At 43.7% G+C, this 71507-nt stretch overlaps 1 protein-coding gene across 4 annotated transcripts; it reads left to right on the plus strand.

Moving 5' to 3' along the window:
* Positions 1-4602: 4602 nt before the first annotated feature.
* Positions 4603-47093, plus strand: LOC309589039 (tumor protein D52-like; the record flags this gene model as incomplete). 4 transcript variants are annotated; one of them, XM_082308890.1, is made up of 8 exons in its annotated part: positions 29423-29573; positions 34623-34738; positions 36460-36608; positions 37494-37595; positions 38645-38671; positions 43080-43121; positions 44517-44565; positions 45684-47093. In XM_082308890.1, the coding sequence occupies 8 exons, from the start codon at positions 29450-29452 to the stop codon at positions 45798-45800; spliced, it is 726 nt and encodes a 241-aa protein (XP_082165016.1). In that variant the 3' UTR covers positions 45801-47093. The 4 variants fall into 4 exon arrangements, with proteins under 4 accessions (XP_082165014.1, XP_082165015.1, XP_082165016.1 ...); XM_082308887.1 differs by lacking the exon at positions 38645-38671 and having other exon boundaries at positions 29450-29573; XM_082308888.1 differs by lacking the exons at positions 29423-29573; positions 38645-38671; positions 43080-43121 and adding an exon at positions 4603-4682.
* Between the last annotated feature and the right edge of the window lie 24414 nt (positions 47094-71507).

Genomic DNA, 71507 nt, shown 5'->3' on the forward strand with positions numbered 1-71507 from the left:
GATGGAAAGTTTAGTTCCTGTAAGGATTTCGGGATCTGGCCCAGGACAAATAACTGTCTTTTACAGCTCAATGACCCCTGTGCAGTGCTCAGGGAAGCTTCACTATGGTGGACTACTCAGCTGAAGACCTCCGGGTTCTTTTGGAGGCACCTCCAACAGCCCTGCCCTAAATGTATCAACACCCAAATGACTAGAACTGCAGGGTAATCCTCTTCTAAAGCATTTAACTAATTCAGAGTTTAACTCCCACTTGCAAAAGTGACCTTGGACTTGGAGACACTCAGGCATTTAAAGAGGTAGAAAGGCATCCGCAGATATTTTCAGCAACGTACCGCACTTCACTTGTGGTGAGACGGGAGCCATTGGGATTTTAGAATCCCACTAGGCATCTGCTTATCTATCCCAGCGCCTACATAGGTATGATCTTGACCTGTAGACACTAACAGGTGTGAATGATTTATTTTCCACAAAAGGCTTTTAGCAGGAAATACATGAGTGAAAACTAAAGACTCTTTGCCTTGCTAGTCAGCTGATACCCAGCCTTAAAGAGGCACTTACATGTCCAGTGTCTGTTTTTGACGGTACAGTTAAATGGGCACAGGCAATTCCGCTTTTAGTGATCTCTCATGCTGCCTCAGGTGGGACATATTGCATAGGATTTCTGACCCAATGTGTGCCCATCTTCGGCTGCCAGGACATTGATCCAGTTAGCGCTTTCAGGGTATGCCCGGTGCATCAGGCAATAACATAGAGGGAGGGAGTGTGCTTGCTTGTCTGTTTTCCTTCCTCCAATATCCCACTGATATTCACCTAGGATATGGCAAATATAGGTTCACTGAGTAGCCACAGTTGTTACTCACCCGTGATACCGACGGTTCAGTATATACTTGTCTCCCCTGCTGAAGGGGTTTTGAATTTGCACTTTGCAGGAGAGTGCCCAAGCCAGGAGGTTACGAGGAAGGGGCTACCAGGTGAGCCAGAGCACGGCGTGAATTCCACTCTGCCATCAGGGCTGTTGTGTGGGGAAGAAAAAAACCCCTCTGCGTTTAGCTGTGTTACACTGAATATTTAATAATGACCTCAGTGGAATGCAGCTGAGCGACTAGGAACAGTGCAGCGGAACTGTTTCCTTTGGAGGAACTGAACTTCTTCCTACCTCACAGCAGGGTGCTTCCCACTGAGGTTGGGACAGGTTTATGGGAGATAAGAGCTTAATTCCTCACCTAGAAGAGGGAGTTGAATTCAGGTTTAGGCTAACAAAATCCTTCTAGGCACTGATTTATAAAGGAGCCAAGCTGCCGGTGCTCTTTTACTGCATTTTGAAATAAAACGTTGGACATGTTCCTTACGAAGGATTTCTCCCAGAAGGTGACTCAAGGCTGTGAATGAATGGAGGACATTTTGTGCCAAGTAAAGTACTATAAGCCTGGCGAGGCAAAGGATTTGGGACAGATTTCTTCAGCACTTTCTAGTGCTGAGGTTATGTGACCTACATGATTCAGGTCTAAAATGCTTTGGGACTTGGCTCTCTGGGTAGATGCGGCCCACTCAGCACACCTGCCATTACATCAGCACAGCAGCTACCCTGAACCTATCATCATCTGATTCAGCTCTGTGTACATGGGAAGGTATCTGTTCAGAGGTAATTGTATTTGTAACTATGGCAGAAAAGCTAAAGGGCAGCAAGGTTCTTTGAAAAATAATTAGTTGTCTTAAATCTGGATTTTTTCAATGACCTTGGCAGTATTAATTCTTTGAAACCTTGGCCTTTATTCACTTCTGACTGCCTTGCCTGTTATTTGCAATAAACATCTGATCTAGGGGGAATATGTTTTAAAATTGGGCTCTGACTCCACAGCGGGAGATCTGGCCTATCTGTATGGCAGAGCACTGGGAAGGCTCAAGTGTTGCGAGTGTGAAACGAAACGTGACATACAGCTATAATGTGAGCTGCTTCTGCATTTGCTGCTCTACTCGTATTCCCATACAATTGCACAGGACAGGCCCAGCCCCACTCAGGACAAAGTATTTTGAAGTCCTGTGTTTAGGCAGGCAGTCTCAAGTTCAAATAGGCTAGCCTTCTATATACGTACATTTGTTTTTATAACTGACTGAAGGAAACAAGAAGTCATGGGCACAAAGCTCAGTGGCTCAGTACACCCCTAGTCCCATCGTCCTTCACTTTTGTCCTTTTTCGTAAAGACAACAAGACCTTCAGGACAGATTCAGTCTTTTCTTCTCAGTTCGTGTGTTTATATTCTATGATCATAATTGGAGCCCGTAGGCAATATTCATACTACTTTTAATAGGCATCAGTTTGAGTAACAGATGCTCATTACAACGATTCCATCTCCTCGCTAGCCAGGGCTATGTGTAAAAAGGGAATACATCATCACATTTTGAGATGGTGGGTTTTGAGCGTCTTCCCATGTAAAATCTTTCTGGACAAAATAGCTGGGGACCTGGTTGGGCTCTGATCCCACAGCTAGCCCCATCGCCACTTGGAGCGGGTGACAGCTGCTAGGGAAATCGAACTGCAGAGTGCCTCAGGGAACTGGGAAGGGGGGGATTTCTAACCTTAGACACCGAGTTCAGCAAAATTGGTGCAAGGCCGTGTACGGTAAGGGTACACCTGCATTGAACAGGGCATTCCTCAGCGGGGCGGACGGTGAGCGAGTCAGCAGTGCCCTGCTCAGGGCAGTGCCATGGACTCAGGTGGGCTGGTGGGAGTTTCACTGGCAGAGGGTACTGAATCAGCTCTCCGGAAAATACTCCTTTCCTGACAGCTAGCTCTTGTTTTTTGGGATGTGCTGGTGAAATATCCCCACCCCTAAAAGAAGCAGTGAGATGCTGACAGCTTCACCGCTCTATGGGTTTACTCCTGATAGGCATTTCAGCACTGCCAGGGCTGCTGCTAAGGTAGATGCAAAGTAAAGGAGGGCAAATTTTAATGCTGTTGATACTCTTCCACTGCGATTACAGATCATGTATCATATATCAGCTGCTCACTGGGAAAGCTTGGGACTTTAAGTGGAGCAGTGTGGGAAAAAACCTATTCTTTTTTTCTTAAAAAAAAAAAGCAGATGTACCTTCTCAAATATCTATTTGAGTTTATTTCTGAAACAGTCATAAAACATAACTGAGATACGTGGAATGAGCTTGTGGTGGTAATCGTATATTTGAGCAAATTAATTGCTGTGCTATGAGATGAAACAAGGTATAAACATGCAGGGATATATTCTGATCTATTTGCTGGTTTTATGGCACCACTGTAACAACCTCCTGCTGCAGCTATGCAGATCCTAGAACACAAGCAAGCGTTCCTTTACCCTAGCAAAAGCTCACGTTCCTCAGCTGCTTTGTAGATTGAAAAATACCTGGATTTGCTGCTGCTGTTTGTCATCCAAAGCAAGGACATCCTGAGTTGGCACCTCCTGGCTCGCTATTGTGCTCTGCTTTAGCATGTGACTGTGCATGCTGAAGGCTGGTGACAATTTGGCTATTCACACAGCCCCACGCTGTGGAGGCCTTGCCGCCCGTTCTGCACAAACATTGATCTTTTCGAACAAACGAATCCATAGATGTCAAGGCCAGGGATTTGAAAAGGGTGGAGTAAAAGATCCATTTGGTAGCTTAATGTTCTTGGTAGTTTTGTAAAGCAGCTTGCTGGGCAAACTCCGTAATGAAAACCTCTCTGCACTTAATGTTATTTTAATAGAAAGGGCTCAAATTGCAGCTAGGAAAGTTGTTGCTGATTTTCTTTTCAACTGTTAAAGCCCCTTTAACGCAGCCACAATGCATCGGTTTGCCTGGCGTAAGTGCTAGCGAGTCTCGCAGGGGAATCTCCCAAGTAAAAATAAAATCACGGTTTAATTTCCGTAACGCGGTGCAGCGTGCGAGGGCGCGCACGCTTCGCTAGCACACCCACAGCAAGCCGAAGCCAGAACCGCCGAGAACGGCGGCTCCCACAGCAGCACGGCGGGCTCTCTTCGGTCACCGTGCCTGTGCAGCCTCCTCCAGCTCCTAGCATTAATTGCAGGTTGTTCTTGTCTTTCCTCGTCCAGCCGGGGCGAAGCTGCGTGAAGAAACGCCAAGGGCGGCGTGGCCCTGGTTGCACACGCCCGGGGTGCAGAGCCACCGCACTGAGGGCCGGGCGCTGCCCTGGAGTGAAAAATACCACAGGTATGGGCTTGACCGAGGGGACAGCGCTGCGGCGGGGGGAACGGGGGCTGTGCCGGCCGGGACAACCCCCAGGTCCAGCTTTAGGACTCCCAGGACCGGATTAAAAACGCTGCGGCCGCCCGACGCGAAGCGCCGGTCCGCAGTGAATTCCTTCGGCCGGTTGTGGTCTCTCCAACGTTCCAGGGCGCAGACCGCGCCGGCTGGCAGCGGCGGCCGGGGCCGGGGCCGGGGCCGGGGCCGGGGACAGGGCCGGGGCCGGGGCCGGGGAGTCCCGCACCGCCGGCTGCCCGCCGCCAGCCCCGGGGGCCGGGCCCGGCCGCCCTCACCTGGGCGGGGCGGGGCGGGCCGCTGACTGACGTGCGGCGGCCCCGCCCCCGCGGGCGCGGGCGGCGCCTCGGCTGCCAACCAGCAGCCGGCGGGGGGAGGCGGCGGTTGCCGAGCCGAGCCCAGGAGCGCGGGGACCGGCGCCGGGGCCGCCATGGAGCCCCCGAGGGACCAAGGTAGGGCGGGGGCTGCGGCCGCGCCGCGCCTCGGGCGGCCCCGCGGGGCGGGTGGCGGTGCCTGGCGCTGCCGTGCGGCGGGGGCACGGCGTCCCCCTCGCAGCCCGGCCCGGCGCTGCCCTGCCCTGCCCAGCCCAGCTCCGCCGTGCCAGCCGGCGGCGGGCCGGGCTCGGCGCGCCCTGCGTCCGGCGGGGGGATCGCCTGGCGAGGTAACTGCCGCGGCGGGCGGGGGGGTCCGCTGCGGGGGCTGAGCGCGCCCGGCTGAGGTGGCTGCGCTGGCGGCCGGGGCGGTGCGGGACGGGACCCCGGCCTCTCGCGGGGCTGCGCCTCCCGCCGCGCCCTCAGCTCGGAAAATGCGGAACCGGGGGGCGGGCGCTGGCTTCGCGCCGCGGCGGGCGGCAGAGCCCGGGGCGGGCGGCAGAGCCCGGGGCGGCCCCCCCCCCCCGCCAGCGGGTGCCGCCGCTCCCCGGGCGGCGGGCACGGGCGGTGAATCCCGGCCTTCCCACCGCGGGTAGAGGCGAGAATAACCCTTCTGGCCTCACCCAGGAGTGAAAGTAGAGCGCTTCCATTTTGCGAGTGCGTAACTTCGGATTAGCCGGCGCTGCTGGCAGGGTTTGTTCCCGCCGAACTCCCCCCGTCCCGGCGCTGCTCAGCAGCTGGCGGCTCCCTTGTGGCAGCCGCTCCCGAGGGGCGGCAGGCGCTCCCCGGCCCGGGGCTTCCCCGGAGGGCGTCTTGCCCGGGGAAGGCTGCTGTCCGAGCTGCCGCCGTTGCAACGCTCCCTAAACCTGTTTATTCTTAAATAAAAAAAGCCTTGGGATTGCTGCCCAAGAGTAGTTGGTGCCTTGATGAAGGCTGACCTGAATGCGGACAAAGCAGGATCTCTTGCTATAAAAGCTTCTCCCACGAAGGTGTATTACATATATCCTACTGATCGTGTCTCGGTTGCAGTCTTTTACATGGTGTAGTACTGAACTGCACACCAGCTGCTTTCCCCTGGACGAAGTGAGGCAGGACAGGGTCAATAAGCTACTTTGTTTGAGTAAGCTGGTAGGGCTTCTTGGCCCAGCTCAGCATCTGTGCCCTTGGACCGGTTTCGTTCAGTGTTTTATTGCTGAGCGTGCTCGGGACGGTAGGAAGCGTTCGCTAGCGGTGTTGGAGGCGCGGGAGGTGCTGGGAGTGTAACCCCTGACTCTGCGCAGTCAAGCTCTCTGCTCTGCCAGGTGAGCTGCCTTAGGCACCAACCTTGATCTGTCCATGCTCTCGTTTAAGTGTTTTGAGGCTGCTGTAGTACGCTTGTATAATTAGCAACAACTTCTGAGTTGCTCTGTATATAGAGAAAAGGGCAAGTTGTCTTTGCCGGAGCAGAAGATCATCCGGTGAGGGGCTGAACCTACACAGGGAGGTTCCTTCAGCCATTCTGAAGTCCTGTGGCTATCTTCAATGTGTATATAAAAAAAAACCCCAAACACAAAAACAAACAAAAAAAATCCAAAAATCCAAACAAGCCCCCAAACCCTATTCTTGGGGACTGACAAACAGAACCGTTCAGTCAGAAAACAGCACAACTGTCAATTTGATCAGGATTTTAATTCCAACTGCAGGAGTGTTAACACAGTTTTCAGTATTTGTCCTGAAGTTTTTTCTTTGTGTTTGAGCCTGTTAAAAGGCAAACACCTTTATTGAGACTGCAGGGTCTTGAACAACTTCTGATGGAAAAGGAGAGTAAAATACTGTGGTCTTTTGAAAAGCTTTAGTGGCAATGCTGACACTTTCTAGAGGCTTGTTTTGCTACTGAACTCATTTTTGTGTAAATACTGCTTTGTATGGAGAGGGTACTGCACCTCAAGTTGTGCATCTAGTGTAATGTAAGCTGCTGTTATGGAGCAAACATGGTGCAACACCTTCTTCCTCTGCCTTCTTTTTGGAGGCGATTATGCTGTTTTCTCTTTTGGGTGAGGTGAAGACCTGCAGGTACAGCGGGAAAATCTAGAACAGACAACACACTTTTGCCTATTCAACTAATGACTTCTAATACCCTGCTAGTTAGCATTCAAAGACCCATTTCCCAGGCAAGCTGGAGTGCTTGCATTGGAAATTGTGCTTGATGATATGGTATTGCTCACCAAAGCCACATACTTGGCTGAAATCCAGGCTGCCAGGTCCTGTCTCGGGGGCTGGCTTAAACATCCTGGATTGCCTCACCTAACCAGAAATTAATTTGTTTAAAAGTGTGAGTCAGAGGTTGCACTTTTCATTGTTAGGATGACAGCTTTCTCAGCTAGTGAAAGTTAGGAGATGGGAAGAAAATCTAGATTGTAGTTAAGACTGCAACCAAACTAGGCAAGGCTAATACTCCAGGTACGTAATGTGCTTAAGTCTTTCCTCTCTCCTGAGCAGTCAGGTATGGCAGCAGTCCTTAAACAGTTGTTACTAGCCTACCATCACCAGCATCAGAACCATTGAACAGTTTTTTGCTTGAAGTGTCTTTGTTTTCAGGGAAGGGATGTTTGGCCTGGCTGTATGCTTCCACATGGGGCTCGGTGGACTCCAACCTCTCTGGAAAGCTTGGGCTGCAAGCGCTTGGGGTCTCTTGCTCTCTGATTACAAGTACCAAAGCAGCAGTGTCAGCTCAAGCCAAATGGATATAATATTCCCCTGAGATGAGGAGTCCCTTCTTCTATTGCTTTGCATTAAGTTGCCATGAACAAAATCTGGTCTTTCACTGTGTGGGCTCAGCTGAATGGACTAATAACTGCAGTTGTGTTTTCACAAAGATTCTGTTTTTTTTTTTTTTTTTTTCCTCCTGCAAAAAATCGTGTACCTCGTTTTGCTTGCAAAAAGAGTCTCTCTGTGGTTTGCCACTGTTAACTGTTAGTGCTGGTATGGTTCACCACTGGAAAAATAAGGGTGAAGCTGCCCCAACAGTATAAGCAATGTGTTGATGTGCTCTGAACGAGGAGACCGTGCCACTGAGCAGTCTTGTGAAGATGTGCAGCACGGCACAAACAGTTATCTACTGCATCTCCAATGTTGTGTTCAGGGGGTTCCTCTTATACTTCAGCAGCTCTTCACTTACGTAACCTGGTGTCTTTCAAAGTCTTCTGGCTTTGTGGGACTCAGGAGTCCCAAAACGCTACACACAGTTTCTAGAGAGAGTATGTAAGCCTTTCTTTTCCTAGAGCCTTGACTTGGATTTCTGGGGCTGACAAAATGGACTTTAATGTTCCTTTTGTGCAGAAAGAACTTGTTGCTGGCAGTAGGACAAGACTTCCCCCATTGCCCTAATGGACGAAGCTGTACCTTTTTCTGCTGCTTTGTTTGTTTTCTTTATCACTAGGTACTTGCAGTACTGTAGGTAAGAATTTTTTTTTTTTCCTTAACATGGAATTGTGAAATCAAACACTTACAAGTAAATAATAGTGGACAGCTGTTGTCAGAACTGCAAAGGAAGAATGATTTCACTGAACCGAGTGTCTGTAACAGTGACTTGAAGATGAAAGAGGAAAAAACATAGCAGAACAGTTGCATTAGTAGGTCCCTTGAACAGCAGCAAGTCTTCCCCTCTCTTGCATGAAAAACTCAGTGGAGGTGGGGGAAATCTCATTGTTCTGACTCAGGCTGAGTGTCCTGGCTTGACAGCGTGGCATTACATGATTTATTTAATGGCACTGCTGTTCTCCCCCCGCAGCCAGTGCATGAATGAGGTACTGAAATGCAGGGGATCGGTGCGCTGTGCTGGAGGGACTCTGGAGCAGCTGATGCACAAGCAGCTGCCTGTGCATCGGCGTGGGGTGGGCAGTGTCAGCTGTTCCTGCCCTCTCCGACGCACTTATCATTTGTGCTCACACCCGCTTCAGGAGGAGGTGGAGGAGGGAGCCCACCCGGCTCTCCAGCAGTGGAAAGAGTCTGTTGCTTGTGGTATGCGTGGATCTTCTGTCCCTGTTCTCTATAGCCAGTGCTGTCACATGCAGTCAAGGCAATCCTTTACCCAGCTGGAGTAAAGCCTGCTCTCAGACCTTTCGGGGTAGGGAAAGCTTAGCTGAGGATTTGCTTCCTTTGATCCTCCAATGAGGCCAAGCTGTAGCTGCTCTGGGCTTTTAAAATCCCAGTGACATGAAACCAGTGCAAGTCCTGTTTGTTCCAGTTTCCCACACTTTGAAGCCCTGTGAAACGGCCCATGGGTTCCCCTTTCTCCCACTGCAAACGCCGTCTAAGCAACGGGAGACCTTGGAGGCTCGGTCTGACCTTGCTGGCTCAAAACAAAGCGCTGCGCTTCAGCTCTGGTTTAAGAACTGTGCTAGCGTAGGCTGGGCAAGTGCCTTGCTCTGCTTGATCTGAGTGCTTTGTGGGTAAAGTGGGAACAGCTGATTTTTATGGCTGAAGTTGGCTGCCATATGTTAACACCTCTCCTAAAGCTGGCCTGGGCACGAGTGCTATTGAGCTGCTTTCAGCTGTGCCTGGAGACTTCTGAGCACGGCCCCTTCCATCTGCAGCGGCTGGCAATAACCACGCGTGCTGCAATAGTCTGCCTTGGGAATTTTATTTGTATTCCTTTTCTTGCTCCTGTCTATCTTGTACATGCATTTCTTTCCTTGTCTTCTACAGCTGCTAAAACCAGTAGTCCTTGACTAACAGCCTCTGCTTCACGAGCCAGATCTCAGCATAGTCCTGGGGGGAGCCGGGTGGCGAGGGGAATGGGTGTTGGGGCTTCTGATGCTTTCTGCCATGCAGTGGCCCTGCTGGATAAGGGCACCCTGAAAGCTGCTTTGGCTGCCCTAAGTGTTGTAAAGGCTGGGGTGCTGGGTGGGCTTTGTCCTCTTCCTTCACGACTGTTTGCTCCTTTAACAGCAAGGGGTCCAGACAATTTTCATGGGGAGGGAGCGCCTCAGCCAGTACACAGAAGTCTTTTGTGAAGTCAAGGGACTAGATTTGCCACGTAACATCAGTGAGTTGTTTGTGGATTGCCGGTTCCTGAGGGTGCTGGACATTACTGCAGGTAAGGGAGGATATCAGCTCTATCTCTTCAAAAAGTAATGTTTCCATGGCAGCAGGTACAGTGCAGGGAGTCTTCTTGAATGCCAATGTTTTCTTGACCAGCTTTCAAAAGACAAAAACCCAAACAACTCCATTCTTGGTTTAATAGGAAAGAACAACAGTGTCAGTTGCTGAGCCCTGTGCAGCAGACATCTGATGGGTGTGGGGTTTTTCATGTTTTTAAGAGAAGCTCACCTCCAGGTCGGGTGATGATGACCCACTGTTGCCTCCACTGGAGTTTTTGTACTAGAGGCACTTCTGATTTGAGGTTTCCTGTATGGAGGCAAGGAGGTGTTTACCCTTGTCCTTTTAATATCCTGCAGTGAGTAAGCAGAAAAATGTCAAAGGGTGACTGAAAGGGAAAGCAAGCATTAGGTGAGATTAAGCACTAAATTGAAATGCTCTTGTTCAGCCAAAACTGTCACTCTGTGTCAGCTTCAATTTGAGAATCCAGAGGGACAGCTTTTTCTCCTGTTGAAGGTAGCGAGCATCTTCAAAGTCCCTCATATTTGGGTGTGTATTACCTAGAGAGACTGGGAGCCTTCACTCAAAATCCTTGTATTTGAGGGTAGGCTTTCAACCACAAGCCTTCTCTTTTGAAAAGGGCTGCAGTAACAGACCAGCTACCCATAACTTTCTAATCTGGATCTCTCCTGAAGGTTCAACGTCACTCCTGCCATTTCCTCTTGCTCCTCTTCCTCCTTTTCCTCTGCCCCTGGTTAAGGGAGCTGAAAGAACATGTAGCTGTGTGTTGGCTTTGGCAGTTTGGCAGAGCAATACCACAAGCTAGCGTAACTGGTGTTGAATATGGTTGCCCTGCTATGAAAGCATTTATCTCTAGCAGAGGTGTAGGCTGTATGGATTTTTCTGCTATTGCAGCTTCAAGTGGTTGCAGTTGTCTGCATGAGTCTGCAGCCAGTTGCCCTGTGCGGGGAGGGGGACGACAGCGCAGTGGAGAGTATACTGGCTGCCAGCAAATGCTGCTGTGCGGAAAAATGCTCATTGTGCTATGACTTGCTCCCGAACAGAAAGGGGTGGATTGATGATATCTAGTGAGAAACCAGCGCTACTATTGTGGTGTGAACGCTGTCACTGAAAGAGGCAGCTTTCCTGTTTCACAAGCCAACTTCTGTATTGCAGAGTGTGAGAGCAGAGCAGTAAGTGTCCTCAGATGCTCACTGACAGTGGAGTGCTCCAGCAAATGTATGCACTGCCTTGGCTGAGCCTGGGATGCTCTGTTAATTTCTGCAGAACTGAGGTCTGTAGGAACATGCTGTGCCACACACGGTTCGGAGTGACAGGCTTCTGAACTGCCTCTCTCCTGCTTGTACCCTACCAGCAGCACAACAAATGCGTGCTATGCTTAAAAACTTCATAGGCAAAGAGGAAGCACATTTTGTGTGTGTGTGTGTGTGTATAAAAAGAATGCCAATAACTCATTGTTAGTGTAATTGAAATTTTAACAATCTAATTCAAGAATGATTATTACTTTAGGTCTTATTACAGAAAAAGACTATGTATGCAGATGAAGTCTTAGTAATAATAAAGGTAATGTTGTATGCACTTAGTTTCTACACCTTTTCCTGATGTTATTCTCATCCTTCCCCTGGCTTCTGAGGCTGGTAGCGTCATTCTGGTGGTGGCAGGGGTACTACAGCAAGTTGTCAGTGTTGTGACTCCTTTGCTGGGAGGAATGGGATGTTGATGGCTGCTGCTTCCTCACTGTAGGATCCACAGGGGCCCTTCTGTTATGTTTGCTTTTTACACATTTGCTCTTTCTTTCATTGCTCTGCAAGCTCCATGTTACATCCAAATCTATTATATAAAGTACCTTTTCTGTATGTTAGATATTATTTCTTTGCTCTCTTTGTTGCCTCTAAAATAGTTTTGTCCAGCTGCAGATCTCCATTGGCGATTGATGACTTTATTACAGCCGTAGGATCTCCAGTGTCAACGCTGTGCCCTATTACTTATAGTACCATGCCTGTACTGTCACATCCCATGACTCTGCTTTCTGAGATACACCAAGTAAAACAAAGCTGCAGGCAAATCAAGGGGAGTTCAGGCAGAGCAAGCCTGACAGACCTCTAGTCCTGAGGCCCTGCACACTCAAATCTTATGGCCTGTTACTAGCAATAGCAATATGGTATTGTGGGGTAACAAAGAGGCTGGTGAGCAGCTGCAGCTTGCTGGGGGTGGTGGGAGATGCCAGCAGAGGCAGAACAGCAGGTTTTTTCCTGTTTTGCTTTCCCTTCTCTAGCAGCTAGAGGGGAGTGGAGTTTCATCAGAGCCCCCTAAGCCTGGGATATAGATGAAAAGATGTGCCAAGGGAGGGAACCTGGGCTGGAGTTGGTGTTTTCAGTCAGGTGCTTCCCCTGTGCTTCGCTAAGATCAGAGCACATGCTGGGCAGTGATCTCGATTAATGAGAAAAGCCTCAAAAACATTGAAAAAGCAGCTTTGTAAGTAATGCTTCTTAGCTGCTCTTTAGGATGGCAAAACTGTGTGTTTCAGCTGTGAGCCTTGGGGATGTGGCTCATGTCTGTTGTGCTTTTTTACTTTTTTTCTAAAGTACTTTAATTAAACTACTAGCAGGAGCCCTAAGATGAGCAAAAAGCAATCCTAATCATTCCTTTCTCTTTGACTGTTCTCTGCCTAAACATGTATCACATCACAGCATTAGAAAGTCTTGATTAACTTGATCAGGATAGCAGAATTTAAAAGAACCCCCCTCCTTGATGCTTCTGCTGGAGTCATCACTGTCTGACGTTCATTGCAGTGCTCTACAGCAGTCCAGTCCGTCAGAATACTTGTATAACAGTGGATATTCGCAGCTGCTGGCAGGAAGGGCTGCCTTTGAAGAAGGCCATTTCTCTAAACGTGCATCTTCTGGTCCCCTGTAGTGTCTGCAGAGTAGTCTAGGGTCCCCGCTTTTCCTCACACAGGCTCCCACGAGCGGAGCTGTGCAAGAACTTGCCTGTAAGCATCTTTAAAGAAGCTGTCCTGTAAGTGGGAACCAGTACTTCCAACCTAAAAGAAGGGTCGTGGGTATGAAATCAGCACAGCTCACGCTGGCTGAAACGCGTCTTGCTCTCTAGTCGCTGTATTGCTCTGTAGAAGACAAATCACTTCAGCACAGCGCAAAAGTGTTTTGCCTACATCTGAGGAGTCTTGAGAAGCAGGCTGAAGGCAGAACAGAAGCCCCCAAATCAATCACTGTTTTTAACTAACCTGCTGACTCTTCTGTGCACTGTGATTACTGTTTGCAAAGCTTAGTTTTATGCCTGAACATCGACAGGCTTCAGTCTGCATGAGCGGATCACAGGCTGCTGCATGCTGTTTCCATAGCACCACTCAAATCTGTGCTAGGCAGTCCCTGAAGAGGCTTGCTGAGCAGCTGACGTGCGTTCAGGGATGAGGAGCATCAGGAGATGTACCAGCCTAGTGCACAGGGTGGGGAAGGAGCCTTATTTAAATATTGACTTTCCTTTTGCCAGATGTCACTGTCTTGGCAGAAGGAAAACAGGCCGTTGTATTGCAACGTGCTTTGCTTGGAGCCATGAGCTGTTAAAAGCACCATTCATGCTGCGTGTTTCATCTCCTCGACAAGCCACTTGCAGTGTTGGGCTCCAAAACTTTTTTTTTCTAGAGGGGATTTGATCTTGAGTAAAAGGATAGGCCTGCAGTGAGTTCTTGTTGTTCTCTTCTCCCAAGACCACTCTGGTGCCTGCCTAGCAGGTATTTGTTTTACCTTCTTGTCCTCTGGGTTGTGACAGCCCTTCGTGTCCACTGCCTAGGCAGACTTTTCAGGTGCTGCGCAGCTATAGTGAGTGCCCCGAGTAGGTAGCGTATGGGGGACCTTGAGCAAGGGATGTGTCCTGGATGCTGTACCCAGAACGTTGCCATGTGGTCTGTCACCACCTCCGGAGTCACTTGAAGGAGCAGGGAGCAGAAGTTACTGCGGAGGATCCCAAAGAGATAACTGTCTGGATGTCTGAAGAAGGCCAGGCGATGTGTCTGAAATGGCAAGCTGGGGTTGTGCTGCTGCCTGCCAAGCAGTTGCTCATCCCTGATCTTCTTCCTGAGCAAGACTGAGCACAGCATGGGCCCGACTCCCTGCTTCTCTAAGGTCTCAGGCCATGTTTGGACCCCTGCACACTATCTTTCCCACCAGCTCCTGCTCCAGGGTGTGTGGGGACCTCAGCCCCAAGCTTAGGCTAGGGGCACGCCCCCCAAACCCAAGTTAAGGATAGGGGGGGATCCTGTGCTCCATAGAAGTTGGCCTTTAATTTATGTAGCTTAACTGCTAAAAACACTACTGCGGCTTCTAGCTGGCTACTGCTGTTGTATGATTTAAGTATAGTAATTTGGAAGGAGGGGAAGACCTTAAAGCTTTACTGTTGTTTCCTCCAATAAATCAATCCTTAGCTGCAGTAAAAGCGTGTTCTGGACACCCACTTTAAACCTGAGGAAGAAATAAACAGTTGCTGCTACCATTTAAATAACTATTTCTAGGAATCAGTCTTAAATACTAGCCTTTTCTGAAATACATTTGCATTCCTTAACGCACTTCTAGCAAATGCTGAGGTACAGCAGTAAGACCTGTCTGCATCTTGTGAACTGCTAGTTGAGCTTTGTATACTGATCTTGACGCTCTGCCAGGACTGCAGATCAGTCTAAATAATGTTCCTTTCTGGGTTCAGTGCCTTGCTAGAAAACATGTTAGCACTTTACTCAGTCTAGCAGAGTGATTGTGGACACTAAGCAGGTAGTAGTAAACTTCTTTGGAGAAGTAAAATGCAGTGACTGAATGTCTTTTTGAATAAGATCTTGATTTCTAGACACGAACAAGTCCTGCTTTCCCGCCCTTCATGTTAATCTTTAAATACTCAGTCAACTATGGTTTTTATTTTCTGGAGGAATCTCTGAATATTTAATGTTAGGGGCAGAATTCAGGTTTGGACTGCATTGTCTCCAACAGTTGATTTGTTAAGAGAAATACATCTACTGCAAGTGCATGCTTTATTACTCAGTTCCAGCAACCAGTGTTGCCATTCAATATAAACTTCTTTAGTTGTTTTTCCCATCAAGAGAGGAAAAACCCAGACGCTCACTAGGCACGTAAAAACTGCCAGAGAGATGCTGCATACGTTGCAGGATGCTGCTGCTGCCATGTGTGGCACCGCACAAACTGCCCGCTGATTAGGTTGGTTAGACACTACAGGGCACTTGCGTAAAGAAGCAAGGGTTTCATGGCTTTGCCGGAGTGTGTGTGGGGCTACTTGCTCAGTATGTTTCCCCACGACTCATGGTTGTGAAGACTTGGTTTTAACAGTCCAGCAGACCTGCAGGAAAGGCAGTTGGCGCTCTGAGAGCGTGGCTGGGATGGTAGGTGAGCCTTTTGCCTGATGTACCTCTCTGGGTGCATTGCTTAGAACACCAGCTTCTCAGCAGCAAGTTGTTCACGCTATTAAGTGTATAATTTGTTCCTGCAAGTTGTTCTGGGTCGGGGCAACCCCTGGTATCAGTACAGGCTGGAGGATGAAGGGATTGAGAGCAGCCCTGAGGAGAAGGATTTGGGAGTACTGGTGGATGAAAAGCTGAATGTGAGCTGGCAATGTGTGCTCGCAGCCCAGAAAGCCAACTGTATCCTGGGCTGCATCAGAAGAAGTGTGGCCAGCAGGTCGAGGGAGGTGATTCTGCCCCTCTGCTCTGCTCTGGTGAGACCCCACCTGGAGTGCTGCGTCCAGCTCTGGGGTCCTCAGCACAGGAAGGACATGGACCTGTTGGAGGGGGTCCAGAGGAGGGCCACAAAAGTGATCAGAGGGATGGAACAGCTCTGCTATGAGGAAAGGCTGAGAGAGTTGGGGTTGTTCAGCCTGGAGAAGACTCCAGGAAGACCTTATTGCAGCCTTTCAGTACTTAAAGGGGGCTTATAAGAAAGATGGGGACAGATGTTTTAGTAGGGCCTGTAGCGATAGGACAAAGGGTAGTAGTTTTAAACTAAAAGAGGGTAGATTCAGACTAGATACAAGGAAGAAATTTTTTATGATGAGGGTGGTGAAACACTGGAACTGGTTGCCCAGAGAGGTGGTAGATGCCCCATCCTTGGAAACATTCAAGGCCAGGCTGGACGGGTCTCTGAGCACCCTGATCTAGCTGTAGATGTCTCTGCACGTTGCAGGGGGGCTGGACTAGATGACCTTTAAAGGTCCCTTCCAACCCAAACCAATCTATGATAAATCACAGACACTGTCTGAATCTTTAATTGGGAAACTTACACCACCCTTAAAGAGTATTTGGGGCATCCTGCTTTGATACTTTTCTGTGTGGATTGCAGATGAACGTGAGTGCTATGGTTAACAAGAGCAGCGGTGATAGAATTAATTTCTGCATATTTCTGAACAGGAGCAAGTGAAAGCAGTTGGAATTAATGCTCTGAAGCTGGACGGTTTCGGTTGGCTTGCATGCCTGTCACTGAGCAGTTTTTTCGGCGTGAAAGATTTTTGGAGAAAGAAAGATTTTATAGAAAAGAAAGATTTTTTGAAAGATTTTATACAAGGAAAGCAACTTGAGTGTCAGTGGAATCTGCAGAGACACCTGTTAAGTGCTTCCTGTAGCGCCAAGGGAGTGTTTTTGGAGTAAATAGCAAAGGGGAGAGCTTTACTGGAATAAACTCACAGTCGTCTTTAATTCCGTTCTAGCACACTGGTACGTGAAGTCTTTAATATGCTTCTGTTTCTTATTTGCAATTCAAGAGCAAACTTCATCTTAGTGAATCACAGAAATGTACTTCCCTCCCATCCCCAATGAAAAGTACTTTCCTATTCAAGAAGCATCTTTTGAGAAAGTGAAAATATGGAATGGGAAGAGGGATACAGAAGTCAAAGGGAGACCTCTGTGTGTGGTCAGGAGGAGCTGAGAAGGATTTTTAAGCTCTTTAGGAGGGAGAACTGGTAAGTCGAGGACAATGCAAGCATCAACTAAAATGACTAAACTCCTCTAGTCTGCCTGTTCCAAGGCAATGTCACTAGAGAGGTTTTGTTTCCCTTTCATGCAAGGTGGTGGCAGCAGCATTTCTGAGGGGTGTGATGGCTCATTAATAATAACGCCATATCACAGCTCCCTAGCTAAAGTGCAGGCTTGGGGATTGACAGCTGGGAACAAGCAGTATGCAAGTCAGTGCTTGGACTTTCTCCTCTTCAATATCCTGATCTAGTTTTTATCTGGCAATGCAGAATAAAAAACTGTGAATTGCATTATTAATAGCTATTTAAGCTCTGAATTATTCTGAGCTGTTTCTGTGCTGATGGCCGAGCTATGATGCACCAGACCTGATGTACCAGTAACCAGTAACCTGCTGGGTATCAGCTAGACCAGTCCTTAAGCATAAAGTTTGAAAAGATTAGCAGGCTAATCCATTAAACAGAACTGATCCATTAAACTTGGACTGGAGCATCACCAGTACTTAGAGTGGCTATGCATATGCATTCTTTAAAAAAAAAAAAAGAAACAAACAAAAAAACCCAACAAAACCCCCTTCCCTTCTTCCCCCCCTCTTTTAGAGCTGAATCTCAAATTCCTTCAAGACACATCCTTCTAACTTTGATCCTTTAAACCCACAGCACTTCTTCCCTGCCCCTGTAGTTTCCATCATGTCAGCTGTACCAGAATCAGGAAGAATGTCTGCCCAACTTTGTGTTCATCTAGGTATGTCTTTCCAGTTTTGTCCACACTCATATACTTCAGTAATGGTTTAACTTGCTCTACTTTAATTTGCTGTGAAATATAAGTGAGGAGCCTGGAGATCAGCTTATCCAAGCATGCTGATGTTTAGGAGAACTTACCTTTGTGTGAAATGGACTGGGACACAACTAGATTATGCATAAATATATGAATACTGCTTGGAAATCTTGTGAGATTAGTACTTTTATGATCTGAGATCAGTACTTTTCTGATCTGAGCCTGTATACGTTGTAAAAAAGCAAACATAGATTGCCTGTAATGTTACCCAGAGGCGAAAAGTGATGTCTTCTGTCCGAAGTCCGATCTGATGGAAAGGGGTATGCTCAAGTTCTTCTAGGACCTGGAATTCCTTGAAAGCTTTGTCTCTTTGTGGGGAATCATCTCTGGACAAACTTTCTTGACCCTTTTCTTTGCCTTCCTCTGCTTTTGGAGTGATTAGTGTTTTATGACTGTCTGTTGATTTGTGTGACAGCAGTATCTCTGTCAGCTAACAGTTTCATTTAATTTACTGTCCTAGTCTGACTTGGAGTAGGAGCAAATGTCTCTTAACAGGATTTACTCAGCTCAAGCAGCATTAAAAGTCATTCAAGGACATATCAATTGGATAAAAGCTCAGAGTACTTATTAATATAATGGGAACTTCAGTGGTCATAATACTTTAAAGGTAGATGCATTATCTGCATTGTATTAGAAAAAAATAAGCCAGTTGGTGCAGTTGGTTTGTTAGTGAATTGCTCCTGGTTCATTGCATGCACAGTTGCAGGATTCTCCCTTATCTCTTAAACGAGATTAAGAGCAGTGCAGAAATATTCAAGCCCTACGCCTTGAGTTTGACCAATTTGCAGCCGTGGCAGAATGCGGTTCAAGGTCCCTTTGCTCATGACAGCCATTGCTCCAAATCAGTTTGGAAGCACTGCGGGAATTGGTGCTGCCCAGCTGCGTGTGCCGTGTAGCAGTACGGGCAAGCAGCTGCCAAACTCCGTCTGGAATGGGACGCTTCAAGTACTACATGGTTGGATGAGTGACTTGTAAAATGCTGGACTGTCAAGGAATAGGTAATGTATCTTGCTTAATGCTGCAGAGAGAACACACAACTTATTCTGTGTTTTCAAATGAGAGATACCCAGTAACAGTGAACTGCTGCATCAGTGTGCAAGAGTACTTTATATCAGCAATCTGTTGGTGTGCCATTAGCACTTCTACGCTAGGTATTACTTTCTTAAGTTTAGGTGGGCTCACCAAAGTTCTGCAGTGGGTGAGAAATGTAGATGAATAATATGGTATGGGCTCATCTGCTTGGATAAGCTACCTAACTGGCTCAATGTCTATTGCCAGCTTTTAAGTACCTCACGGACAGGCTGGTTCTCTGAAGGGTTTGTGGCAAAAAGCTTTACTAGTCTAAGGGTATGACTTGACCGGTTGGGGAAGGAGGATCAGGAGCATGTTCTCACGACCTGAGAGATTTCTGGGGCATATATGATTGCATATTTATTGTACCAGTTCACTTCCACTGCTGGCTAGGCAGGGTTTTACAGTTTCATGGACACTTTGCACTATCTTCTCAGATAAGCCGGGAGCAAAAATGTTAATAGGATTTCTGCACAGCTTGCTGCTTGTAGTTGGTTGTGTTGGAGAAATCATACTTCAAGTGTTACACAATTACACTTGTTTGACAGCACCAGTCTAAATCTTAAACTTGATTAGTCAAGGCCTGGGAAGGGAAGAGAGTATCAACCTGGTGATTGCCATCATCATGTTGAATTATTAAGGAAAAAGCTTATCTTTGTCTTGGATAACTGAAGAAGGAGCCGGGCTACAGCAGGAGTGCAGCTTAACCATGCAACCAGTAACTTGTGTGTGGAAGCTCTGGCAAAAAATATGTTTTTACAGCTTTGCAGTTTCCAAGAAATTGATGTGGCTGCAAGGAGCTGTGAGACTTGAGAAATTAGAAAGGTTTATTCTTCTCAGGAGGGACCACTTAAAAGTAACTGGTGTCCCAGGAACTTGTACAGAGCCACCTCTGTTTGCTAAGAGTGTGTACAGTAAGGGCTAGATTCAGCTGTAAGTTTTCAAATTCATTTCCATATTTTAATATGCATTTATTGGAGGGGTGTAGTTCTTTTCCAAGTTGCAACAAGCTTAAAGTTGGGTTTGAGGATGGAAAGGGTAAGTTAGAAGCCTGGGCTCTTGTTCACTTTTGTAGCTTACTGAAATGGCTCCAGACTAGTATCAAGTACTCCCCAGGGCTCAGTATTGGGGCCGGTTCTGTTCAATACCTTTATTGATGATCTTGATAAGGGGATCGAGTGCACCCTCAGCAAGTTTGCAGACAACACTGAGTTGGGTGGCAGTGTTGATCTGCTGGAGGGTAGGAAGGCCCTACAGAGGGACCTGGACAGGCTGGATCGATGGGCTGAGGCCAACTGTATGAGATTCAACAAGGCTCAGTGCCGGGTCCTGCACTTGGCTCACAACAACCCCATGCAACGCTACAGGCTTGGGGAAGAGTGGCTGGAAAGCTGCCTGGCGGAAAAGGACCTGGGGGTGTTGGTTGACATCCGGCTGAATATGAGCCAGCAGTGTGCCCAGGTGGCCAAGAAGGCCAATAGCATCCTGGCTTGTATCAGGAATAGTGTGGCCAGCAGGACCAGGGAAGTGATTGTCCTCGTGTACTTGGCACTGGTGAGGCCGCATCTTGAATACTGTGTTCAGTTTTGGGCCCCTCGCTACAAGAAGGACATTGAGGTGCTGGAGCGTGTCCAGAGAAGGGCAATGAAGCTGAAGGGTCTAGAGAACAGGTCTTATCAGAAGCAGCTGAGGGAGCTGGGGTTGTTGAGTTTGAAGAAGAGGAGGCTGAGGGGAGACCTTATTGCTCTCTACAACTACCTGAAAGGAGGCTGTAGCGAGGTGGGGGTCAGTCTCTTCTCCCGTGTAGCAAGCAACAGGATGAGAAGAAATGGCCTGAAGTTGTGCCAGGGGAGATTAGATGTTAGGAGAAATTTCTTCACGTGAAGTGATTAGGCATTGGACCAGGCTGCCCAGGGAAGTGGTGCAATCGCAGTCCCTGGAAGTGTTCAAAAAAACGTGTGGATGTGGTGCTCAGGGACATGGTTTAGAGGTGGACCTGGCAGTTAGGTGAATGGTTGGACTTGATGATCTCAGAGGTCTTTTCCAACCTTAATGATTCTATGATTCTAAGTACCTTCAATTGACTTCTGATGTATTGTTTGGATCTCTTTTAAGCCAGCTGGTGCTGTGAGCCTAGAGGAGGGCAGGGTAGCCCAATCAAGTATTAGGCAGGAAAAAAAAAAGTAAGGTGTCTAAACAACCTGGCAAAAGGTTGGCTGCCAGGCTTCCATATGAAGGCTGCCATTGAGCAGCACATGTATGTGTAACAACAGAAGCCAAAATGATGCTTCCATTAAGTCCCATCAAATCTGCGGTGATGTTGCCAGGGGTGAATGTATCTGAACACTGCCTGCATTTACAAAATTGAGTGGGATCTTAGGAGAGCACAGCCAGCTAGCTGTTTCCTTCCTTAGTGTTAGGGATGTTTGGGGTGGAATTATGTCAACAGGAGAAGGCTGTTGTGACAAGATGGAGCTTTCCATACCTTATTGTCTTCTGATGGTAAACTTAGCAGTGCTTCTAACAAATTTCACTCCAGTTGGTGTTACGTGTGCATCCTTTGTGGGAGCCCACCTGCAGATTACTGTGCTCTGACTATTTCTGGGCAACTTGTATGACAGTGCTAAAAATTACCATGTCCCAAGCACAGAAGTGACTCTCCCAGTGCTTTTGAAAGGCGAGCTAACATCTCTATCTGAACTGACGTGTTTGGAAGCTTTTGTACTGGCTTTTGTGTGGACTGAGGAGCTTTGCTAGGACAACCTGAGAGCAAGGACTAGGGAAGGTGCTGGAGGCATAAAGGAAGCTGCACTGGGGTGGGTGAAGAATAAATTGAGGAATCTGAGATGGGAATTCAAAGGCTTAACTTCAGCCTAGTTTTCCTGGGCTCTGTTTAATTATAGATTAAAGGGTAAGAGGAGGAGAGGCTGCTGCTATAAACAGAGCATAATGTAGCTTTAGCATAATGACCTGATAGCTAATTTGTCTACTTCAAGCTTTTCTTTGTATACAAGAGTGAATTCTTCCTGCTGAAGCAGCATACATTCACTTGCTTCCTGGGGAAGGGAGGTCAGGGAGAAGTGGTTGGCTTTCTAAAACATATTTCACAGGAGCTTCTTCTGTGTTAAAGGTCTGGAATCACGTGTCAGGCCCAAGAAGCTGCTTGCTCACTCGTGAGCAAAATGTAAGCCAGTCCCTTTTATGCAAATACAGGACTTTTTTCTTTCCCCAGAATCTGGCCCAGCTGGACTGGTCAGCTGCCTTTTTCCTGCAGACTCCTAACTGACATCAAAACAGTCTCTACTACTGTAAATGCTCTTGCCTTGTTTGTCAGCCATCATAATGCTCCTGTACACCGAGGAGATGTGAGGAAGTGCCAAGTCTCCTGTGAAGTCTCTGTCCATACCTCAGTTTAGAAAGTAGGGGAGAAAATTGAACTTTATTCTGTCAGCAGGTAGGTATTTGCAAATCTAATTCACAAGATGAGGGGCTGGCCACAGACTTCCCCAGGGCAGGGCACCAGGACGCCTCGTGTTCCTGGACAGTCTGTCCAGGGTTGCAGACCTTGGAGGGTCTGGGTGAGCAGCTTGTGACTTTGTACAGCTACTGTCTTAATCACAGAATGGTCGAGGTCTGGAGGTTATCTGGTCCAAGCCCCCTGCTCAAGCAGGGCCACCTAGAGCTGGCTGCCCAAGACCATGTGCAGATGGCTTTTGAATATTTCGAAGGATGGATTTTGTGAAGTACTTACCCTAAACCCTGGTGCTTCCATGAAATTGTGCACTGCTTGGTTGCTTAGGTGCTTCTGTACTTCTGTCCTTGATAGTAAATGGTGCAAATTCTGTTCTACACCAAATCCAGGCAAGAACTTGGTAATGATGAGGTGGGAGCTAGTGTGTACCTCAAGCATTGAAGAGTGTTTGCTGGTATTATTAAGGTATTGCTACGACTAGAGATACTGCATTTTTTTTTTTGGTGATTATCCTTTCAGATATCACAGTATGTGATTCAGCCTAATAAGTAATCAATCAAATCTGCTTTGTTCTTGAAACTTCAGTATAGTGGGACCTGATATTGTGGAGTGGGAATGGTAGGCTTTTCTGGAGCTGCTTTTCAGAAATGGAAGCTCTGGGGTGCAGTGTTCAAAGAGGGAGGTTTGCTTTAAGAGTGCAAAAGAGCAGACTTGCCTTCTGAGGGAGGCTGGGAGTTGCTCCAATCAAACTCACTCAAGTAAATCTTTTAATTAGATTGCAAGGTTACATACTAAAACTTTGTTTAAAACAATCCTGTTCTGCACTACAGCCTTTTCTTCCTCATCTTTTCCAGCTGTCATCTGGCTGTAGCTCAGCACTATTTCTCCAGCATTTTTGACAGGTTCAGTCTCTTACCACAGATCAGAGCCTCTAGAGAATGGCAGCATAACTGCGGTAAGTGTCTGAAATCAAATAACTAAATACAGTCCTCTAAAATCTACTTGACAGTGTTTTGGCTCTGTTAGTCTCACTTGGAGATGTTCCTTTGTATTTGCAGAGTTTGGCTTGACTTCTCCAAAGTCAATGCAATGCCCTACCTGATCACTAGTTCTGGGGTGCTGGCTACTGCGTCCTTTGGCCTGGACTCTTCCCATAGGTTGGAAACGCTTTTCACTTGGTATTGCTAGAGTTGACAAATGTGACTGCTTTGACCACTGTTTGAGACACAAAACTTTGCCGTAAGTCATGGATTTCCGCCTAATGTAACTCTTGTAAATGCTGGAGCAGATGTCTTCAAAAGGTAGCGGAGAACCTGTGCAAATACAGAGACTTCTGTCTGATACATACAGGTTAAGAGTGTTACTGTGGTATCAGCTTGTCTAGCAGCAAAATATGCTGGAGCGTGGATCTACTCCCTCACAAGATCTCAGGAAATTAGTCTGAGTTTATAATTGGATTGGGAGGAGGAGAGAAGAGAACTGCTGCCTTCGCTAAGACATGCGTCAGCTGTCTGAAATGCTGTGGGCTGAGACTTTGGTTTAAGAAAAGAGCGATACTAGCAACCCCGTAATCCTGAACTGTAACACTTGGAAGCGTTTGTGGTGCAGGGCGACACATCTTGGGAGAATACCCATCATTCTAAGATGGTTTTGTTTGTTTGGTGTTTGTTTGTTTTTGTTTTTTTTTTTTAATATGAGTAAGTGAAGGCAGCATTTAGTCTTGAGAAAATGCTGGAGAAGATAGTTCTATACAAAGAACCATACTGGACAATGCCGTTGCATCAGGGAGAGCTAGTCCAGAGAAAGCATGTGGGGGGAGGCTGAAGTAATGAGACTAATATAGTGGTGTTGAGTTGGACTCTGCTAGAAGACAGCAAATGCTTAAACCTTTAAGCCACAGTCTGCTGACCATTACTAACAGGGCTGCAGAAGCCTGTACTTGAACTGTTCAGCAGCTGCTATAGCTGTGCAGCTCCATTCATGTCATGCACAAATCTCAGGGGCTGAAAGAGGTATCTGCCCTTAAAGGGAAGGGAGAGAGCACAACATGGAAATAGGAGCACAAATGTGCTAATTTAAGGCTTGCTTAGCATTTGGGCTTGTGTCCTATTGCTTCTTGGCATCTTTTTCTCTTAATGCAGTTTTAAGGCCTTGGATCAGGTGCTGAAAGGCTTTATTCATCTGTAAACTTGTAAGACTTTGAAGATCAAATTGATGCTACAGAACCTAGATTGGCTTAAGATGCTTAAGGAGCTTTATAGCTCTTAAAATGGCTTATGCCCTATAAAACTCAGTTGGATTGGAGACAGGAGCCTGACTGTTGCTGCCTGATTGGGATCTACCTGGGAAAGATGGGGGTGGGGGAAGACCTGGCTGGAAGCATTTACGCCAGCCACAGTTACAGGAAGGCCTCCAGTCAGTCTTGCCTCTTAGCAGACTGCAGAAGATGCAAATTCAAACCAGCTTTAGGCTGAGCAGGCAGCTGAATCTTAACAACCAACCTTGAAATAAGAGATTGAGTGTTTTTGCTATGCCTCCAAAACAGCAAGCACCTCTTCCCCCTCTTTGGCAACAAACTCTTCCCCTCATCTTCCCCCATCCTCTTTTGCTTTCTGAATTAAGTGCTGGAGTCATGGTAGGTTTGGTAAAAGTATGGGCTGTGGTGCACAAGTTTGGCATCGCTGTGCTTAAACAGGACACAAATGCAGGACGTCAAAGATGGTGAAGGTGCCTATGTAGCAGCAGAACTCTAATTTGATTAGGCAGAGATCTTGTGGATTGGTTATTTAGGTAGCTTTATCCAAAGGTTGTTTGGATCTTGTCCTAGGGTAGCCTCTGCCAGTCCCGAGGCGTTAGTGGTAGCCTTTCCATTTTGAATTTAACTCTGTATGAAACACTACTAAATACATAGCTTAGTTTCTTCAAAGTCCAGAGATGGTATTCAGTCATACTTGAGCTGGGTTTGATTTCTTTAGGGAAAGAAGGATATAACTTTTTCATGTATAAACAAACTATTGTTCTGCTAGACCTAAATGTGGGAAAAGCAGCTTCTCTGCAGGGCTACCATAAGGTCTTGCTTAGCTACCAACAAGGTGGAAGTGCTTTATTACTATATTGCTTTACTTAAATTGCTGCTAGAGCCTTGGGCTAAGGTGGAAGCTGCAGACCTGGGTAGCAGGTGGCATCTGAAGAAAGAACAATGTCTGAGACTAGGCAGGCAAATACCTGGTTAACAGCGTTTGCTCAAATTTAACAGCTTTTCTAGTTCTGGACTAAGTTCCCTCCCTTATGATTCATGTTGCGCACAGTCTGTGCTGACTGATGCTCAAGAGTTACCTGGGAAGGCTTTAAGTACGCTCCCTGACCTTAACAGAGGAGATTGCAACATGATTAATGGTAGGAGTTGTGATGGTAATGCTTTGCTGAGACTTGCCGAGCCTTCCTGAGCCACTTTGTGGCATTCAGTTAAACTTCTCAGTAATTGGTTCACACATCCTTGACAGAAGTTATCTACCTTCGTGCCAGTCTCTCAAACACCAGTTTCTAAAATTGCATAGATGACTTAAGTACCAACCTCTTAGCTATCCTGAGTTGTTAAGGGCAAATGAGTACTTGTTCTGGAACAGCAAAATCTTCAGTTTTAATCTCTTGCATAGTGAGCAAAACCCCACTGCTACTTGTCTCTGAAGCAGGTGCGTCCTTAGGCTTCAAGATCTCTTCAGATACTGGCTTGCAGCTGATACCTGCAGTAACAACCAAGGTACACCTGTAAGAATTGAATTTGCTATGCAGGGCAAAAAACAAAGATACTTGAGCACGCACAATAACTACTCTTAAGCCACGTAACAGAAGTCTAAACTTAAGCTTCGGCTCTAAAAATATGTCTTGAACTGGGAAGGCAGGGTACATCTAGCAGGGTATGGCTCTACAGCCTCGGTTCCACCTTGAGCCAGCTGCACGTGCTCTGAATTACTGTGAAGAGTGAGGAGGAGGAAGGCCGTGCAGCAGGATATTTTGGTCATGGGAGGGCCCTTTAGAAAGGCCTCATAATGAGCCTGTTTTCATAGTGTAGAGAAATCTTGATTCCTGCCATTGCCTAGCTTTGTTCAGACTGTCGAGAGCTGCTAAATTCATCGAAAAGCTTCACGCTGCAGAGCAAAACCTTTCTTTTTGGTTCTGTGTGGCTGCTGTCTGTCACCCCCATCCTGCTTTGTTTCCTTGGGGCCATCACTTTAATTTGGAAAGTCCCTTGGAGAGAGATTCATTCCTCCTCCAAATGCACCACACTAACAGTTAGCAGGGCCTATCTTCTTCAGACTGCCTTTAGGCAGTATGGGGGGAGCACTGCCTTGCGCTGCCCTGAATCCCTTGGTGCGCTAAGGAACTGCTGGGGAAGAAGTGGATAAACTGGCTGTTATGGCTGGCAGGGGAGTGCCTATCTTCCCTGCAGTGGGTGAGTTAGGGATGACAGGTAGCTGAGAAGTTATCTTACAGCAGGTTTGGAAGGGTGGACTGCAATCCTTTCTCCTTACAGCTGGATTGGCTTGTACTTCAGGATGAAGACCATCAAACTTCCCTAGGTGATGGGTAAGAAGCTTGTTCAGCGAGACAGCTTCCTTCATCACCGGGTAGGATCTGTAGCAGAGAATGAGCAGGGGGCGACACTCCTGTGAACTCCTGCAGGTAAGAGAGCAGGAGGCCGGTGTGTTCAGGGGGCTTGTTTGGGAGGTGCTATAGCAACCCTGCTGTACAGCCATTATAAGCTCAATTAATCTGAGCAAAGAGGGTAGTTTGAAGTAAGGAGTGCTTGCGTGGTCCCTCTGTTGGCAATGATCTTAGGACAGTAATATTTCTAAAAACTAGAGGATTGTCTTGGTTGACTTCTGGGCTCGTGCTCAGGCTATGCATAAGCCAGGGCAAAAGCAGAATTCAGCCTCTCATGTGGAGGCTCAGATTTGTAACTCAGCAAACCTTCCCTGTAAGCCAAAGGTATGTTCTAGCAGTGGGCAATGTCCTGTCCTTGTCCCTCCTGTGTTGGAGAGATTGACCCATATGTGCTTCTGTCTGTAGCAGTGACGGGCCAGGTCAGCAGTCTTAGACTGGCAATCCAGATGTCTCCAGGGACATAAAACCAACTTTTGTACAATGGTCATGCAGGAAGAGTACCGGATTTTTTTGAATGGATGGTATGGGGTAAAACTGAACGCAGGGAGTTTCCTGTAAATGACAAGAACGTTAAGTGTTGACTCCAGTAAATGCCCTTGGCCAGGAAATTATATTCCTGATCGTTAGCAGGGATGAACAGGTCTTCTAAGGGGTTTCTTCTCCTAGAATAGCTACTTTCAGTTGTTGTAGCCTGCTAGCGTTGACTGGTCTTACATTGAATGATTCTTTGGGGTTGGGAAAAAGTCCTAGGGGGTAGCTTCACCTTCACTGTCTCTTTCTATGTCACGAGAGTGATGGTAGAAAACCCCCAGCTCTTCCAGTGTGCCACATCTGGTAACTTATCATTTTGCCTAATCCAGTTAGTACACCTACTGCCTGAGCCTTTTGTACAGAAGGTAGTCCCTGTTTGCTGAGTTATATGAGGGAAGGCTTCAAAGCAGAATGGGTAGCTATTCATATTAGCATGCTTGATTAATAGAGAGTATATCATTACTGTAGCCATGTTACAGTTCTCCGCTGCCTCTGGATGCTTTAACTAGAATCTGTGACCAAAGCTTTGACCTTTGTCAGATGAACTTTGCAGTATTTCTGGCAGATGCTACAGCCACGTGTCGGAAACGCGGAGGGGCATTATATTTTCTTCTTTTCAGTGGGTTCAGAAAATAGCAAGAGACCTGTGTTTCAGACTCTGGCACTCATTGTTATGAGCCTGCAGGCAGTCTGTACCAGAAGCCAATGTAGGTCTGCAGCCTAAAGGAACTGCTCTTTAATTAGCTGGAAGGTCTGTTCCTGGGCCTGCTGACTGCAGTGGAAACGGGAAGTTAAAACTTCAGAAGTGGTACACTTTCTTCTTGTATCCCCAGGGAATACATTGCCCAGGCTTGACTTGGGTATGCTGCAAGGCTCCTTCACTTCTGCAGCTTTGAGCGGAGGGTGGCGTAATGTCTCTGATTGGCTGTCTTAAAACATCACTCTTACGGTGGAGGAAAAGATTAACTTCTGTCCATTATGCTCGTCTGTGTGCAGGCTTCAGTGAAGAGCCCAGGTGAAGGTGTGGGGTTGGGAGGAAATTGTTGCTCAGCTGTAAAGGTGATCCATGCTGCTAGCAAGCTTGTTTTTTCAGTGAAAGGAGCTGACCTTGGAAGTTAAAAAAAAAAAAAAATTAGTGAAGCACTGCAAAACTGTGCTGTGTGCCTTTTGTAGGTAAGAAGCACTTCTGCTTCCCAGGGCTGAACCTCGTACCCCCAGCAAGAAGTCAGATGGCTTATGTAAGTTGATCTTTCTTTATGGTATATGTGTCAAAACATAAACAGGTTTCATCAGGACAATGCATTCCAGCGTTACCGGTTCCTGGCGTAACTGGCTGCTCTAAATGACGCTGGCTGAAGCACCAAGGACGTAGGGAAGTGGACTTCAATAATCTTTTAAAAAAACCCCACAAACAAACAAAAAACCCAACAAAAAACACCCTAAAAACAACAAAATCCCCTCATACCCCCTCATAAACATAGATATGTTTAGCCTCACAGGCAAAAATCATAATGCACATTAGCACGTTCATTAAAAAACCTAGGTGGTGTTCATAGCATAGCCTTCAGAGACGAGTGCTGCCTTTTCCTATTCTGAGCTCACTCTACAGTGATACCTGGGCAGCAGTGACTGGGTTCTGGCTGCTGGTTATTACAGTGGTGGAAGCAGCTGGAGAAATAGTTATGCACGCAGAATTTTCCATTAATCAGAGGAAAAAGTCCTACACAGATGGTATATAGGATAGATTATGGCTAGTAATCCTTTTGTGTCCTAGAAGATTAAGGATATCCTGGTGTAGCTGCAGTCAGCTGACCTTTTTTTATTTAAATGATTGAAAATTCTTGATGCAGTTCTGCAGAGGACCAGGGCTCTTCCAGAAGCCACAAACAGTGCGCTGTGAATGTTTGTTAAAGGAACGGTCTGTTTAAGTCCAGCCCCAGTTATAAATTTACAGGAACTTAACTTTGTGCCATGTAAACAGCAGCAGCTACAGGGTGGCTAAGTAGTCACTTGTTAGACAGCTCTATCAAATCTAACAGAGGCATAAAAGAGCTGAATTTTATGAGGAGGTATAGTGAGTGTCATGTGAAGAAACGCAGGGTTTCTGAATCCTGCTGTCCCAGTTGCCCCAGAAAGCGAAGATGAACGCTTCGGTGGAAGAAGAGGACGGCTGCGCACTCTGAATTTTCTGGCATGGATCTGTATGAGGATTACAAATCGCCCTTCGATTTCAATGCTGGAGTGAACAGAAGCTATCTTTACCTGTCGCCTAGCATAAACCTTTCTCCACCCGGATCACCTACACTGGCAAAGTCTGGTAACTTCCTTCCCTTTCTTTTTCAAAACCTCTACATGGAAAGCTTAGTGATTAATATCTGGAAAAAGGAACTTCTCAAATTAAGAATTTATAAAATTTGGCTGAAAGGCAGGTGTAAATGAAGGTAAAAGTTGACCTGCTGTTAATTCCGGTAGTTTGTTGGCTTTGGTGTGTCATGCAGGTAATATCTCATGTGCTATGCATTTACCAGCTTTACCTTATTTGTTATTTCTTAATTCAGTAGAAAGGCGGTTTGAGGGAAAACGAAGTGAGCAAAATACATTAGGAACAAAAGGGCAGCTTCTGCAAGATTGGAGTAATTGGCCTAGTTTGATTACGACCTTTTTGAGGGGGGAGGTAGGAATTGCATACTTAGTATGACTTCAGAGCTCTGGATAGTCTCACATCCGCTCTTGCCTTAGCACTGAAAATATCACTGATTAACGAAAATGCCCTCCAAAACCTTTACTCTGTTCCACTTAGCATTTAAAATGCTGTAAATCTTACACCTGCAGATACTACCTGTGCTTGCGCTCCCCCGAGGAAGCGGCTGTTGCGTGCTGTGCTGCAGTGGCATCTGTCTAGTGCTTAACCCTACTAGTTTCTAGCTGGTAGCCTGTTGTACAGAACACTGAGAGCCGTGCCTCCCAACACGTCCTAGTGTGGTTTTACCACCTTTCCTTTCCACTCCCTGCTGCCAGACGTGATCTTCCAGAGTAATTAAAAATACAGAAAGCTTAGCCCTACTTCAGGTGTGACAAAGCAAATCAACGTTACAAAGGTCTTGACTGTTTCTTTTGATGGGCTCGTTCTTTAAAAATTTTAGAAACCTGTATCCCTTGGGGAAACCTCTGTGTAAACTAAAACAAACCCCTCTGTGAACTCGATGAGCACGGGGCCTCTGGGGAATGGTGGTCAGCTTTCTGCAATTACTGCATCTCCCACCTCTTCTAAACGGGGGGGGAGCAGTCCTTTGTATGTGGTGGTGAGGCATCACTGTGAGCACCAACCTCTGCTGGCCTTTTTTTTTCCTTTTTCATTCACTTTGAATGAATATATGATTAGTGTTTGGGAGAAGCCCAAGAACTTTCTTCCCCGAGTTGAAGAAATATGTCTCGCTTTGGCTTTTCTACTGAGATAAATGGGAAGCACTTAAATTTGATCTTTCTTAGATATTGCAAAATAAATATCCTCTGTAGCACTGTACATTACTCAAATGTTGGAGTGATTTTATAATCGTGTAACATCTTGTTCTCCTGAAGTCTAACAAGCGCCTTTTTTCTTTAGCTTTGCCAACTCTATAGTGATAGCCGAAATGCTCACTCCGAGTGTCTGACACAGAATATGCCTGGCTAAAGATAAAGCTTTGTGAAGGCTCACCCTCCCCCACCCCAAAGGCTGCTCATCTGAAATGACCAGTGCTTCCTTAAACTGCTAATGTTCACTGCTAATCTCTGAATTCAGGCCAGAAAGAGGTAGGAACTTCTGGTCAAAATAGAGCACGAACTTGGGTTGAAACCAACCAAAGCAAACCAGAAAACCTGAGTGTAAACAGAATGACCCTAATGCTTTGCCTACCCCAGCAGAATAATAGGGATTTAAGTCCTGTTTCCCTGACCGTGATCTGTGGAGACGTAATCAACTAACTTGTTCATGTCTTTATTTGGTTCATTTAAGTAGATCTAATAACCTGCTGGGATATGTTAATCTTAGAAATACAGACACCTAAAAACTGACCTTAAAACTAGGTAAGTTTTCCCAATACTAGATAAAGTTCCCATTTTTTTTCCCCAACAGAATTTTTACTCTGTTTAAGAGTTTGAGAGATCTGAAATGCTCAGCAAAGCTTGGTTATAGCAATCAGAGTACCAAACGACTGAATTTTAAGTCCTTTGCAACTCTAAAGATGCAGGAGAACTAATGAAACAGTTCTGCTGGTGAACAGAGAAGACCCCAAGTGAGAAATGCTCTCTTAATAACAGATTGAGCCGAAGTATTTCCATCCGTTGGCTGACTGCTATTTCCCTGGTTTCTTGCCCCGAACCCCACAAAAATATCTAAGGTGGGCTGTGCGCCTTTCCTTACGAAGCTTGCTCAAAGCCAGGATCTTACTGTCTGTCAGCCCTAGTTTATGGGGTATGTTTGGGTTGTAGCCACGCCATTGTAGAGGTCTGTGGGTTGTTATCTGTGTAGACAACTGCTTCTTCGTCATGCTGCCTTGCACAGCCTTCCCATAGCACAGATGAACCCTGTGTCCTTCAAATATTGAAGTGAACCGAGGAATGGGAGCACAGCGAGCAGAGGGGTGATCAGGAATGGGAGGAGAGGGGAGGTGCCAGAATAAAGACTAATGGTGTTTGCACACTTCAAATGGAGCTATAGAAAAAGTAATAAATGGGAGGGGGGCAGAAGGCGAGGGGAGGAAGGCATGGTTGGATGTGCAGGGCGAGGGATGGAGCACTCTGAGGAGCAGTGATGTCTTCCTGAAAGATCCAGAAGTGGGAAGGGCAGGAGAGATAATTCCCTTGCTTCTTAGCCTTGTGTCTTAAGTTCCATGTAGGCAACAAGCAGCACAAACTCCCTTAATACACTAGTTTTCCAAAGAGAAGGTACATTCCTAAACCAGAAGCTGTTGCTGCGGGAGACAATCCAGCATGTTTTCCTACTGCTGGATTCGCTTGATCTATTTTTGGTGAGATAATCCAGATGACTCTTCATAACCAGATTGAACAGACTTTCAGCTGGATGTACTAATGCTCTTGGAGTCTGCCTGGTCTTTGGTACTCGCAAACTTTCTGAAATGGCTTTTGCAATGGCAAGCTCTGTAGTCCCTGAAGGTCAGGAGTCGGAGGCCTGTGCACTGGGGGTTGTGGAGTGTCAGGGGGAAAATGCAGTTTAAATTGTTAGGTTTTCTTCAGTACAGGCATATGTAATGAATAGGATAAATAGCAATTTGACAAAAAAGTATGGCATTCTTGACTGATTGATGTTAAGAAAAGGAAACCTGTTGATGTATAAACCCAAAATGATCTGATTGAGACATGAGCTGTAATCCTTTTTTTTTTGGTGCTGCAGTGCTGTGCTTTGATTTGGGCATTAGACTCGAACTTTTTTTCTGCCGGAATATAGTGTATTGGGAAACCTCTAGGAACTATATTATGTTTGTGTAGAAGACAGACGTAAACCTCTGGAAAAAAATGTGGTATAGATTTCATAAATAAATGCAGAATGAGGTTTCAGTTGCTTTCTGTATGCTTCCTTCTCAGTGTACTCCGTGGTTAACTTGCCATTTACAAATGTTCTGCTCATGTAGCAGTGTGCTTCTAGAGGACGAGTGTTCTGGACACAAGTACAGGCAGAAAACATAACTGTTTTGGAAAGAATTTGTGGAATCAAGCTTTACCTGAGTTCAGTAACCTGATCAAGAGCAAGGCCTCTTCTTTTCTTAGGCTTTACAGCTGCTAGGAGCATGTTTCATACAATACCTACAACTAATTACAGACCTGCAGAATCTTTTTTTCCCTGACTTTTCAGTTGAATGTGATGTAGCTATTTGATATCAAGCCTCACAATGAAATCATAGTGGTGGTCTCATTGCACATTAATGAGTTTTTGGATTCCCAGACCAAATGGCAGTATGGAGTGCCATCAGAAGCTGCTGAAATGAGGATGGAATTTTATCTGGTTAATTACTATAGTGACTATAAGGGAACATTACTTAATATGTCCTCAACTTGTCTGAATTATATATTTATATACATATATACACACACACACATATATACATAGGTAAACAGTCACCCTCTCTCCTTACAAAGAAACAATCCTCCTGTTTTTTTCTTCTATTTTAAGATTCTTATTTCTTTTTTACTATCTATAAAGCTATTTTATCTCTCGAATAGAGATTTAGTTCCGGGAATCCACAACCATTCCAGCATGCAGTCTCTCTGCAAACTGGTCTCTTGGCAAATTAGAACAGGATTCCTTAACTCTGGCAAACTGGTATGTTTAAGTATCAGCTACAAAGGTTCAAAGTGGGAAATCTTTTGCTGGAAAATCTGTTTGTTGCATTAAAAGGTGTTTAAAGTGATCTTACTGCAAGCACTAAGGACTAAGAATATATGAATCTTTAAAGTGAGCACATCATAGTAACACAAATAAAATCGTTCTCCTTCCTTTCCTTGAAGCTGTGAAGGCAAAAGTTGAGGAAGACCATAGGGATGTTTGGGATTCATACAGAGGAGTTTGGCAGAGTTTTGGTTTCTGGATTTGGAAGGGGAAGAGGCAGCAGTGTGAGTGGATGCGCATCCTTATCAGTCCCTTCTTGGCACTCCACCGCTTTGTTTGAAGTGACGGCCTTTTGTGCCCCTCCTCCTTCTTCGGGCTTCTCATCTGTCTTACCATCCAGGTGGAAAACGTCAGCTTACTTCTAGTTCCATATCTGCGACTTTCTAGCCACAGTGGTCCCAATTACTAGGGGCAGAGCGGTTGAGCAGGGTACGGGGGAAGAGTTCGTACTTGCAGTGCAACCCTTTTCTCCGCTGTTGCTGAGCTCGCTTGTTGCCACGACTGCTCCCACTGTGCTGAGAATGGGCATTTTTTAATCTGATTCAGAGAGCAGTGAGGGAGGGAGCCTCTGCACCGCTCTTGAGCACCTCCAGCGCTTCCCGAGTTTCTGTGCCGCGTGAGTGAGAGCCAGCAGAGAGCGCGTGGGCTCCTGGGCAGAGGTGGTGTAGGAACCGCTGCTTGGGACGTGGCGTTCTGTGCCTTGGTTTCTCTGAGTAGTGGGATGTGCTGTTCTCAACGTGTTTCCAGTCTCCTATTATAGCAGCAGTTGCAATTATATTGAGCTTTAATACCTGATAGAACGAAACAGCCAGTAAAATACCTCTGGTTTCCTGTACGCTGTAGTACTCGGGGAGCATGACTTCGGTGTCCTCTCATCAGTTTTCCTTGTGCACTAGCACAAAAAGGCTGTATGTTAACATCAGCTGCTGTCTGGCAGACACGTGGCAGATGTCTGACTTTTAATGTTTTATTCACCTCAAGGGCTGCTGAGAAGTGACTCTATACCTGAGGTTGGAGAGGATGCTGCTGCTACAGTTGGTATGGCAGAAACGCTCTCAGAAGAAGAACAGGATGAGCTAAGAAAAGAGCTTGCTAAGGTAAATCTCTTGCAAATAACTCTTAAACTGGTTTTGAGAATGAAAATCTGGGATAATGCTGTCTTTGAATGTACAGTTAATGCTTTGCATATTTATTCTCTGAGTGTCTAAAGCCGGGTACGGCACTCCTGTGTATTGCGGGGAGGGAAAGGGAAGGTGTCAAGGAGAAAAGAACAGCCAGTTCTAGCTAGGAGGAATTAAACTAGAAGTGCTGAGTGTACACATCTTAAACCAGGATGCGTAAATGCCTAACCCTTTTTTCCTCAAGTGAGAAAGGGGGTAAATAAGCTGTCAAAGAGAACACAGTTGGAAGCCAAAACCAAGTATTGTCTCAACTGGCGTGGAGTAACTAAAGCTGTTGTTTTCATGAAGGATGCTTCGTAGTAATATGAGTGTAGACACTGTTTTGCTAATGTCTAAGCATATAACTATTCTTGTCCATAGTTCAGGTAGCAGAAATTTTTTAAGAGCAAGTTTAAGTAGCACTCTTCGAAGGACAGTCAAATATTCAAGCTTGATACGTACATTTCAAAAGTTGTTAAAGTCAAGCTTTATTGAGTCACCAGTCTTTTTTCTTTTGTAGCTCTACATGACTTTAGGACCCTAATAAAAGACATTAACTTAAATCTAAGGTTGGCAAATGAAGGTTAGCTGTGAAATAAGCACTTTGAATGCAGTCTTGGGTTTGGTAGTCCTGAGTATTATTTCATGTCAAACAATTAGCTGAAGATGGTGAGGGAAATCTGGTCCTGCTAGGGTACGTCACGCTGGACTTCGGACAGGTATCCAAAACAAAGGTGCATTGAAGATATTGGTATTTCCTCAAAGGAGCTTAAATGCGTGGGCAGCCTGATACTCTGAAGTAGGGTGGTCCAGGCTGGATGAGGAAGTAGGGTTGGATATATGTCTTCGCCTTTGTATGTATGGCCTTAGCGCCTCCGTCACATCTATCTAGCCCACAGAATGGCATTGTAAAACTGTTTTGACATCTCTGATCATGATCTCGTCGTGCTTCTGTGAAAGGCTGAAGTGACCATCTGTATAAAGAAGGAAGTATAAAAACAATACAGTTTTCTAGTTGCTGAAAAGGTGCTGTGTTTTTGTTGTTGTGGTTTTTTGGTGGTTTTTGGTTTGGGTTTTTTTTTGGTTGTGGGTTTTTGTTTTTTTTTTTTTTTTTTTAACTGCTCAGTCTGCCACCATTTCCATCCCCGCTCTGGGGAAGGCACTCCTGTGGCTGGATACAGCCTGCAGTTGCTGGCTTAAGCCATGAAAGAACCTTTTTGTTCAAGCAAGGAGACAAAACTTGTGTATGGATCAGACATGCTCTGAGCTTCCTGCTACTGGTCATACATTGGTATCTCTTCTGACGTGGAAGGAGAATACAGGCTTGGCGATTGTCCCAGGTTTGACTAATCTTCAAGCTTTATGTAGGCTAATGTTGTCTAAAGGTAATGATTTCTAACTATACAGTCTTTTAGTTGCCAACTTCCTTGTGCATATTCCAGTAACAGAGCTAGCTGCAGGTAGATTACTTTCTCATTAGCTCTTGTTGTAGACTATGTTGGATTTCCCTTTTAGTATTTAGAAATAACTGTGAGGCAATGTTAAAAACGCGTTAGCCCTCCCATTACTCGTGCTTAGTAGATGTTTTAATAAATACATAGTTAAATGGCTGGCTGTATCGCTTGTTAACTTACCTCTCATCAACTCCGCTGCCACAGGTGGAAGAGGAAATCCAGACGCTCTCACAAGTGCTAGCTGCCAAAGAGAAGCATCTAGCAGAAATTAAGAAAAAGCTGGGAATTAACTCACTACAGGAACTAAGGCAGAACATTACCAAAAGCTGGCAAGATGTTACATCAACCACAGCGTATGTACCAGTTCATGATGATTGTCTCCGCTGTTGAGGTGAAAACTATGTAGTTCTTGTGTCATGTGTAAACCTTCTGTTCTTGTGAAATGAGATGAGTGTAGATAACACAAAGTTAAGTTGCGCTAAAACTTACCTGGATAAATCATCATAGATTTCTTTAAAGGCCACTATTAGCCATATCATCTCATGCAAAATAAGAATGATTGACCATAATATGGGCGATTTGAACGCACTTTTTGTCTGACAGATCTGAGATACCATTACTGAGATACCAACGTGTCCTAAGTCCAACAGAATACCCTTCTTTTCCGGCCTGAAAAATGGCTGTAAGCTGAGCTCATGCAGGAAGAGTGCAAAGTCACAGTTAATGTTCTTGCCAAACACAACTGTTAGCTTAAGGTCTAGAGTGAACTGCCTTCTGCAATTAGTGACTACACAGAATATAAAAGGATGTACCTGAAACTTTTTATGGTGATGTTTATTGACAAAACCATTCGGTACAAGATTTTAGATGCTTGGCACAAAAAATAGACCTCTGTTCTTTTTCAGTGTGTGTGCATGGTGTTGTTTTCTTGGGGTTTTTTGGTTTTGGTTAGTGATTTTTTTTTTTCTTTTCTTTTTAAAGTCCTCCCATAGCAGATAGCATCTGTTCTGGGGGTGGGGTAGTAGGTGCATGTTGGTGAACCTGATTTGAAGTCTGAGGTGGCAGAGAGGCTGTAGGCAGAAGGGACTGCAGTGGCTCAAAATAATCTCTTAAGTAGCTTGTCCATTTGATCCCAAAGTTGAAGCATACCTCTGGGTTTGCTACAAATTTACATACACTAAAAGGTTCCTTATGTGTTCTATTAAAATAACTACAGACTTAATTTTGTTTGAACACAGGTACAAGAAAACATCAGAAACCCTGTCTCAGGCTGGTCAGAAGGCTTCTGCTGCTTTTTCATCTGTTGGTTCAGTCATAACCAAGAAGTTTGAAGATGTCAGGTAGGTTTCTTTAGCGTTTCCCAAGTAGTTGCATTTTTTATTTAAGCAGGTGATCACTGAAATAAATGTATGGTGTTAGCCACTGAAATAAATTTATGCTGTTAACGTACCTAGGACTTCTAAAAGTTAATCTACCAAGAACCCTCAGAATCTATTTTAGGAGAGCTGAGTGACTTGCTGCAAAATCTGCTTGTGTGTCCTCAGTGATGCTGAAGAGTTCCGTGGTGTGTTTTATATATGCAAGAGAAGCAATGTGTGCTGTTACTTTCACTGCTACTCTTATTTTTCTGGTAGGACTGCAGGTGGCAGCATCTCTGCCTGCCTCTGTGTGGTGCACATAGCATCGTCAGTTCTGTTCTCCGACTTTCTCAGCTTGCCGAGTACTACATTTAAACAACTGATGTCTTTAACTGTTTGTGGTTTGGTTTGGTTGTTGGCTTTTCTGTGGTGGTTTTTTTTTTGTCTCGTGTGTGGATTCCTTTCAGGTGTGTTTCATTTCTTTGTAAGCTATTCTACCTCATAGCAGTGGCTTGATTTTATTACCTTTTTAATAGACTATTGGCACTTTTTAATTCTGAAGTATTGGCATACAACCTATTTTCACTTTGTGTCAAATGACACAGCCCTTCATGTAAATTAGGTAAGTTTGGTGGTCATTTTTAGCGCTATTGTGAGCTGCATGCAAAACTTCCTGGAGTCAATCTAATCATATGTTTAGCTTACAATTCTTTGTTTGATTATATAGTTTTTACTATTGGAATATATACAACTGTTCATCTCTGCTTGTAATTTGTTGTGGATAGTGGATCAAACTTATTTTTCAATTATTGGACAAATAAAAATTCACACATTCTAACAGAATATTGCTGCATGGGAAAGCAGCGTAATAAAATCAGCCCTGTGTTTTAAAGTGCTGCCATTAACCTCTTTCTTGCTTTTTGAAGTCTAGTGAGAAAACACTTTGAGGTGCAGCTACACAGTTACATATTTTTCTTCAGATTTATCAGAACTTCCTTTCTCTCTTTAATGCTTACTCTGGCATTGTGCAGACTACAGGCATTTTCACATTCCTTTAGGTAAGGTGGGCGCAAGAATTGTTTCTGAAACTAAGCATGTAGTCAGACTGTCTCCATTAAAATTTTTAAATAAGTTTTGTCTGTAAAAGGTAACTTCTTTTTTTTTCTCCAGTGTTAGTTGATGTAAAACTGAAGCTCTTTTAATGTCAGGGAAGGTGTTTCTTCGTGTTCACCTGGTAACTATCCCAGAACATGAAATCTTAAGAATACATAATAATAAATTAGTCTTTCTTCCTTGTAAGAAAGGAATCTGTTAAAATGCAAGTTTTTTTGTAAAGAGACAGACTATGGTTTTGAGGTCAATGGCATGCAGAATTCCTCCTTCTCTTTGTACAGTGTTTGTGCCTTGACAGGCTAGAAATTTTCCCTTTTTTGTGTCTATTACAATGGCTGTTTAGCATTCTGACTCTAATCACTAGAGTCTAAATGTGAAATAGTTTATGCATTCTCTGTTCATAGTTTGTCCGGTGAAGGTCCTTATCTTTGAGTTGATTACTTTAGCAGCTCCAGACACTGAGTATTTTAGTTACCTTGTCTGCCTTGCCTTTTATCTGCCTAGTCTGAGCAAAGATGCAGTGTTTTCAGTAGTTAAAATTCCTGTGTAGCAACTTCTGTCCATTGCCTCTCATCCCATCTATGCATACCTCTGAGTCTGGCTTCATCGTTTCTGCGCTCTCCCACTAAGCAGCTAAAGACAGCAGTAGGATCTCTATGAAGATGTAGGGATCTGGCTCCTGGAATACCGACTCTGAGCGATAGCCCCAGGGGCAGTGCCTGGGGAGGAGATGGGCAGCGGCAGGGGACGCTGTCAGAACTCGGACTCTGAAGTGAGCTCCGTTTGCTCAAGTATAAGAATAGCAACCTGCCTGAAATACCTTCCCTCTAGCATCAGTAAGACAAAGGGAGCCTGAAAGATGTCTCTATACCTTTTGGATGCAGAGCTCTGCTACTCACGTAGCCCCCCGGTTCACCTTTCTTCCTTAAGGCTATGGTGTTCCCTTACTAGTATTAGACTATTGCATTTGACAAGGACAAGCACAGACTTGTAGCTCGCTCTCTGGCTTCAGGAATTTAGTACCTCCTTTAAGAAGAGTGTCCTAATTACTCAAGTCAGTGGCTAGGTAAGTGTTGAGTACTCTCTGTCAGAAACTGGGCCACTGGGAGGGAATGTAATGGGGCCAGAGGAGTCCACACTGTTGGTGTGTGTCTTGGTGAGAATCACGGCAATGGAAATTCAAGGTATGGCTATAAATTCAGGAGCAGCTGGGGTTAAAAAAAAAAAAAAAGTGGGAAGAATTAGTGCTGTTCAAGATCTTAGCTGCACTTAAACAGAAGATTAAAAACCTTTCAGTTTTTTGCTTTCACGGGGACGAAGTTCATCTGGGATTCAACCAGGTCGCAGGGTTATGTGACTACTCAAGTGGTGTATACTTTTAAGGCTACACAAGTCTGAACTTGAGAAAGTTCTAGATACCCAAGTTCTTTCCTGGCAATGAGAATTGATGGGCCTGATACTTACTTGAACAAATACTGAATATGCAGGTGCATTTTTATTCTTAAACTCCTATGTGGCTGCTTATTTTAGCTTAGGGACGTCTCAGCTGTAATGGCATGATTTCTGCTGCGTTGGACTATTTCCACGTGTTCCATGCAGCAAACATCACATGCAGGTCTTCATGCTTGCACTGCAAAGTGATTTTGGAGGGAGTGGCAAAAGGGAGTAAGGCAGCTGGTGGAGCTGTGAACTTGGAAAGTACTGAAACAGAGAGGAAGAGAGAGGACTGGTAGTGCGAAGTCAGTGCATTATTGCTTCCTTTTTGTGTTTGTTTCTTCTGCTTTTTGTTACACTGAAAATGAACTCTGTTCCTTCTTGGGTTTATCTTAATGCCTTTTTTCTCCTTTATAAGAACATCTTGAACTTGTGATGAGCTTGCCATCCTTGTGTAGGCAGCATCAGTATTACGTGCAAAACAGCAGTAGTACCAAGAGGTAACCCTGGGCAAACTTCCTGAGCAGTCATGACTTTGCACTTAGCTCCTCTTGCACTGCATCCATATTAGGGAGCAGAAGTCCTCATCTTTGCCCTGTTCTGAGATTGCAGAATAACTTTCTTTGCTTGCTTTGGAAATCTGATATGATCATGGATCATCATTTATCAGCTGGAAACCTAACTATTAACAAAAGCAAATAACTAGTGTTTATGCACTCTTAGGCCTGTGTTTTCCAGGCAGGGACTCCGGCATACCTCCTTGTGCGTTTTCAAAATGTGAGGCAATGTAGTAGCTATAAAAACAATCGTGTAAAGGATAAAAAGCTTTTAATGCAATACAAAATATGTGGAAGGCTGGAGAGCAACTTATTGTGCCTCTTTCGTGGTGTTTGTTTTTGCTTTTTTTTTTTTTTTTTTTTAAGGTAGGGGTTTGATTGTGAGCATTGTAAAAAAGGCTTCTCTTCTTCAAACCACCTAATTTGATGGCCTAGTTGAGTGAGTGCTTTGATGTGGCATTCTGTCATTTGTGAAAAGAAATACAGGTTCTCTTCTCTGTAAAGCTTTTCAAGGCTTAATCGTGCTTCTTTGCACTACTTGAAGACCAGGAGATTGGATGTTAAAGATCAATGCACTTGTCTAATCCAGTTCTCTTGCAAACCAGATCATTCTGTCATAAAAGTATATACTATCTTATGGTGACAATTTACAAAATGGATACCGAGTATATGTACATGTATTGTACGATGGCAAGTAAATCCTTCACGAATGTACAAATAGTTCTTCCATTAAATGATCTCTCTGAGATTAAACTAAACTTCCCTAGGCACCTGTTAAAAGATCTGCAATGCACCATAGGTTACTGCTTTTCAGTGTGAGCAGGTCTACAGATTGTAAATGTATATGGGGAAAAGAAGGTAACTTTCACCCTCTTTAGCCTTAAACTTCTTGCAGGGAAGCACTTCTGCAGTGTGAGGGGAAGTGGCCGAGCACGACTGGACAAAGAGAACCAGTTAGTATCAGCCTAGTTCTGTACTAAAACTTGGCATATAGCAAGACCAGAACTTGTAGTAATCCACATCACAGAGCGAGGGATATAAATTACACTCCAGAAGACAATCAGCTTCTATGTGCTCTGGACAAGCTTGTGGAAGCCAAACCATCCGTGAAGATGAAACACAGCAGAAATGGGGTTGGGGAAAGGGATGAAATATGGCCACACATTACTGACGTGTGTTAGGGCAGCATCTGCCCTTCACATATCTGATTGCCAGTACACTGTACCTATAAAACAACCTTCAGTTGTGCATCTGCCTTAAGGGATCCCAACCTTAAGGGAACTTATTACATGTGTAGTTTTTTCTATCACTGTATTCTACTGATGAGCCTCCCGAAAGAATCTCTTAAAACTCCTGCAATGAACACAGAGCCTTTTTCCTTCTGTGAATGTATCTTCCATTGTGCTGAAATACTAACTGGAGTTTTGGAGGTGCATTGAATGTGAGAGGTGTCCCTGCCTCCTCCCTCCGCCTGCCCTACCCCGCAATTGCCTGGAAAGTATTCTCTTGAAAGGCATCATAAAGCCCAGTCAAAATTTGACATTCCAAATACAGTTATGAAAAACTGTGATCATCAGTTATTCTAACTTACTATTATGGTATTTGACAAGAAACATTTATCATATAAAAGTAAATTGTATCAGGAGTAAACAGGGATTTTTCTAGAATATGGAACTAAATTAGATTCCAGATGGTCTTGAGGTTATTTGGGAGCTCCTTAATCCAGTCATCTCCTAGGAGTAGGTGTGCGTTGTCACTAAACAAATGGTAACTGTATAGCAACACTGGCAGGTTACAGAAATCCTCCACAAATTTCAGAACAGGGTTGACACTAGGACTTTCTCCCTGCCCCCAGCATAAACCCGACCTTGAATATAGATTGATGTGACTGTTCTTGCTAGATAATCTATATTGATGAGTAGATAATTTGTATTGTTGAGTATGGAAGTCTTACACCGAATTGAAATGGAAGCCTTTTTGAATGTGGGAAGATTAGTTGATTGATAAGACTCTTGAGTGTTCACTTTCTACTTGATATCAACGGAACTGTGAATGAAGCATGTCTCTCATTGCTTGAGAAACTTAACGAGTAGACAGACTGTTGCAGCTAAGCAGAATTTGCACTAACAAGCATGGCACTTGAATCTTTTCTAAAAAGGAAAAAAGCTGTGGCAGCTTTTGCTCTGTTGCGTGCGTGTGTGCATGGCTAAGCAATTTATGAAAGCAAAACCAAGCGTTCTACAAGACTGTGTGGCTATTTACCAAAGATTGTATCCAGAAGTCAGCTCTCTAAGCCAATTTCTTCTCAGTCTATCACTTAAACTAACTTCTCGCTTTCTTTTTTCTTAATGCTGGCATTTAGTATACGCTCCATACAACACTCAATTAGCATGCCTATTATGAGGTAAAGTATACGTAATCCAGCTGTTGGGTTTATTTGTTTTCATGTGTGGAATCAAGTCAAACTGAACTTAAGTCAACTAACGTAGATTTAAAACAAAACCAAAAAACCCACCCATTTTTGTAATGGATTTCCTGTACTAACATGTAGGATAAAATTTATTTTATTCTGCTTAATGGTGGTGGTTATTGCACATCTGGAATGTGATCAAGTGCACTTTCCTGCTGTTTGGAGAACTATAACAACTTTTCCTTGTCTGTTAGAAATGTAATGCTACTAAATGATCCCAAGTTTAAAAGGCAATAGCTTGGCATCTGTTTCAGGACAATGAAAGTGAGCAAAAAATACTGTGGTTTCACAAAAAGTCTCTTGCTGACTTGGAGTGCTTGCCTTTTCTCTCCCCTTGCTTGGCACTGTGTCCCTCCATCTCCTGAGAGAGTCTGGTTTGAAATATATATGTCACCGTGTGCTTTCCCAAATGAAAGAGTGCTGCTAAGTGTGGGCGACCTACACAAATACCAAGCAAAGGGGGAAGGGAGGCTTAAGACCTCTTTTGAAAAAAACATCCTGTCTTTCATCTTTATATAATAATTATTTTTCAGTCTGCTATGAATCCTTAGTCCTGGTCCACTGAAGGCAAGCATTTTCCATCCTGCATAAAGGCAGAAAAGGTGTACAAGCTATTGCACAAATTTGCAAATGGCAGTGACAGCTAGTCGAAGCATTAAGCCACTCTCCTGACCCTAATAAATAATGCACTGGCCCTCAGCATTGAAAATCCCAAGCTGTCCTGCTCTTCATATGCAGAACTTACCATTTGTAATCACAGCTGTCTCCAGCACTTAAGAGGCAAGGGGGAGTCTCCCTTAAATTAATATGTTAGCAGAAAATGCCACTGCGAACTGTGTTTTGTTAATTGAACACATACCCTATTAAATTAAACTAGTTTTCCTATAGCAAGTGAAAAAATTCTGATGACAAGCTTTCTTCAGCAATAATTTACTAGGCTAACCAGAAGTGATGATTAAGCTTTTCTGAACAAATCCTTTAAGCCAGAAACCTGTTTGAAATCACTGGGAATAATAAGCTAAACCTAAAATACTTGCTAGTTCTCCCTTCCATGTGTGATGAAAGATCCTGTTGTTGAGCCAGGCAATGCTTAGTTGCCAAAGATACAAATGAGCTGCAACTTGAGTGTGTTTGAATTTTAGTTTTGTAGTAGATGGGGAGATCCAGACCTAAACAATTTTCAGGCTACCCTTAAAACACGGAAAGGGTCCCAAACAAACAAAACTCATGTTGACATTGGAAAAAGCAACTGCCTGCTTGTTTTCTGATATTTATAGACTAACCAGATATGTTTTTTAATTCTGTGGTTCCTTTTTTTTATTTTCCTAGAAATTCGCCTACTTTCAAATCCTTTGAGGAAAAAGTTGAAAACTTAAAGGTAAGCATTACTAAAACACCTTGGTGATTGTGGAGCTGTGGATGTGGAGAAAAGACTAAGCGGACTCTGGGTAGCCTGTTTTTTAGTTATTGGTAAACTGTTGAAGGTGCTTAGATGCACATCTTTTTAAGTACTGTGGAAATGGTTTCTCTGCCTAATGATTTGAGAATAAAAAATAGGCTTCCTGCACCTCCTACAGGAGGATGCTTTTAACTAGAAGGACTAACAGCTAGCTAACCTGCAGAAACTGCTAGTATGACATACCTAGTGTTATGTATCCAAAATGCTCTAGGCTTTTATTTCCATGCTTTCCTAAGGACTAGTATCTTACACAGGAGTATAGCTTGGGATGTTTCTCTTATTTCTGGCATAAAATACGCAAGGTCTGTGTACCTTAATTTAAAATTTACTCACAAAAGCCTCAAGTGCCAGAAGCAACCATTAATAGCTTCTCCAGGTAAAAAAACACTGTAAAAATAACTAATATATGTAACTGGAACCAGTTACTGGAACTGTTCTTGGGGGCACACTGGGTTGGATGAGAAGCATGCAAGCGATAGCATGGGGAACTAGGCATTCCCTAGCAAACTAACTGGCATTAACAATCCTGCCATCCCACAGGGGTGGAGGGAAGTGAAAAGGCAAACACATTACTTGGAGACAGTAAAGTAGTTGCTATGCTCCACTGAAGATCTCCAGAACTGCTGCTGAGACTGGAAACTGTTCAAGGTTCCTTCTTGAGCAATAATACAGAAGCGAGTTTTAACTCTGCATCTTTCAAAGCCTAAACGGTTTGAAAGGCTGCATACCTGTATCCATTTTTAACTGAGGGTGTGTCGACCCTCAGACACCCTGGAATCAGGGCTGCTTCATGCTTTGTGCATCTTGAAGTCAAAGGGAGACTGCTATGTTCATCTGCTGCTGGTGATTGTTTTCTGCGTGACACTTAAAGACTTGTCTTTAGAGTATTGTGGAGGTTAGCCCAGTCCTGGAAAAGCTGCTCTGCTGAAAAGAGTTATTAAACGTTTTCATGCAGAGGTACTGGGTTTTATCCAATTAACCATGTTTGGCATGCCAAATAACTGCAATTTTATGTTGAGGCTCTGTCTGTGTTCTAGTCTAAAGTTGGAGGAAGCAAACCCGCCGGGGGAGACTTCGGAGAAGTTCTCAACTCTGCTGCCAATGCCAGTGCCACAGAAACGATTGCAGAACAGACACAGGAGGAGACCCACTGAGATTCCTGCCTCTGTCCTGCTACCCACTGCCAGATGCTGCAAGCAAAAACTAAGCACACTTGTAACATTCTTTGCGCTCTTTCCACCAGATGTGCTTTTATTTAGCACGTAGTTATTTTACCAGATTAACTGATACCAAGCTTGTTCGTGGGTTCAAAATATTTTTGAAACTAAAATACATTGTTTGGGGTTTTGTGTGAGAAGGGGAATTTTTACGCCTTTCAAGCATTTAAAGGACTTATCTGTAATTTGAAGGCAACCTTTAAAATATAGCAATGAAAAAAACCTCTTTTGAGAAGTTAATTATACTGTACATACACTGTGGATACATAATTTCTTTTGAATCTGTACCTACTGCTCAACTTAATCGTTATGAATCTACTGGTGCTGCCAGACTGAAGCTTGTTACTTCACTCCCTTGCGATTATTTCAGTTAAGTGTTGCCTGCACGAGACACCAGACTAGGAGGATTGCTCCCAGCTAAAGAAAGGACTTCTGCTTCAACAGGCTTCGAACAAGTTATTCATAGCAGGATTACACATGGGTAGGAACGTACTGTCTTACAAGTGTGTTCCTCATGCAACAGATGCGGATAGGGTAATACGTAACATCGAAAACTTACTGATTTGTCTGTGGGTTATCCACCTGGGAAACTTCTGACCATGGCAGATGGAAAGAAGATGCCTAGTAGTGCTCGTTTGGTTCAGTTACATTAACGTTTTCAGTCTTGTGTTTTGTACATGATGTTAATGTGGTAAGATACACTTTTCTGAACTTCTGATCAGTCGTGAATAGATTCATCTAGATTCACACATGGTGGTGTCACATTTACACTAACAAAGCACGGGACTGTAAGAATAAGCCTGTGCACAAAAGTGGTTCTTTTTTAGGCATCAAGAGAACTGCTCTCAAATGCTAACGTTGTTTCCCTTGTAGGCTAACCATCGAAAACATCTGCTACACTGTCTTATTTTTTTTATTCCCGTGTTAAAGGCCTGCACCAGTAGCACCCTTGTTCCCGTTTAAGACCCCAGAAATCTGTTTTGAGAGGTGCACAGTGTCGTACCGCAGCATAGCTCTCTTACAAGGTGTCTTCTCCTACATGTTGCTTTATCTGATGTACTCCTCAAATTTCTTGTATTTTGTATGTTTCTGGCACGTGGTGTTGGTATGGTTAGAACTTTTGGCAAGTGTTTTATCACCACGCTTAGAACTGGAAACAAGTTTTGAAACATTTGTGTGAAATCCATGAAACTTCAACTGCCCCAGATGTCTGGAGGAAAAAAAAAGCTGGCTCCTGACAACCTTGTTAGCATGTCAGATGTAGTATATGTGCTTAATTACATGTGAGAAGCTTAATAAAAACCTGTATGTGAGGAACGCATTGTCCTGTGAATATGGAGGATTATATATAAAGTAAGAAATTTTTATTTCTAATTGAAACAGTCCTTCAAAGTAGTTTTAAAGTAGTGCTGAGATATACTGCTGTACTGGAGGGAATCTGCATGGATGAGCTTGGCATTTCTGGAGAAGACTGTGCCTAGGTTGCTTTCTACACTGCTGTGATCAAGCAGGTTGAGCCGTACCCTCAGCCTGATGGCTACACCCTAACAAGGAAAGGGAGAACTGAATGACGGCGGGAGGGTGACCTCTGTAGGGTCACCACCAGCCAGGGCAGGTCCTTCTGCCACACCGTCCTGGTTGCACGGGTTCTTATCTATCATGCTGATGAACAGAAGGGTCATCTAGTCCAGAGGTGGGCTGGGTTATGAAGGAAGATTATTTTTTTTTTTTTTTAAGGCCAAGTGGCTGCATCGTTGGCTCTGTGAGATGATACTACACCCAGCTTTGCAGCTGCCTCTTCCCCTGCCTGCGCCCGCCCCTCGGGTGCAAGGAGCCTGGGGCGGCTGCTGCCATTTAAGCTTCGCTTTCAGCGTGCGGGGGCTCACGCCGCAGCCGCCGCCTCCCTCCTCGGCCCCGAGGCAGGGCTGCCGCCGCCTCTGCTCCCGGCCTCCCGACCGGCTCCTCGGCCGAGCCCGCCCTGCCGATGGCTGCTCGCCCCTTCGCCGGGCGGCTACCGCCCGGGACGGAGCGGCTCTCCCTGCGCTGTCCCCGTAGCCCCGCAAGCCGCCCCGGTCTCGCCTCAGCGGCAGACGGGTCTCCGCCTCCAGGAAGAGCGGCCGGGGCGGCGGGACGAGGCCGCCTCCCGCCAGCGGCGCGGAGCCCGGCCTCCCTCAGCCAAGATGGCGGCCGCCCCGCCTCAGCCGAGGCCACTGCGCTTGCGCCCGCCGCGCGGCGCGGGGGTCAGCGTTCGCGCTCCGCCCTGCACGCGGACCGTCATGGCGGCGCCGAGCTGGGGCCTGGCCGCCGCCCGGGCGGGCGTTCGGCCGCTGCGGCTGCCGGCGGTGAGGCGGTGCAGCGGTGCCCCGCCGGCGGGAGCGCCGGATGCCGCCACCCTCCCGCAGCAGACGGAGGAGCGGCCGGGCACCGGTACCGCGGCTCCCGGCCCCCGGCAGGTGAGGGCGCGGCGGGGGGGCCGGGCCGGGGCGGCGTCCGGGGGAGGCTGTGGCCTGGCCGCCCCGCGGGCCTGCTGCCGCCTCCCTCAGCCCCTTGGCCGGCGCGGGCGGGGTGCAGCCCCGCCGGCTTCGCTTTACCTGCTTGAATGGCCGGCTCCCCGCACAGCCCTGCCGCCTGCCTGCTGCCCGTGTCGCGTGTTTGCCTCTCTTCGCACCGCTTCACCCTGCGTAGTAACGATCGTACGGAAACGTGGGCAGTTCTTGTGCCTTTTGTTTTTTTTACCGTACTCCTGCAAAAATCTAATACAGAAAGCGTGCAAGTAGTTTTGGGTGTGTAGAAGGCAAGGTACAGCTCTGTCGGCAAAACTGTATTCTGGCTTTCATGGGCAGGCAGAGAGGATGTGGAAAAATCTTTCATTAAAACAGTTTTAGCAGGGCAGATCAAAGACCTGTTAGGCCAGTACTCTAGGGACTTGTAGGGGAAATATGAAGGCTGGTATGAATGAAATGTGTGTAAATGTGTGTGTGTGAAGGTGTCAAGAAACAGCAGGACAGAGGTTGAAAGAGTAGTGTATGTTAATGTGGAAAACCGGAGCACAAGTCTTTTGAAGAGCGGCTGAGGGAACTGGGGTTGTTTAGTCTGGAGGAGGCTGAGGGGAGACCTTATTGCTCTCTACAACTACCTGAAAGGAGGTTGTAGCGAGGTGGGGGTCGGTCTCTTCTCCCAAGTAGCAAGCGATAGGACGAGAGGAGACGGCCTCAAGCTGCACCAGGGGAAGTTTAGGTTGGATATTAGGAAAAGTTTCTTCACTGAAAGGGCAGTCAGGCACTGGAACAGGCTGCCCAGGGAAGTGGTTGAGTCTCCATCCCTGGAGGTATTTAAAAGACAGGTAGACGTGGTGCTTAGGGACATGGTTTAGTGGTGGACTTGGCAGTGTTAGATTAACGGTTGGACTCGATGATCTTAAAGGTCTTTTCCAACCTAAATGTACTAATGTATCCCAGAATATCTTTTACAGGCTGAAAAACCGTGACCACTGTTTTTTCCTCAGGCGGAAGTGATTCCGTACTGCTCTTCGTCCTTGTCACTCTTCTTTTTCTAATTTTCCCAGTTCTGTTTGACCACATCAGGGGCTGGGATTACTTGGATTGTGCCTGATAGGGTATGGAGATTAATGCTGTGAATTACTGTTGCAGGACTGGTTTAGTACTGGGAGGGTAGAACTAGAAATGCCTCAGTCACTGAATCCAGGACCCGATGTCCCAAATTAATGTGTAATCTGTAACACTGTTTTCCATTGAATATCCACACTGACTGGCTGGCTGTGCTAGCATCGAAGGTCTGTCTAACCCAGGGTGCTGGCTGAGGTGGTGTCCAAGGAGGATGTCCACAAAAGAGTTTGGGAAGAGATCCAGTTGATCTAGCTGTAGAAGATACTGAATGCTACATCGGGGATTTGGGGGCTGTTTGTTTTTTGTTTTGTTTGTGTTTTTTTTTCCCCCCTTTCTGTTGAAGTAAGAAGCTAGGAACATATTCTTTTCTGTTTCTATCTATAAATAAATTGTTATCAAGCCTTTAACAGTTCTGAACTAACTCTAATGTTACATAATATTCACAGCATCATGTCCAAATGGAATTACATATACAAATATAAATAACACAATACAGAAATGAAACTAGGAATGTAAAATGAAGAGCCAGACTACAAGTCTGGATTTCTCTATGCTTTACTGAATTACTTTCTCACTTGAACAAGAGGAAAAACAGTAACTTGCTTTGTAGTGACATGGTGACGTTAAAAATGTAACAATGAGATGAAGTTAGATTGTCACGAGTCTGCTTTCATGCTGTTCTTAGCCTGGTTAGCAAAGCACTCGGTGAGGCCCAGTGTGATTGATGATTATTCACTGTTTGCTCTTTTAAGAGTGTGGGGAAGAGGGAGTGGGTTTTGGTGAGAATGAGTTAGCAGGGGAAGGTGGCATACTGAAACAAGAGGAAAATGAAAGGGGTCTGACTTGCAGTGTAATCTGTTGGTTCGATGTAGTTTTCCTGAAATCACCTTTTCACCAATTTTAACTGATTTTTGATTGCTAGGAAGCATGTTATTTGGTGAATAAACTTTCCACAGCTGGGAGCAACCCTGATGCTAATGTGGCATAAAGCTGGGTAATACTTATGGGAGGATGTACTGGATGCTGCTGGCATAAACTCAAAGCACTAGAAGACCTTTCGAGAAGATCCTTCTCAGGGGAGCAACGCGCCCTCCTCAGGAGAGGGTGCGGTGGCTCTAGCTGCAGCCCCTTTCTGGGCTGCCACGCATCTGCGGGATCTGCTCTTTCAAGCAGGAGGAACGTGGTCTTGCTCATCCCTTACCTGAGCCGCAGCCAGAGGAAAGCTTGTGTTCCTTATCTCTGCTGGCAAATAGACAGGTACAAAGCGCTGCCTGGCTTTTGGTGTGCTTATACCCTGTAGGAGCACAGAGGTGTTATTTGGGTCCTTAGCGTTTCTGTTTCTTTTGGGGAGGGTAGAGGTTTGATGATGTTTCTGTAGTGGTTTCCTATGTACGTCAGCTGTTTTTCCCTCTTTTTTGAGACTGGATGAATGCTATGATATTTGGTAGGCAGTGGCTTGTTTTAGGCAAACATCAGGAAACTTGATAAATGAGCATGTTGACATGAGTTTGTCTAAGATGATTCAAAAAGCATGATGATATTTTTCCTAGGTAGCTTTTTAAGTTTTTTGAGCACAGCAGCAAATGTGTACTGCTGACCTTGCTTCATAGTTGCCTGGTGGTGTCCTCTGCTGCACTGGTAATTTTTTAGGGGTTTGTGTTTTATTTCTCACCTTCAGTTTACAGTTCTGTTGTCACTGTTTTGCAAATAATGAAACTTACAGAACAGGCACTTAAATGTTGATTAAAGTTGTTAAAAAGTTAGCAACTTGGTAAGCAGAATATTCTGATAAACCCACATGGTATTTAACTTTGTCTACAGCAGGCAGCTTATTTCTTACTGCTTTTTCCTTCTGCATTTTTATAATGTCTAAGTTTTGCAAAGACAAGTTTAAAGTTCTTTTCTTCTTTGTGGAATTGCTTAAAGAAATCTTTTAGAAAGACACAAAGTGCTTTAGGTATTATCTTTCTTTGCAGATTGAAGCTGCCTGCGTAGCAAAATAGGAAACTTTGCCTTTTAGGAAGGGTGTGATGATTTTTGTTGATACAGGTAGACAAGTGGTTGTTGAGGTATGGTCCTAGCTGGGTTACCAACGTTTGAAGAAAATGTAAGAATGAAGTAACTAATGAAGAATAAATTGTATATTTTCTTGCACTGTGAACTATAAATGGTCTAAAAATGTTTTAAAAAAATGAGTGATGCAGTTTGTCAAATATATTTTTAGGTAGAAATGGGTTATCACTATAATAACTTTGCCACTGGTCTACAATATGTGTCACAGCGTAATAAAACTTCTCTGTTGGTACCTTTTTGCTTTATAGTAACAGGGTAGAAACCATCAGGTGTGTGTCAGGGGTCAGTGACACGAGCAGAAATGCAGTCTTTTTTCAGAAGCAGAGATTTCCAGCTGTGGGTCGCACCGAGGCAGCTGGGCAGGGATGCTGCGCTCGGGTTTAGGTGAACCTCCGTGCTCGGCACAGCAGAGGGCATTGCTTGTTTCTAGATGTCGCAGGAAAAGTAGCACATTTGAGGAATTTCCTATGTAGTTCCTTGAATAACATGTTTGAAGGGAAAGCATTTATTAAGAAGAAACGTAACTGGCTTTCTCTAAAGTTCAGATGGAAGGGACTGGGTTGGTATCAGTACATCATAATAACTAATTTCTGAAATAGAGATTAGGAATTATTCTTCCAGAAATGTATCTATTTTTAAATTTACTTAGTCAGCCACAGGTTCTCTCCTGAAAGGATTCAGAAATTTGAGGATGGTGTCAGTGTATTTGAATTTCTTGTCACTATTTTTTTAAAATAAAATATCAATATTCATAAAGAGAAGAAAATAAAAACTTTTTGAATAGGTGATATAAAGAGTTGCCTTATCTATGTTTTAGGGGAGAGATTAAAAACTAAAACACAAAATTGAGACTTTTAAAGGAATGTATTACACTTCTGTTCTGAAAGCTACATGAGTATTCTTTATAAAGGATGCGTATTTTTCTTGCTTATGCAGTATCTTGGCAACCTCAGTTTAAAATAATGTGTAACACTGGATGTTTTGAAATCACGCGTTTAAAAAATCAGAATTATTTTTAGTGTAATTATTGATGGGAAATATTTCTCACTCTATCTTCCCACATAAGTTAACATTTAGAAGATGATTTTACTGAAGTTGCAGTTGTTCTCAAACAAAAATACTTATTTAGTGCAATTTTCACTTGTAATTTTCGTAGTGTAATATTTCTTAGGACACCTATAATCTTTGCGTGGATGGAGTTCTTTCCCAGTGTTAATAAATAACTTAAAAACATTTTTGGTTTGATTGCAAATGTAGCAGCATTTTATAAAACCTATATGCCAAGCACAGAGGTTCCTCTTTTAGGTAGATTACCTCCTGGCCAGCATTCAGGTACTGTGAACTGCTGACTAACTGAGAGCGGGACGTGACAGTTGTGGGATTTGCGGGAGCTGGAACGAGTTTTCTTTACCTGGAAGTTTCTCATGGCTTACCTTGCCAGTGTTTGAGAAACTTGGGTTATGTCTGCTCCTGCTATGCTGTGAACAGATCCTGGTGCTTTCAGGTTTGTGCTAAATAAGGACTATATCGCGGGCTTCTCAGCATCCTTTCAGCTGGATCTGCTTGAAATGCTGGTTTGCATTATAGGGGGAATGAGCCTGTTTGCCCTTCTTTTGAAGGGCTTGACTTATGTGAAGGAGCAGTTCTAGCCTGTGAATGCTCTGGCTGAGGCACCAAAACTTGGCTCTTCTGACTTGGGTTCTGTCGGATGACCTGCTTTGCATGTGACAGAAGTGCTGGCACGACAGGATTTTGTAAAACTCACACGGTGTTGGAGCACCACTCTCAGAAATGAAGTAGACAGGGCTTCTAATGTTGTTGGACGGCAGAGGAATGATGCATGCTGCCCCTTTGGAGGATGTCACTATAGTACAGTAAAATTGTACACAGTTGTGATAGGCAGCGGTGACTCAGGAGCACAAATTCGTGTGGGAAGGCCCTGAGCACCTCGCACAGTTCTGTCCTTGGTTGGCACGAGGAAGACCGCAGCGCTGGGGGAGCAGCGGGTTGCAGTTGTCTTCTGGAACTCGCTCCTTCGGGTAGCTCTGGGTTGGTGAGCCATCGCTTTGGCATTGCTGGAGGTCCGTGAGTGGTAGGCATGTGTGATACGCCTTGGATGACTGGCTGTCGGAGTGGAATCCCAAAGTTCAAACCGTCTTGGGACTACCAGGATCATGGAGAACAGCAAGTGAATGCCAGCTGCTTACTCTTGATTGGCTACATGTGAGATATCTGGAAGAAGGTGCGTGGAACCATAATGTAAAGGTTAAATAGGAATTGAAATCCTTCCTAGTGGTTATTGTAACCAACAGGATATTTACATCCACTGTTGCTGTGGGAGATCCCTGTTACTCTCCTACTATGACTATTGAAACAGCATCCTCTCCTCCAGGAGCCTGGAAGAAAGAGCCTGGAAGGGCAGGGCAGTGATAAACAGGGAAACTGTCAGGCTGAAGATAAGACGGTGGCGTTGTGTGGGATTGCCAGTGTACCATTTCAGCATGGCAACCCCATACAGCAACCTGAAATGCGAGGACACAGACATAAAATTGCTCAGAGAAATAATGCAGAGTTCTGTCTAAGCAATCTTGCTGCACAGGCAGATGCTGGGCTCAAAATACCATGAGCTGTTCTTAAGACTGTGTGTGCTCATCTGGTATGATTTTCTTTTTGATGTAATCCATGCAGTAGGTTCACCCACTTTCCCGGATTTAGAGAGTAGGTGATTTCTGTTCAGAATTGCGCCGGAGAGTTAGACACTTGGGGTGTTCTGCAAGCTGGGAGTTTCGGTATGCTCACACCAGCAGGTGACCTGGAGTTTGCGTTCTCCTCGGGGTGGCTGGCAGCATGCTAGGTGGATGGGAGTCTTACTGTTGAGAGAGCTGATCCCAGCTGATTTAGGAACTGGTGCAGGCACAGGGGAGGAGTATGTATGAGTTGGAGGCAGCTGGGAGGAACATGAAAAGCTGGGGACATACAGGTTCAGGGCATTTTAGGAATCACCTGTTGGTTCCTGTTTTTTTTCACCTCTTTCCATATATTACATAAAGTAGTAAAAATATTTAAATAACTATGTGATTTGAATTTGTTTCCTTTCCTGTTACTGATGAAGAAATTGCAATAAGACTTAGCTCTCCTTTTATTCCTTAAAGCAGAACATCAATGAACTTTTGTCTGTATGGTTGTCTTCAGCTCTTTGTTTTCATCCGTTTGTTCTTTCCACCCGTCTGAAAGCTTCGTGTTTTGTTAATCTTGTATTGATTCCATTGCAATGTTCTAATTTTTTGCTATAAAATAATCCTTGAAAGAAAGATATAGATAAATATTTTATGTCTTAAATTATATATGGAAGTTAAATTCAAGAAAAATAAGCAGCTTTATTGTGACCAAATTATGTACTCTTTTATGTTATGAAATAAATTCTTAACATTGTTTAGTAAATGATCCTTCTGGCTAGTCAACAGCATATTTTCAAAGCTGCATTTGAAATTCTTTATGTAAGTCTTGTTTTGCAGTTTCTGCACTGTATAGCCAATTAAAATGTGAAGATAACTGGAAAACCTTCCTTTTACTACAGACACAAAGAAGTTGGTATTGAGTCAACCAGTGCAGCACACTGTACCTTTATAAGATTTGCTGGGTAAGCCTTGATGGTTTGGGTAGCATTATAGTGTGTTAGCCATATGACTTTGCTGCTTTCTGCTATTTTAAATGTGCAATTGATTGATGAAGAAGTTTCAAAAAAGGGTCCAGAAGCAGCTATAGATGCTTAATTTTCTTGATACAGCTGTGATGTCTTTCCCAGATGTACTCTGCTGTTTTATGCTATTCCTCCTAAGCACAGTTGTGTAAAATAATAGAAAAAGAAGTATAGTTTTAAATTTTAGTCATGTGTGTTGCTATATATAATACCAAAAAATTCACACTCAAGCAAAATAGACTATACCTTTGACTCTTCTGATAAGGGGCAGTTATAGCCATAATGGACTAAAAAAGCCACCTGTCTTTGGATTTACTATGACAGTGCAGTATTTGTTGTAAGACATAAGAGGTTAGTCTGTTAGTTGAAAAAATTTACATTTGTTTTATGAACAGTATTGCTACATTTGATTTAGCAGCATGTAATAAGACATTGGTAACTTACATCATTTTGCAAAGTGTTCTGAATAATTATGCTTTTTCATGAGTTTGAAGAACACTTCATGTATTGCATCGCGATGATAAGTCTAAGAAATATCCATCTTCAAATAGAAAAAAGCTGCAGATAACCTCAATAAGGTAAAGAGATTTCTAGACAACAAAGAAGTTTTGATATTAAAAGTGCAATTCAGGAAAGCCTGAAATCCTATTCCTGTGATTTTTTTTTTTTTTTTTTTTTTTTTTTTTTTTGAGATCTGCATGATCCTACTTGAAAAATGTAATTATGAGAGACAAAGATTGTTTTCACTGTGGTATTTTACTGGTTAAGTGCTACATGTATTTAGTTAATTGTTATTTGCATCTCTTTTAAAAATGTGCTTAGTTCACAATATTACATTATTCATTATTATGAGGACAATATATATACAAATATATACGTGCAAGTATATTGTGTGTTCTCTGCACAGCTGAGATACTTTTAATTAGAAGTTATTCTGCATGCAAAAATAAATTAGGTTTGGAATATACCATATTCATCAGTCAGCATTGCAATATGGAGCTTGATGGAAGGATGTTGATGAACATGAACTGATATCAAATAGTGTGTCATGAATCTTTCATTGTTTTTAAAATACAAGTGTAATCCTTTCCTAATCTCCAATCAAATTATAATTTAAAACACTTTTTTAAAAAGTGTAATTTGAATATGCAAGGTTGCCTTAAAAATTGTCTGTAGCCCAGCAAAATCTTCCAATGTTCTTTGCCAAGTATGACAGCTTGTAAAACATTTTGCTCTATCTTTCTTACCAGGGCCTGTAGTGATGGGACAAGGGGCAGTGGTTTTAAACTGAAAGAGGGTGGATTTAGGTTGGACAAAAGGAAGAATGATGAGGGTGGTGGGACACTGGAACAGATTGCCCAGAGAAGTTGTGGGTGCCCCATCTCTGGAAACATTTAAGGTCAGGTTGGATGGAGCTTTGAGCAACCTGACCTCGTGAAAGATGTCCCTGACCATGGCAGAGAGGTTGGACTAGATGATCTTTAAAGGTCCCTTCCAACACAAACCGTTCTATGAAAAAAGTGTCAATCGTAATACATGCATGCAAGAAAGCAACATCAGAGTTTCTATTCCAGTATTACTTTTGGTGTTTTCTGCCTTACGAGGGCAGCCTGGATATCCACTTAATGTAACTATCTAAATGGGATTTCCTAGAGGCTTTTTTTCGGTATTATTGTAGTTTATTTAGGACTAAATTGAAAAATAAAGTAAGATATTCTTCATTTTCTAGGGCTTATAGCTCACCTGGTTTCAAGCGGATTGGCAAGAGCAGCTTTAAGTTCTCTGGTCTACAACTAAGGTTTAAAATATTGTCACATTGTTTTGTCCAAGCTGCATAGAAGGCTTATGGAGTAGATCACGCTCTCTCAGATGTTACACAGGGGCGAGGGTGCTTTTCTCCAGAAACTTCAGTTCAGGTGTGCTCCCAAGTCGTGCTGGGACCCCGAGACTTGTAGCACATTGTGTGCAGCAAAGTCACTGCCAGATTTTACCTTCAAGTTAGCAGTGAGTATGGAGATGCCTTAGCTTCTGTACCTATGCTCCTTAAAGCCTAATCCTGCAGTATTTAAAAAACTAAGGAGTCAGCGTTTTAATGAAGAGGTCTTTACAAAATACCATTAGACTTGCACAGTAAATTAGTCGCCAAAAATCCTAGTATCTACAGTGAAATTTAAATGATGCTTTGCCAAAACACTTAGTCACTGCTTCTCACCAAGGGATGCCTGAATGCCTAATTTCAGCTTTTTACTTCCAGCCTTTTTGGCTGAATAGTTTTGTTTGTTTTGCTTTCTAAAATAAAACCACATTTCTTTACTGTGCTAAGGAGAATGTATGGATGTTCCTCTTTTGGTTGAAACAGCAGAAGTTTGCTTTGCTTTCTGGCGGTTCTTTGGGGGTGCTTGTAGTTTTAGGGTTGGGAAGGGAAATAACTCTGGACAATTAAAACCCGAAGTATGCAAGGTTTTTGAAAGTTAATAAACATTTAATAAAGGTAAGAATGAAAATATAGCAGTCAATTTCCCTCATACTCTTCTAGGCACAAAGAGCTGTTTTCCTTTACTTTTTCCGACCATAAAAATCTGAGGTTTTTCCCTCCAAATTTTAAAGTTTTGGAGGAAAAGCTTTCAGTGCTCACTGTGCTCTTCTTAAATACTGGTTTTGTAGTACCATATTGTATTAAAAAGTGGCTCTGTTTTCTTCTCCACTCTCGTGTTTTCTTCAAAACTTACCTTTAAAAAGATGGGTACAGATGCTGTTTATGTTTATTCCAAAACTATATAATTTGGGGTTTGCTGCCATTGAGGGTGCAGTTCAAATAATTACTCAGGTATGGGCAGAAATTAATGAATCTGGTATCTGCTGGAATTTTTAGTTATACTGATATTTCTTCTACTGGACTGTAGATATTAAATAATCAATATTAGAATATATTAGAATCCTTATAACTAAAATAATACCCTTAAAGAATTCAGGTCATCATAGTGTAAGCTGGCATGCAAGTGCTGTCTTTACAGAAATTGGGCATTGTAACAATCTTCGCATAGGAAGTGATTCATACGAAGCTTTTTATAAATATCTTCTTGCTTACTAGCAGGGAAGCTTCCAGTTTTCTCCTTGACTGCTTTCAGAGCTCTCCTTTGTGACTTTGCAGTCATTAATCTTAGATTTTTCCCTAAATCACTGTTTTTATTTCTGCTTTGAATCACGGATCCTCCTTTTATGCTTTCTCTTTGGACTATTTTCATTCAGTAGTTTTATTAAATAACACAAATCTTGCTTTTGTTTCAGCTTTGTACAGTAGTTAATCTTCAAAACCCTTTGTTAGCAAGAAGTTTATGTTAGTTCTTCACTTTTATCTGTTTGTATGGAATAAAATGGAAAAGTCTCTTATTTAAAGGAAACTGAAGAGATCTTCCTTGTCTTTGTGGTTGCCCAATTTGAGTTGTAAGTTGAATGTGTTGGGAAACAGTATGAACTTCAGTTGTTCAATTTTTTTATTTTTATAGGACAAAACCTCAGGCCACTAATCGAGGAGGAATAAGAGCTGTATTATGGTGGGGAAAAATGCAAAAGAGACAGTGCACTTAAAAAGAACAAACTTTGAGTTCATGCTGTCTTTGATAATAACTGTGTGCTGTAGGTGGGATGATGTTATGCTGTCACTTATGAGCCTTAGTAGGTGAATTTTGTGGCAGTTGTATTTAATTACTTGTATACTAGCTAAAACTTGTGTCCTAGTTTGCATTATGCAGAGCTGTATGAGAATAATCTCCCTGTTTTCTACTATGTGCATAGTTTCACATGTCTGCTTTATCCATAAGCATTTGGGGTTTTTAAATAACATCATTTTAATATTTGCCTTGGTACATATTGCAGAATTAAACATCAGGCTTCAAAAAAGGCTAAAATAGCCTTGTAAATCTTTTAGTCACTGGAGCATCAAGCTGGTGTCTATGGTATGTATTCTCCATGTGTGAATAATGTATATTAGCTAGCAATTTGCAAATTATCCTCTTTAATACTACTTGTGATGAATGCTGTTTGCAAATAAGAGGATAACAAGTAATTTGATTTTTTGCAAATGTCTCTTTTTCAAATGGTAGAATGGAGATGGAGAAGAGAAGGTATGTGTCATACTGAAGGGATGATTCCTGTCTTTGCATTACAGTTCACATGAAAGTCCAAGTGATGCTCCGGAGTCATGTTTCATCTTAGGCTTCTGATTTCTCCCAGTACTACAGAATATAAGCAAGTCATGTACTGTATAAGACAAGTACAAGTATTTATCACATTTTCTTTCTATTTATTGTTTACGTATCTGTTGATAATAAACAGGTAGGTGAAGCACTGGCTTGCAGAGCTGTAGCTTGTGTTGTCAAAAAAAAATAATGGTGGGCACAAGCCTTCTGCAAAGGAGTAGGGTGCATAATACTGTAGCTAGTGCTATATATTGAGGCAATTACTGATGGTGTTTTCTGCATCTCGGGATGTATGTAAACTGTGGGACAGTATTTAAAAAATTTGAAGGAAGAAAAAGAACAATTCTGTGTCAGCCTGTCCTTTGGGTAGAGATGCGAATGGTAGAGATCCAAGGCAGGCAGCGCAGGGCGTTTTGCCCAGTGCAGAGCTGCTTTAGAAGAGGAGACAAAAAGTCTGTAACTGCAGGAGATTTGGAGGGCTCTGCAGGTTTAGTGGGAATGCTGTCTTGGTAGACAATAGTTGTACAGCGGAATGAGCCTGAAGATGCAAGACTGGGTTGGTTTTTAAGAAATCTAGATTAGGCACTCACTAAAGGTTGACAGTATTTTAGAGTAAGTAAGTAATAAACTTCAGTGTCAGCTCTTAACTTTTAAAATATTTTTTTCTAAACTTTTCTTTCCTACTAACACAGGAAGCAGAGCTTTTGCTTTGAGAAAGCTCTAAAATCACTAATTACTGCTAGGCATGAAGTTGTGAACATGTTCGAAGTTGGAGGTATAGAAGGTATAGAACTTATTTGGTCAAGGGGAGACTGAGAGCTGTACATCTTTGTTTGAGATGAGTTAAAGGCCTGAGGCCTAAAATTTGAGTGATTATGTTCTGAACCAGAGTAAGATACACTAAACTTCTCAATAATGAGTCATCAGCATGAGACTAAATAGTTTAATGTATATAAAGAAGGCAGCACCCAGAGAAATTACTTTGAGCTGTACTTCCTTGTATGCTTCTGTGTTGAAATTTCAGTCACTGTAAGTCATGTATCCGTCCTCTCAGTGCTCCTCCTGAGTCTTCATCCTTGTTTCTTGCAAGAACTTCAGTGTGCATGGGAAGTGTGGTGGTGAAAACAAAGCTCGATGCTTGTTCCTTGATAAATTTAGGAGAACTCTTGAGTTGGCAATGCTGCTTATGCTGCTTCTGGATGGAAGGCCATTAACTCTTGGATGTCAGGTTTTGCGGTATATTGTCTAGCTGGTCCTGTTGCCTTTAAGGTGATATTCTTCTGCACAATGGAGTTTTGACTTAAATAGAGCTTGTTGCTCTATTTAAGTAAAATATAGTAGAAGTACACTAGAGAGTAATTTGGTAAATGAACTGCGTGAATCACTGTGACCTGTTACCCTAGTAATGCCTACACCAACTTTTAAAAAATTCCTAGGATTTAGGTTTATATCTAAGCAACAGTGCACACTTTTATTAGTTACAAGGTATGGAAAGTTAAGGTCTGGTGGGCTAGTAGTTAGTGAAATTTTTTTAGGTTGATGATTGGAATAAGTGCCTTATCAATATATACTTGGTCAGAGAGTAACTTAATGAATTGGGTTTTGTTTTAATATTCTTTATAGCAGGTTCCCAGTCTTCTCTCTCTTCTAAATAATACAATACATGTTGAAAGTGATCTCAGGCGGTCATCTGTTCAGACCCCTTGCTCCAAGCAGGACAAACTTGGTTCAGGCTGCTCAGGGCCTTTTTCAGTCAAGTTTTGAGTATTTCCAAGCTGTTGAGCCTTCAGCTACTGTGGCATCATACTAACTTGTTATTACAAATCAGTTTTCCCATTTTGTTGTTTTGTGTAACTAACTTTGGACAGAAAAATCTTTCTAGCTATGGATGACAGTGCTGAGGAAAACAAATTTGATAGTTATGGAGGATTGCATTCTTTGCATGCTGCTTGATGTTAATGTCATTCACCCCTTAATTGTAGCAGTCAGATTACCAATCTCCCATCTCACTTCTCCATCTTTCATCCATATCTCTCACATACCAACGTGCATGCTACTTGTCTTTGCAAGCAAACATACAACACATAGCTAGGGTTTTAAAGACACATTGCTCGGTGGGTGGGATAGGACCACCCTGCAAGTCATAGGCCTTGCTCCAGAAGTAGTGTGTTACGTTCCTCCATTGGAGTTAGTTCTTTCGTTTGGATCTTACTGGGGTTTAAATGTATGACTTTTTCCACTCTCTGGTTAATGTGTGTCATCTTGCAGAGTATTCTGTAATTGCAAGAGGTACTGTTTTTATTGAACTGTGTGCACAGAAAGTGAAAGGCATCCAGATATTTGTGAAAAACTTTAAAACCTAGAAATTAGAAGGAAAATCAAACAGGTTAGGCATTTAAAAAGGAGGAGAGAAAAAAAGTCTTTAGACTTCAGGTACTTGAAAAGAATGTGTCCTTTGTGCTTCTGAATTTTGTAATATTCTCCAATTTTTGCAAGTTGACCTGTTACCGACGCATTATCTATCACAGCTGCATGCTCAATGCTCCTTGAGAATCAGAAAAGTAGAGTGCTTAATAAAGTATGTTGCCCTGTTATCTTATGAATGATAACATCTGCCTTCCCCCCACCCCCCCGACCAATTTTCCCATTAGTTTGCTTTTCTGTGAAGGATAACTGGAAATATTCTGGGATGAAATGATAGTAGCCCTTATGAGCCTGAGTTTATATGTTGCTGCCATGTTCTTACCTTTGCCCTTGTCTCTGGGTGCTCTCACACTCTCGTTTGTTCATCCTGATACTCACTTAGTCCTTTGGTGGTCTAGTTTGGAAACTAGACTGACAGAAAACTGTCCGTACAAGAAAGTAAATAGTTCTTGTTTGTTACATTCCTGAAGCTGGCTTACTCCAGGTTAGGACAAGTTTCTGCAGTGGCATAAGGGGACAGGAGTTCTGTCTGGGAGGGAGTGGAGAGGGCAGGATGAGGCACGGCAGTGCCGGCTTGGTTGGTTGGTTTCAACACTTACAGACCTGTGTCCTAAATTAAGAAGACTTAACCGTGTTTTTGGAGGACCCCAGAAAGATTTTTCTCAGATGTTTGGTCTCGTAGATGGAGCAGGTAAAGTATTTGGAGGGATGATCTATGGCAAAACACCAGTTTCTGAAAAGCCAGCATCTCTGCTGGTTGATGATACTGTGCTTGTGTCTGTCTCTTCAGTATCACATATGCTGCCCTTCTGTATTTACACTGTGTATTTCTTAAGTCCCTGCAGGCATCCCCCCTTGGTAATGTTAACTCTTACTTGGGAAAGTTGTTTTCGTATGTAGCACTCAGCTGCTCCATCTGAGAGACTGTATGTCCACTGGAAGTCCTCCGCTGTAAGCGTTCCTGCTGTCGCTTTCTGGGTGATTGTTTTCATTGGCATCATCTTCCTCAGACAAAGCGATTTAGGTCAGGAGCGAAGGATGGAGAAATGGCATAACGCTGGTTAGGGAAGTAGGGAATCGAATGATCAACTTGCGGGATAGAGAGGTGACCCTGGAGTTTTGTTGTATTTGACTGCTGTAACTTGGTGTGGAGTGACAAGGTGTAACTAAGATGAGACATATCATCTTTGAAAACAATGTTTATGAGCATACAGGATAATGGAGAAGTGTTTGTTACTTTACAGGGGCAAGCAGTTGAATTCCAAGGCAATCAGGTGATTCTGCAAACTCTAGTGAGTTCATAGCGAGAAAGTCAGTGGAAGACCACTGAATTTTGCACTCTGTTGTACCTCAGTTTCCCTTAAAACAGGTTTTGGCATTTCAATATGAGGATTGATTTATAATCTCCTGCCCAGACAGAGTCATTTTGAGGGGGTGTTAATTTCAAAATGTTTAATTTTAGCTTACGGCTTATACATTGATTTAAAGTTGCGTCTAGATTGCCGCTGCCCCCTCAATTCATATGATAAATCTCATTTAAATATTTCCTCTTATTACTTCCACTATTTTGCATTTATTCTTGGAGCACTTACGAATGCATCCTGTACGATTAATTTTCATGTATTTGAATTTAGACAGCATTGTGAAATTCAAACAATCCGATGTTTGGAACCTTATCTGATATTAGCTTTCCTGTATAAAATCCTACTGCACTGTTTGTGGTTTACCATCACCAGCTGCTTGCTTGTTGTGGTGTGTGTGCATGCACGTGTGCATGTGTTGCACTTTGTTCAGCCCTTGTCCTTGGGATTTAACAGTTCCTGTTTCTGAAGCAGCGAATTTACCAGGTGTCAGATCTCTAGCTTATAATTCCCGAGGCTATGTCACGTCAGAACAACCCGTGCTATTTGTGCTTTCCAGCAGGGCTGGAATTCAAAACTGTCTCTTGTTTTGGCTTCCCCAAAAATAAAAGTTGCCAAATGTACAAATGGAAAATGATGGCATTATTCTCTATTCATATAAAATGTAGATGGATTTTCAGCATCCCCTTGAAGTAGTCAATGGGAAAGTGTGTCGTTGAAGCCAACAGATCTCTAAACCTTTAATTGCTTGATTATTTTTTTCTGTTTAGTTCTTCTGCTGGCTTGAAAATAGTCTGAAATCTTGCATGAAGTAATTATTACATCAATTAATTACTGCTAAATGTGCGGGGAAAATTAATAGGCTCTCTTTTTGTGAACCTATTTATCCGTCTATAAAATTATTTACTTAGATTCACTTTCAGATTTCAGGTATCATGCTTCCAAAATGCATGTCCCCTTTCATTCATTACTGGCAAGAAGACTTTTCTCACTAATTATATTTCAAAGAGAGATGTCTCCATGAAGAAGAGCAGGAGGATTTATGTTTTCCCATTTTCCCAAAGGTCTATGAGAAGAAACTGGCATTTTGTTTATTTAGTTACTGAATTAAAATATTTACTTTGATATTGCAGAGTGAAAAATGAGAGAAGTGATGGTTCAAATCTTTTTAATGTGTTAGATCAGTCCTGTGCATGCTTTCTACTTTTGCTGCTTTGGCAAAATGGTTTTGTTTTTTAAAATAAAGATTTAGGTGTTATTAATCATTGAATAGTTGCGTGAATAGCTGCAAGGTACTAATCCTGTTTTGGTTTTCACCGAGGAGATAACAAAGAGATGAGAGATGTTCTTTGCAGGGGTATCTCCTAATATTGGGAATGCATTTTTAAATCAACTTACCTAACCAATAGTAGAACTGGCAGATGTTTTCAGGAGGTGCAAAGTGTTATGTTTTTGTGTGACTGAATTAATGAAAGCTTTATCTTTAATGTGCAAAATGTTTGGAGTCGGAGAAATGTACCAGATGCCTCCTTAGAAGTCTTACTAAAAATGTGCCGGACACATGAGATCTTTACTTGTAATTTAGTGGATAAAGCCTTTTTGTACGTTACAAGTTTAATTTAATTCCTCCTCCAGATGGTATGTTTTGTGAAATTTTTTTTTTATTTGTTTATCTGTAGGTTCCTTCAGAGAAGTCTGAATCCTTTGCATCCATGTTGAGACGTTCTCCTTTAATTCAGATGGGACCTGCCAAAGATAAAATTGCCATTGGTCGAATATTCCATGTTGTAGAAGATGATCTTTATATAGATTTTGGTGGCAAGTTTCACTGTGTGTGCAAAAGACCAGAAGTAGATGGAAAGTAAGTAATAAACTTACGGTAAGCGATTAACATATGTGAATGACGTACTGAAATGCTTAGCTGCTGGGACTTGACCATCTTCTGGACTAACCTTGGATAGTTCATATGAATTTTGTGGTTTAAACTATGGAAGTGAAAGTATTGTACAGAATGAAAGTGTGATCACAAACAGATCTGTGTAGCTCAGACATCATTGTCTTGAGTGCAGATTCTTTTGCAAGTTTGCATTGTTGCTATCTACATTATTCCAACTTATGATGACCAAATGAAATTAATGGGTGTTTTGTCACTGAGGAAAGGGGAAATCGTTATCATCCAGGTTGTTACAACGAGCGCTATTTATTGAAATATTTGGGAGCTTTGTGAATGTGAAACTTTAATCCCATGTAAATTGTAAGCCTCCTTAGGCAGGAACTATCTTTGCTAAATATATATACGAGGTGATGTACTGGGGAGTTTACACGTTACTTGTGATAATACAGTTCATAACAGATTATCAGTGCTAATGTGGTCAAATATTCCATATTGTAGAAGAAGATTTTATATAGATTCTGGTGGCAAGTTTCACTGTGTGTCCTGAACTAGAACTCTAGTGCACCTAGGACAGCTGTGCTGGGGAATGCAGTAGTTAAAGAGCTAAAAGATAAGCAAGCAATGAATTCTAGTGGAAATCACATTTATAAGCTTTCTAAACTGTCTTTAGCACCTTATGATTATGTATTAGTCAAAAATATCTTGTCTATTTAATTTGTCTCCAGGCTGCTTTAACACGTAGTTTTTAATATGTAGGCAAAATACCATGTTTTTGAATTCATAACATCAGAATATTTTAGTCCATCTCTTTTCCCTCTTTTTTCCATGAGAGAGGAGAAGAAGCGTCTTTGTTAATCTGCAAGATCACTGTGTCTAAACCATTAAGTATGATTCCTGTGATAAACTGTTCTGAAATAGTTGATTATTTTTTTTTTTAAAAAGACTTAATAGAAACAATCACACGTTTGTGCACAAGTTTGTGATAGTATTTTATCAGAGCATTTGTATACTAAGCTTCCGTTTTCTGACAGGTCTATGACTTTCAAAGCAAATGTGATTGATGGCCCAGGATAAACAGAGTCCTTTGTGCCCATCACATTTGGCAGCAGGCAAAGATTTTTCTTAGTCTTTTGCTTGTTGCTCTTTGTGTCTCTTGCTCATTCTAATTTGAGATGAGCTTTGCCTTTCCAAATCCCATTCTTGCATGCCTGAGGAGCGTTTCTATATTCATCTGGATCTATGACCATTCATTTTGTTTTTGTGATAGAGTTCAGACTGAAGCTCCCTGTTGAGCTGAGCTCACCTTCTGCCAGGCCCACTCGACTTTGGCACATTGGGGAAGACGCTTCTAGAGCATTGAGGAGTTTGTAGATCAATGTAGATCAATGGCCTCTTCTGGGCACCTTTTCACGTCAGGACAGCTTCTTGTCTATCCTGAATAAAGCAAAGTCTACTGTCCTGAAGCCCAGATCTCTCTTCTGCCACTTGCCTTTCTCACTTTCCCTGAGCATTTAAGCTCTGTCATTGGTGGTCACTGCAGCCGAGGCTGCCATCAGCTACCATGTTCCCAAACAGTTCTTTCCTGCCTGTCAGTAATGTGTCCAGCAGAAGACCTGCCTTAGTTGGGCTGTCTGGCACCTCTGGCAAAAAAATGTCACCAGGGCACTTGCTCTGGATTGCTTGCTCCCCTCCATGTTTGTTTCTGCTTGAGCAGCCATCAGGACAGTTGAAGTCCCCTGTGAGAATCAAGGCCTGCAATCATGAGGTGGCTTCTGGTTGTTTGAATGAGGCTTCATCCACTCCCTCTTCCTGACCAGACAGCCCGTAGCAGACATCCACCGTGACACTGTCTTTGTTGATCTCCTCTCTGATTCTGACCTGTAGCTCTCAGCTGTCTCCTTGCATGGCTCGTAGCAGGGCTCCATGCGCTCATGCCCCTTCCTTGCTTGCAGCGCAGCCCCCTTTACCTTGTACCATGTTTGCTTGTGTGCTTCCTCCCAGGTCTGGGGAGCAGGCAACTTCGTGTGGTGTCTTCAAATCCCTAACTACGATTTGTTCGCCTCATGAATGCTGAGCCCACCGCTTACTGTTTCCTTGTGTGGTGTTAATATCTTCTTTTGTCATGGTGCTCTGGAATACTTGGGTGGCAAGACAAATTGAGGGAAAGTAATGAAGTATTCCTTCCTAGAAAAGCTCACAGGCAGAAGAGTATCTTTCCACTCCTTCCCTGCTCTCATCTTTCTCCTAATGCTCGATGTCTTTTCTTCTGGTGCACGTTGCGGTGGTACAGTGGGAAATGAGGCCCAAGGAAACTGTTGTTGGAGCAGATGCTTCATAGTGAGTCAGTTGTCCATTGAACACTGACAGCATAAGCCTGGGGCTGAGAGGATCTAGGCTAGTTGTATTCTTGGCTGCCTGTTACAATGATAAAACAAAGCAGATCCACATAAGGCCCGTTTATACTTCCCTTTTGCTGCTTTTAAGTGGGAGTGGAGAGAGGGGAATTAACAGCCTTGGCATTTGTAATGAAATAAAATTTGGAACTACAGGCAGTAGTTCATAAAACCATACAGACACCATTTAAAACATTGAGGATGTAGTGCCAGTAGAAGTAGTAGTGTTGATACTCTATATCTAATGGACATACAGCATTCATTTGAGATGTAGGTGACTGATTCAAATCCCCTTTCTCCTCAGTTCAATCCAGGAACCTGGATTTGTCTCTGACTTCTTAAGTGTTTAAATGCTAATCCTCTAAAGAATGGACCTAATCCTCTAAATAAAAATATTTGTACAAGAAAATAAATAATTTAAATAAATCTTGCCACCTTTTTCCAATTCATTGTGTTTCTGGAATTGGAATTTCTGAAATGTACCTGGATTTACAAAAAGTTGCAGTCACAGGCAGTCTTTCGTTCTGTTGTTTAGCTTGTAGCTTGTCATAAGGTGCTGTGTCATGTAACATAGTTGTACCCGTTCATTTCTAACTGGGATTTGTAACACAAAATTTGCAAAGTACTCATGGAATCAAAAAGAAACATGAAAACCAGCTATCTTGGCTAGCTGTGTACGTCATCAATAACATTCGGGTGCGGCTGAGTTTGGCTCTCCTTGCGTATCAAAAAAGTAGCGGGAAGACTTATGCCTTTGCTTGTACAATTGCTTTGATCTGCTTACATAGTAAAGACAGCAGCTCACTGATTTACAGAGTAAAGTTTGCCGTATAAAAACAAATATAATCTTTTCATATGCTGGCCTCTTAGTAAGTGTGAAGGCTTAGAGTCTTTCGATGGACACTGACTTTGGAAGAAAATAACTGCTTTTGATCACCAGAATAAAGGTCAAACTAGTGCTAGAGTATCTTCTACCAAAGCTTGAAAGTAACTGGGTAGAATTTGCAGCGTGTATTTAGATCTGTACCAGCTTCCATTGGTGACTGCAGTAAGACTTTGTTACTCTTACTTCTGTTAATTCACTTGCTGATAAAAGTGACTTTATCACCATGTTGTGCATGCGTGTAATCAGTAGAACTGTTTACTGTTTTGTTTGCCAAATTTTATTGTTTGTGCCAAGGAGAAGAATGGGCATTTTAATTTACAGATAACAGATGATTTCTTGAAGGCTCAGGACAGATGAACCAGATATAATCTTCAGACACAGAAATTCATTATACCATTTTTATGAAGTCAGTCTTGAGAGTATGGCTCTTCTAGTACCTGTATTCTGATGCTGATCTTTGGTTTTCCTGTATTGTCTCCTCAGGTATTTGGCAACTCCTCCAAAATATCAGTTTAGTATCTTTAAAGGAAAAAACACTCACTCTTGCCTTTTATGTAAGGACGTGTCTCTGTGAGGACATATGCTTTTGATAGTTCCTTGGTCATTTGGCTCTTTTCTCACCAGAACTCAGCTAGCTATTTTCATGATAATATAGTACAGTTTTCTTTTTCTTATATAATGTCCTTTGCTCTTTGAAAGTGCTAGAAGTTATTTGAAAAGAAACAAAATTCCTACAAGAGGTTCTTGTCTGTAAAGCTTGTTCTCTTAAACTGCTCCGTCCTGATCCTAACAGTTGTGATTTCTTGGGATGTCCAAGTGAAAGACCCTGTAGTGCTACCACCATGTGGCCATAAGAAAGGATTCCACCCTCAAGACTGTCTTGGGTAAAAGAGCAACTATAACAAAAGGTGTCCCTCACTTGGAAAACTTGAAGTAGCTACATAATATATTTTTCAATCAGTTCTTCTGAAGTAAAATTCAACCTTTTTAAAAAAAAAAAAAACACAAACAAAACACCACAAACTATTAAGTAAAAGAAACCTTAAAACAGTAATGATACAAAATTTAAATTGAATAAACATTTGAAGAACCTGCTAGCTATTTTCTTTTGGTTGTCACTGATTTCCTTCTTCCTGTCCTCTTTGGGTGTATTGGGTTTGCATGGCGAGGTTTTGGTAGCAGGGGGGCTAGAGAGGTGGCTTCTGTGAGAAGCTGCCAGGAGCTTCCCCTATTTCTGACAGAGCCGATGCCAGCCGGCTCCAAGTCGGACCTGCCGCTGGCCAAGGCCATCAGTGACGGTGGTTGCACCTCTGGGATAACATATTCAAGAACGGGGCGGGGGGGGGGCAGAAACGTGCGCAACTGCAGCTGGAGAGAGAGAAGTGAGAATATGTGAGAGGAACAACCCTGCAGACACCAAGGTCGGTGAAGGAGGAGGGGGAGGAGGTGTCCCAGGCACCAGAGCAGAGATTCCCCTGCAGCCCGTGGTGAAGACCCTGGTGAGGCAGGCTGTCCCCCTGCAGCCCATGGAGGGTAACACTGGAGCAGATATCCACCTGCAGCCCGTGGAGGACCCCACACCAGAGCAGGTGGATGCCCGAAGGAGGCTGTGGCCCTGTGGGAAGCCCGCGCTGGAGCAGGCTCCTGGCAGGACCTGTGGACACCATGGAGAGAGGATCCCAGGCTGGAGCAGGTTTGCTGGCAGGACTTGTGACCCCACAGGGGACGCATGCTGGAGCAGTCTGCTCCTGAAGGACTGCACCCTGTGGAGGGGACCCTCGCTGGAGCAGTTCATGAAGAACTGCAGCCCGTGGGAAGGACCCACATTGGAGAAGTTTGTGGAGGACTGTCTCCCGTGGGAGGGACCCCACGCTGGAGCAGGGGAAGAGTGTGAGGAGTCCGCAACCACCATTCCTCTGTGCTGCTGGAGGGGGAGAAGGTAGAGAAAATCGGGAATGAAGTTGAGCCCGGGAAGAAGGGAGGAGTGGGGAGAAGGTGTTTTAAGATTTGGTTTTATTTGTCATTACCCTACTCTGATTTGATTGGTAATAAATTAAGCTAATTTCCCTGAGTTGAGTCTGTTTTGCCCAGGACAATAATTGATGACTGATCTCTCCCTGTCCTTATCTTGACCCGCAAGGAGTTTTTTTCCATCTCATTTTCTTCCCCCTGGCCTCATCCTGCTGAGGAGGGGAGTGATAGAGCGGTTTGGTGGCACCTGGTGTCCAGCCAAGGTCAACCCACCACATTGGGAAAGCTGTTTCATAGGATTGCAAAAAATATATTTCATTATCACTATTGATGGTATTGAGATTGGAAGCCTGCATCAGCTTAGTTAGAGACCAAAGATATTGTTGGTTAAATCTCACTGGGGTCAGGCAAGGATGTATTTGGTTATAAATATCAACAGCATTTTGTTATTTGAGATTTATTTAGTGTGACAGGACTATTTATTACCCTTATCATTTCAAGGTCTTATTTAATATGTGCTTTACTTATTTAATATATACTGTAATTAGTAAAAACATGTTTCTTGATACACGCTGTATTAAATTTGTGGTTTATGCCAACAACATATAGCAATTCTGTAAAGCATCCAGAGGTTATACAAATGAGAAAGGATCTGTAGGAAAGTAAGGGTAAAGTAACTTTTCAGCTATAGGAAGAAGTGGTGTATTTTTCTTTCTTTCTTTTAACATGCAGAGGAGATGAAGTCCTAAAGAGGAAAGTGTCTGTCTTACATCTCCAGATGAGCAACAACTTAATCCATGGCAAAAAGGTGCTGTTACAACCTGCTTCTGCCATTATCAGATGGAATTCCTAAGAACCAGAAAATGTGGGAAGGGGTTGTGCTGACACTGCCTGTTGCATGGTCTGCACCTGTACTGTTAATGACCAATTCCCATCAAAAGCACAATGGCTTTCAGCAATTTTCTAAAATGTAGGATTGCGGGACCAGCTTCCAAAGGGGATTAAACTGCACCTCTCCATGCCAGTGTAATGAAGCTTTATTTTCAAAGACTGCTGTAACCCTCCAGCAACTCCAGTATTATCAGGCTGTAGGATCAGAAAGACACTTCCTTTATGT

This window comes from Platalea leucorodia, assembly GCF_965183815.1.
Source record: "Platalea leucorodia genome assembly, chromosome: 1".
Taxonomy (NCBI): domain Eukaryota; kingdom Metazoa; phylum Chordata; class Aves; order Pelecaniformes; family Threskiornithidae; genus Platalea; species Platalea leucorodia.